At 35.0% G+C, this 72,089-nt stretch overlaps 3 protein-coding genes across 3 annotated transcripts; all 3 read right to left on the bottom strand.

Moving 5' to 3' along the window:
- Positions 1–22,829: 22,829 nt before the first annotated feature.
- On the bottom strand, positions 22,830–26,100 carry LOC114760893 (uncharacterized). The gene is made up of 3 exons (XM_028950205.1): positions 25,626–26,100; positions 24,324–25,541; positions 22,830–24,238 (listed from the first exon to the last, which is right to left on the bottom strand). The coding sequence occupies exons 1-3, from the start codon at positions 26,098–26,100 to the stop codon at positions 22,830–22,832; spliced, it is 3,102 nt and encodes a 1,033-aa protein (XP_028806038.1).
- Positions 26,101–30,693: 4,593 nt separating this feature from the next.
- LOC114760892 (replication protein A 70 kDa DNA-binding subunit A) lies at positions 30,694–33,316 on the bottom strand. The gene is made up of 10 exons (XM_028950204.1): positions 33,146–33,316; positions 32,805–33,072; positions 32,624–32,720; positions 32,408–32,532; positions 32,239–32,323; positions 32,003–32,135; positions 31,544–31,698; positions 31,320–31,430; positions 31,055–31,232; positions 30,694–30,972 (listed from the first exon to the last, which is right to left on the bottom strand). Exons 1-10 carry the CDS (start codon positions 33,296–33,298, stop codon positions 30,694–30,696), a joined length of 1,584 nt encoding a protein of 527 aa, XP_028806037.1. The 5' UTR covers positions 33,299–33,316.
- Positions 33,317–57,707: 24,391 nt separating this feature from the next.
- Positions 57,708–58,184, bottom strand: LOC114760890 (uncharacterized). The gene has a single exon (XM_028950203.1). It carries the CDS (start codon positions 58,182–58,184, stop codon positions 57,708–57,710), a length of 477 nt encoding a protein of 158 aa, XP_028806036.1.
- Positions 58,185–72,089: the final 13,905 nt, after the last annotated feature.

Below are 72,089 nucleotides of genomic sequence, written 5' to 3'. Positions count from 1 at the left end.
TAAGGCCAAAAGGGCTAATTAAGTTGACAAAACCCATATAAAAAGATATCAAGATATATAAAAATAATTGAGTTTGTCAAGACCAGACATGCTTGATAGGTCATAACATGTGCTATAGATGTGGCAAAGCTGGACACTATACAAGGGAGTGCCCACAGTGTATGGATGGTTCAAGATCCCAGACTCTAGGAAGAATGCTCGCCCTGATATGAGAGGAGGTGTGTAAGTTGCTCGAAATAATGCAAGGTACAATTACCATAAATAATTATCCTGTTAATGTACTGTTTGATTTAGGTACAAGCTATTCATTTATATGATATAGTTGTACTGGGTGTTTGGGTCTCACTGTTAATACTTTTCCATATGATTTGACTGTGTCCACTCCCAATAGTGTCAGAGTTATAACCTCTAGTGTATGCTTGAATTTTATTGTCTAGTATAAGCATTGTTGCACTACTCTAGACCTGATATGCATGCCATTTCATTATATATATATATATATATATTGGCCTAAATTAGTTGTCTTTACATAACATACTCCTCGACTGCAGAAATAAAATCCTTATCATTCCTCCATAAGAAAATGTGTCATATGCAAAAGTAAAGTTATTGTGACTGAGGCTCAAGAAGATAGGTATTTAAGAAAGGGTTGCAAGGGATACCTGATATTCTTCTCAATGCAGGCAGAAGTAAAAGAGGGGATAAAAAAGATCTTGGTAGTAAGAGATTTTTCAGAAAGTCTTTTCAAAGAAAATTAAATAACTGCTGCCAAAGAGAGAAGTAGAGTTTGCAATTGATATTGTACCAACAGCAAGACTATTATCCAAAGCTCCATATCAGTTAAGGGATTCATTCAACCTAATGTTTCTTTATGGGATACTTTGATACTATTTGTTAAAAAGAAAGATGGCAGCCTTAAATTGTGCATAGATTACCTGGAGTTGAATAAAGTGAAGATTAAGAACAAGTATCCTCTTCCCTAGATTGATGATTTGTTAGATTAGTTAGCTGGTGCAACTATATTTTCTAAGATTGATCTGAGATCAGTATACCACCAGCTTAGGATTAAGATAGGAGACATGCCAAAGACTACCTTTAGGACCCAATATGGACATTATAAATTCTTGGTGATGTCATTTGGTTTAACTAATGCACTTGCTATCTTTATAGACTACATGAACCAAATTTTTCAACTGTACTTAGATCAATTTGTCGTAATCTTTATAGATGATATCTCAGTGTACTCTAGAACTCCTGAAGAGTGTGAACAACACTTAAAGATTGTTCAAAGTACCCTGAAGAAAAAGCAGTTATTTGTTAAACTCAGTAGTGTGGGTATTGGTTGAACGAAGTAAAATTTCTAGGCCATGTGATTTCATAGGATAGGGTGGTTGTCAATCCCAGGAAGTAGAAGTAGTGTTACAATAGGACTAACCCAAGATAGTTACAAAAATCAGAAGTTTCTTGGGATTAGCAAGCTATTATGGGAGGTTTATTCAAGACTTTTCTCATATTTTTCAACTGTTAACCAAACTCACTATAAAGAGTCAACATTTCATACGGGTGAGAAGTACTAGACTAGCTTTCAAGAGCTGAAAAGGAGGTTGACCTTAGCTCCCATGCTAGTTATTCCTGATCTTACATAGACTTATGTAATGTACACTGATGCTAGTAAGCAAGGACTGGGATGTGTGCTGATGTAGCAAGGTCAAGTGGTCACCTATGCCTCACAATAGCTTAAGACACATGAAGAAACCTATCTCACGCGTGATCTAGAGTTGGCAGTGATAGGATATGCCTTAAAGATGGAGGTATTACCTATACGGGGCATCCATTGAGTTATATTGTGACTATAAAAGTCTTAAGTACCTCTAGAATTAGAAAGAGTTGAATACGAGACAAAGGAGATGGATTGAGTTACTCAAAGACTACGACTACCAAATCAAGTATCATTTAGGTAAAGCAAATGTTGTGGCTGACGCATTGGGTAGGAATATAATACAAATAGCATCACTAAAGGTCAAGGAATACGAGCTAATCGAGGATGTAAGGGATTAGGGTCTTATCTACCAAACATATATAATTAATAGCAGAAGAAAGTAGAACACTACAAGTAGATACTTTAATAGTAGATTAGATAGAGAAAGCACAAAGACAGGATCAGTTAATGAAAGTCTTCTGAGAAAGGATGTTAAATAGGAAGACTAAAGAATTTGAGATGTCATCAGAAGGATTATTGAAATTCAGAGGAATAACGTATGTTCCTTTAGTCCATGATCTCAGAGAGAAGGTTCCGAATAAGGCACACAAAAGTAAAATACTATTCATTCAAGAATAACTAAAATGTACCATGACCTTAAGACACTATTTTAGTGGCCTAAGGTGAAAATGGACATTACATAATATGTGTCAAGGTGCCTCACATGCCAAAAAACTAAGATAGAACACCAGAAGCCTTTAGGATGTCTACAATCCTTAGATATTCCTGAATGGAAATGGGATAACAATTTCATGGACTTTAGCATGAAATTACCTCACACTTTATGAGGGTACAATGCTATTTGGGTGATACTGGACGATTTAACAAAGTCAGCCTGCTTTCTTGTAATGAAAGTTAAGTACTCTCTCGGGAAGTTAGCAAGGTTATATGTTAAAGAAATTGTTAGGCTACAAGGGTGCCAGAGAATATTGTATAAGATAGAGATTCTCATTTCATGCCCTAATTCTAGAAAGTGATAAAGGAGGTAATGGGTACTACTTTAAGGTTCAATATAATATACTAGATCGGCAAACGAAGTAAGCAATCTAAACACTAGAGTATATGTTAGATGCATATGTCTTGGATTTTAAAGGAAACTGTGATGATTACTTGTCATTGGTAAATTTTGCTTACAATAATGGTTACCATTATAGTATTCAAATGACTTCACGTGAGGCTTTGTACGGAAGAAAATGTAGGTCCCTTTTATGCTGAACAGAACTCAGTTAAAAGAGAATCTATGGTCCTGATATAGTAGATCAGACCTTAAAGCAAATTAAAATAGTTAGACAGAGATTACCCACAGCACAAAGTAGACAGAAGAGTTATGTAGGTATTAGAAGAAAGCTGCTAGAGTTTGAAGTTAGGGATCATGTGTTTCTTAAAGTGTCTCCAACTATAAGAATAAGCCGATCCATTAAGGCAAAGAAGTTAACTCCAAAGCATATCAGATCATTTCAAATATTTCCTAAAATAGGATCAGTAGCTTATATACTGACCTTACCCCCTAATCTCAGCCAAATACATAATGTCTTCTATGTCTTCAAGCTAAAGAAATACCACCCAGATCTCGCACATGTTATGAAATATGATAATATAGCATTCTAAGATAATTTGTCTTTTGAGGTACGACCTGTCACACCTCTCTTTATAATCCATTATATGTCAATTGGAACCAATATAAGTCGTTTCATAACGTTTCTGGATGAAAAATTTTGAATTTCAGGATTTTACTATTTATCCTGTCCGTACACTATTCATCCGAAAATGGGCCAACTTTGAAAATTCATAACTAAATCTAGAAAAATTGAAACAAAATGGTTCTAATTTTCACACGAAGCTTGCTAAGATTTCTATGGAGGAAAAGTAATCATTAGGTCTAATTCAATCCAGAATAATTCTAGGAAATTTGTCAAAGTGTACTGTTCATTTGGTAAATTTTTGAATTTTCAGTTTTTTTGCCCAATTTTAGAAGGGCATAACTCTTAGTACACAACACCAAATTTAATAAATTACCACTTGTTTTAAAGCTAAAAATGAGATCTATTTGACTGTAAAATTTCATGCCCAGATTCCCACAATTGCGTATTATTTTATGTGCCACAAGTTTGGTACTTTTTAGGAAATTTCTATCCCCTAATTGCCACTTTCTTTAATTTATTTCCCCTTTTCCTTTTTCCACATCCATTCCATAATGTACCATGCATAATTCCAATATTAGGGCATGAAAATAAGGTATAATACACATCATAACATCATCCATAACTAGATACAACCATTACATAAAGTTCAATGATACCTTAAACAACATAACATAACAACATTAATTACATATTGCTCCACTATCACAATACCAATTCCTTGCCTTGATCCATACTTGGTCCACTTCCTAATTAATGCATAAAATAACATAGGAGGAATGAGATTTCAAAGAAATCTCGATAGCATATGAATTATAATTGTCATATAAATCAATACAAGTTTAATTGTGAAATGTCATGCAATCCAAACCATTCCCAACTCATAAGAATTCATACCAAATATCATGCAAGGAGAGGAACGTCATATTATCCACATTGACATATCATAAAGCATTTGGCCAAAGCATAACCAATGTCAATCAAACAATCAATGTCACCATAAAGTTCCTCCAATCCAAGCAACAACAATCACAATAAACAAGCAAGATAAACAATCAAATTATAATTCAAAGCTACCTTTGCAAAGCTTTTCCAATTAATTCCTCTAAGGAGTAATACTTCTCCTTAATTCCTCCTCTCAATGCCTATTAAACCAACCATAAACATAGGTCATATTAATCACAAGATAGCTTAGTTCCAATACTTTAACATTACTTAACAATTTCCCCCCTTTTTCTTTGATTTTTAACAAATTGATTCCTCCTTTAGAATCAACCATCTCATGACTCAATCCTACACAATTTTTCATGAGGAATCCAATGGTGCAATCAGATTTTTAAAATTCAAACTCCTTCCCCATGAACTCCTCTTGGCCGAATAGGGGGCTATATGCTTCCAAAGATTCTATTTTTGATTCCAATGATTTTAAACACTTTCCAACATTATATCCCTACACAAAAACATATTCTAAAGCCATTAGAATCATCAAATCAAGCAAAATCAAACTGCTTCTTCATGAACAGTGCTGAACGAAATTCCTTCCCTTAAACCCTAACTTTGTTTTCATCCAAAAATCAATCCATACACCATTTAATCTTCCTTATTCCACTTGATTATTAAGGTTTCTATCCTTTCCTAGGCATCACACATTTCAACCAAATTTCTCATAATTTTCCAGCATTTTCCCAAGCAAAAATCCTTGTTTAATCAATGTAAAACTTAGAGATATTGATGCTTGGACATACCTTAGTGTTTCCTTGAAGTAAGTTGGATGATCTCTTGCCTAAAACACCTCAAAATTTTGTGCAAGGGTGGCTGGATGAACAGTGACAAAGTTTCCCCTTATTTTTCCCAATTTTCTAAGATTTTTCTTGTATTTTCAAGGGGGTATTTATAGAAAAAATCCATCTTCCCTTTCCCTCCTGATTTACACACCCAAATGATAGATAAGGAGGTGTGTTGGTAGCCATCAAGTGTCTCAAATCTTCAGATGTCACCATGTGGCATTTCTCTAGATTTTTCCACATAAATATCTCTTAATTTTGCATTTTATTTAATAAAAATGGTGGAATCTGGAAAGTGCACAAAATTGGGCTTTAATGGGTCTATTGTGGGCCCCACAAATAGTTTGGGCTGGTCCAAAAATATGGCCCACAAACCAAATCACTATCCCAAACTGATTTGAAACTTTATCAGTTACTATTCACTAGTAACACTCCATAATTTTTCCAGACCTCCAAAAATTTATTTCTCTCCATGATAATTCACCTTTTAATATGGAGCATGATCTGGAAGTTTTCAAAATTTTTCACCACCTCTAGGTATTTATTTTGAATTTTCTCCGATTAGGCCTTTATCGGTAAATCTGAGGGAAAGTAAATTCCCTAAAATTAATTCCTGAGCCTCCAAGGCCTAAAACCAATTTTATAAATTCAAACACACATTTAGATGAATTTTCCATCAATCTCCCAAATTTATTGAGGCCTATAAATTCTTAAATTAATTATTTTCCTTTATTTCCCCAATAATTTCCTAAAAAACCTCGTTTACAGGAAATTCTGTAATAATTCATTTTCACCGAAATTCCACCTTTCGGGCCTCAATTGAGTTTTCCAAAACCTCTACTCTATAGTTTTCTCATTTTTCAGGAATTTTTCTCATATTTTTCCGTTTTGCCCTTCCTAGACCGATAATTACGAAAATGCCAGCCCGGACCTTTTCGGGGTTTCATATTAAAAGTTGTTTCATCTTCCCGTCTAGTTCCTACATTGACCCTCATCCCAATTTTTGATCCTTTATTGCCAAATAAAAATTTTTGGGATGTGACAATTCCTTCCCCTAATAAATTTCATCCTCAAAATTTAGAAACATACCTTAATTAAACAATTCGGGGTATCTGGCCTTCATGTTGTCCTCCTTTTCTCATGTAGCCTCCTCTTGAGTTAGATCCCTCTAGATGACTTTGACCATCGAAATAGTCTTATTTCGTAGCTGCTTGATCTGTCGATCTTTCACTTTCACTGGTTTCACTTCAAAGATCAGGTTATCTTGCAGCTCTACGTCTTCATATTTCAAAACATGCGAGGGATCTGGCTGATACTTCTTTAACTGAGAAACATGGAAGACGTCATGAATCTGGCTCAAATTAGGGGGTAGGGCCAATTTGTAAGCCACCGGGTCAACTCTTGACAAAATTTGGAAGGGTCCAATAAACTTTAGTGTTAATTTACCGGCTTTGATCGATCTTCCTATACCCGTAGTTGGAGAAACTTTCAGGAAAACATGATCTCCAACTTCAAACTCTAGAGGTCTTCTCCGTACATCAACATAACTTTTCTGTCTACTCTGTGCTATGAGTAGCCTATGTCGAATCATCATAATCTGTTGTGATCTACCAAATCGGGACCAAATGTCTTTCTTTCTCCCAATTCAGTCCAACACAACAGGGATCTACATTTCCTCTCGTACAACTCTTCATAAAGAGCCATCTAGATACTGGAATGATAATTGTTATTATAGGCGAACTCCACCAGTGGCAAGTATTCATCCCAACTCCCTTTGAAATCTAGGACATAAGCTCTCAGCATATCCTCTAATGTTTGAATAGTACGTTCTGTTTGCCTGTTAGTTTGAGGATGATAAGCTGTACTGAAACTCAGCTTAATGTCCATGGCTTCCTGTAAGGCTCTCCAAAACTTAAAGAGAAATCTTGGGTCCCTATCAGAAATAATCGTTTTGGGTACTCCATGCAACCTCACAATTTACCGGATACATATTCGTGCCAACTTTTCCAGTTGGTACTCTGTTTTAATAGCCAAGAAATGAGCGGACTTCATCAGGCGATCCACAATTACCCATATCACATTGTAACCTGACGATGTACGAGGTAATCCCATTACAAAATCCATGGAAATGCTTTCCCATTTCCATTCCGGGATACTCAGGGGCTGTAAGGAGCTTGGCGGCTTTTGATGTTCTGTCTTTACCTTCTGATAAGTGAGGCACCTTGACACGAAATCCGTTACATCTTTCTTCATACCAGGCCACCAGAATGATTCCTTCAGATCCCGATACATCTTGGTTATGCCTCGATGTATGGTGTACCAACTCTTGTGTGCCCCTTCCAAAATTTGCCCCTTAATTTCTGAGTTTGGGGGAATATAAGTTCTTCCCTTATATTTTAGGATCCCTTCCTGAGTTATCTCAAAATCCCTCGTCTCATTTCTTAGCACTTTGGCTTTCAATGTGTTGGCCAGTTGATCTCTCTGTTGGGCCTTCTTGATTTGTTCATTGATTGACATTTCTACTTTCACAATACTGATGTGGCCCGCCATCAGTTATATCTGGCCCGTGAGATTCCAATCTCGAATATTCTCAATTAATTATTGTTTCTTTATCATTAATGATGCCACTTGCACTGTCTTCCAGCTCAAAGCATCTGCTACCACATTCACTTTCTCCTGATGGTATTTGATCTGATAATTGTAGTCCTTGAGTAATTCCATCCATCTCCTTTGTCTCATATTAAGTTCTTTCTGGTCTTGCAGGTACTTGAAGCTTTTATGATCACAATATAGTTCAATAGTAGCCCCGTACAGGTAATGCCTCCAGATCGTCAAGGCATAAACAATCGTTGCCAACTCAAGATCATGAGTGGGATAGTTCTCCTCATGAGTCTTTAACTATCGTGAGGCATAAGTGACCACTCGACCCTGCTACATCAACACATCCCAATCCTTGTTTACTCACATTTGTATACACTACATAGGATCAGGGATTACCAGTACAGGAGTTGAGGTCAACTTCTGCTTTAACTCCTGGAAGCTTGCCTCACACTTTGCATCCCAATTGAATGGCTGATTCTTCCGGGTGAGCTTAGTCAACGGTAGGGCAATCCATGAAAAATCTCATATAAACCTCCTGTAGTACCCTGCTAGACCTAGAAAGCTTCTCACCTCAGTTACCATCTTGGGTCATTCCCAATTCAACACTGCTTCTTCCTTACTTGGGTCCACAGCCACTCCATCTTAGGTTATCACATGGCCCAAGAATTTCACTTCATTTAGCCAAAATTCACATTTACTCAATTTGGCATATAGTTGCTTTTCCCGCAACGTGCCTCATACGATTCACAGATGCTATTTGTGTTCCACTAGTGACTTAAAATACACCAGGATGTCATCAATGAATACCACTACGAATTGGTCCAAGTATGGCCAAAAGATCCTATTCATGTAATCCATGAATATAGCAGGTGCGTTCGTCAAACCAAACGGCATCACTAGGAATTCATAATGTCCATACCTAGTTCGAAAGGCAGTCTTCAGAACATCTTTGGCCTTAATTCTCAATTGATGGTACCTAGATCTCAAGTCGATCTCCGAGAATGTAGTGGCTCCTGCCAACTGATCTAACAAATCATCAATTCTCGGTAATGGGTACTTGTTCTTAATCGTCACCTTGTTCAGCTCACAGTAGTCTATACACAACCTCAAGCTACTGTCTTTCTTCTTTACAAACAACACTTGTGCACCCCATGGAGATACGCTGGGGCGTATGAACCCTTTTTCTAACAACTCCTCTAGTTGTTTTTTCAATTCTGCCATTTCTTTTGGCACCATCCTATACAGAGCTTTTGAAATTGGATTTGTTCCAAGCACCAGGTCAATAGTAAACTCAATTTCTCTTTCCGGAGGTAGTCTACTGATTTCTGTTGGAAACACTTTAGGGAATTCCCAGACTATCAGGATATTAGCAATCCCTTCCTCCATTTCTACCTTCACCGAGAAAAATACCATGTATCCTTGGCAACCCTGCCTCAACCATTTATCCGCTGAAGCCACTAAAATCACGTTCAACTTTACTTCTGCCATCGGAGTTAACTCTTGGGTAGGAAGGATCAATGTTTTGTTTTTACAATCAAGGAGAACATTTTGGGAGGACAACCAATTCAAACCAAGGATAACATCAATATCACATAAAGGCATGCATATCAGGTCTAACATAGTACAACAGTGGGCATACCGGACAATGCAGTTTAAACAAACAGCCGAAGTTAAAATTTTTGTTCTCGTGGGAGTAGAAACACACAAATCATACAGCAATGTGTTGACAGCAAGACCTAAGCGCCTAGTGCAATCATAAGATATAAACGAGTGGATGGCACCCAAGTCAAACAAAGCATCCACAAGGTAGCTATTCACAGTAACCATAGCTTGCATCATCTCGGGTGACTTACGAGCCTCTTCCCGACTAAGGGCAAACACCCTGCCCTATACCTAAGGTCTTCCTGTACAATGCAGGTACTCCCTAGCAAAATGTCTAAGTCGTCCACACCTGTAGCACACACTTTGACCCATCGTGCACGGCCTGTCTCTGTGATTGTGGCCACAGTGCTCGCATTCCCTTCCTCGGTGAACATTCTCTGTGCCTCCTCATCGGGCTCCCCGCCTTGACCTTCTGTTCCAGTTAGATCTCCTTTTCTTCCAGCTACTACTAAAAGAAGTGCCTTCCTGACCTGCTCATGTCCCTGGCTTCTCAACTCGCGGGGTTGCTCTAGCCAGCTCAACATGATTCTGGCTATTTTCGGTGATACGGCAAACTTCCACTGCCTTATTGAAAACTTCCAGGTGTCTTGGGGCTACTTTCTCTCTCAACTCAGGCTTCAGCCCCCTGATCATCTTCTCTGTAAACTAGCGTTCATCATTCATATGCTGGAGATAAGTGGAGTATCTAGACAGCTTGATATACCTTGCCAGGTATTCATCAAAGGGCTCATTTGCTGCTTGTCTTATAGTGAGGAACTTTGCTTCTTTCTCGTCCCTAACAGATCGAGGAAAATATTTCAAGAAGAATTAGTCCTTAAACACTTCCTAGTTAATCAGGGTGTTGTTAGCCTGAAGGACTAGCTTGGCGTTCTTCCAACATCTATCTGCCTTTCCTTCCAGCTTGGATATTGCCATCTGAGCCTTCCTCTCAGACGGACACTCCAAGATGTTGAAGATCTTTTCTAGCTGGTTTATCCAATCCTCGGCTACTTGAACATCGAAAGTTTCCTCAAAAGTAAGAGGGTTGTGTTTTGTAAACTTCACAATCCACTGCTGCAGCGTATCAGATTCTGCAGCAGGTTCCTGTGATTGCTATGGTGGCATGGGCTGGCCTGTCCCGGCTATTCCTTACCCGGTTGCTATAACTGTGCTAGTGCTGCTGCTACCGCTATTGCTATAGCAGCATCCCTTTCTTGTTCTTGCCTAACTTATGTGGCTTGTATCTCAGCCATATTCCTTTGCTATTCCTCTAACCTTTCCATTATCCATTCAATCGGATCAACAGGGGGTCTTGATGACTCTCCCCTTGTACTGGGTCTACTACCTCTTGATCCTCATCTTCCTCTTACCATTTTGTTATTTTTGTTTCAACTACAAGAGGAACATAATTATTAATTTACATAAACACTACTTGTATTACTTTTTCAGTATATATACATGGCACAGTTAACAAAAGTAAGGTCACAGCCCACCACAAATAGTATAATATACAGTCATCCTGTGTTTATGGCACAGAAGCAGAAAAAGGAAAAGTAGTAATAATAAAGAGCTCTAAATCATCTAGCAACTGATGGAAAGTACGGGACACGGAGCATCCACAAATCCTCTGGATCTCCTCCTGCCAAACTCGGGTTCTGGGTAAAATCTCCATCAATGCTTGGCTCCACAGGGTGTCATCAGTATTTAGACCCTCCTCAATTACTTCATTGTATAATAACCTCACATAAAGGAGAAAATCCAAATAGGTAATACCATACTAATTCTGGGTCGAGTTTATATGCCTTCCCAGCTCTCGTAGCTCCCTTAGGATGCTATCGTAGTCTTTAAACTCTTTCTTTATCAATAAGGGTCTCTTCTTGATCGATAAATCCTTAGCCTTGACCTGTTCTGGCTTCACCATCCTAATAGGTACCGCCCTAATTGCATTGGGACCCGCTTCATCAGGATGTGGTTGAGGTCTTGTGGTGCTCTGGGCATCCCCTTTTTCTAGCTTCACAATATCGTTAGAATCTTCCTATGACATTATATCTTCTATCTCCCAGAGAGGCTAGTGATATCCGGGTGGTGGAGTCAGGTTATCAGGGTCGGAAATATGCGGGTGGTACCAATCTGGGTACGACTCCCCCGGCATCCTCTGGTTTACCGTTTCCCCAGAGTCATCACTACAGCAAGCCATGGCTTATCCTACACTCAACTCAGTCTATAACATATCATTCCACCCAAATATAATCCAACTAGAACATTCAATCAGCAATCAAACAACAATATACAATCATTGTGCATAATACATAACAGTCAATACAGTGCACAGAAACAGAGCCAGAACCTTTGCTTTGATACCAAAAAGTGTCACACCTCTCTTTATAATCCATTATATGTCAATTGGAACCAATATAAGTCATTTCGTAATGTTTCCAGATGAAAAATTTTGAATTTCAGGATTTCACTGTTTATCCTGTCCGTACACTATTCATCCGAAAATGGGCCAACTTTGAAAATTCATAACTAAATCTAGAAAAATCAAAACGAAGTGGTTCTAATTTTCACATGAAGCTTGCTAAGATTTCTATGGAGGAAAAATAATCATTAGGTTCAATTCAATCCATAATAATTCCAGAAAATTCATCAAAGTGTACTGTTTATTTGGTAAATTTTCGAATTTTCCAGTATTTTTCCAGTATTTTCCCAAGCAAAAATCCTTGTTTAATCAATGTAAAACTTAGAGATATTTATGCTTGGACATACCTTAGTGTTTTCTTGAAGTAAGTTGGATGATCTCTTGCCTAAAACACCTCAAAATTTTGTGCAAGGGTAGTTGGATGAATAGTAACAGTTTCCCCTTATTTTTCCTAATGTTCTAACATTTTTCTTGTATCTTCAAGGGGGTATTTATAGAAAAAATCCATCTGCCCTCTCCCTCCTGATTTGCACACCTAACTGACAGATAAGGAGGTGTGTTGGCAGCCATCAAGTGTCTCAAATCTTCAGATCTCACTATGTGACATTTCTCTAGATTTTTCCACACAAATATCTCTTAATTTTGCATTTTATTTAATAAAAATGGTGGAATCTGAAAAGTGCACAAAATTGGGCCTTTAATGGGTCTATTGTGGGCCTCACAAATGGTTTGGGCTGGTCCGAAAATATGGCCCACAAACCAAATCACTATCCCAAACCGATTTAAAACTTTATCGGTTACTATTCACTAGTAACACTCCATAATTTTTCCAGACCTCCAAAAATTTATTTCTCTCCATTATAATTCACCTTTTAATATGGGAGCATGATCTGGAAATTTTCAAAATTGTTCACCACCTCTAGGTATTTATTTTGAATTTTCTCCGATTAGGTATTTATTGGTAAATCTGATGGAAAGTAAATCCCTTAAAATTAATTCCTGAGCCTCCAAGGCATAAAACTAATTTTATAAATTCAAGCATACATTTAGATGAATTTTCCATCAATCTTCCAAATTTATTGAGGCCTCTAACTTATTAAAATAATTATTTTCCTTCATTTCCCCAATAATTTCCCGAAAAACCTTCGTTTTATGGGAAATTCCGTAATAATTCATTTTCATCGAAATTCCATCTTTCAGGCCTCAACTAAGTTTCCAAAACCTCTACTCTATAATTTTTCCATTTTTTAGGGATTTTCTAGAATTTTTCTCAAATTTTCCCATTTTGCCCTTCCTATACCGATAATTACGAAAATGCCAGCCCGGACCTTTTCGGGGTTTCATATCAAAAGTTCTTTCATCTCCCCTTCTAGTTCCTACATTGACCCTCATCCCAATTTTAATCCTTTATTGTCAAATGAAAATTTTTGGGATGTGACACAACCGGATTAGATTGTAGATTGAAAAATTAAACAACTAAGAAATAAGACTATTTCGCTGGTTGAGGTGATTCAGAAGGACATGACTGAGGAAGAAGCAACATGAAAAATAGAATATAAAATTAAAAGCAAGGAAAAGAAAACAAGAATAAGGTTTTGTTAAAGGTAGCAAGAACTTACAATTTTAATTTTACTTTGCATTGGTTGTTTGCTATGTGTTTTTATGACATAATGTGGTTGAGCTAGCTGTGATGTGATATATTTAACTCCTTCCATGTTATACCTTGACAATATGCATGATTGAGTTGTTAAATAATATGTTTATATGCTCCCTTTTCATAACATGATAATGTAAGAGAATGCATGAAAATGTTGAATGGTATCTAGCATGACGTACCCCTGCATGGTTAGCATTATTATTGTTATTATTTGCTACTAAGATTTTTATGAAATCTCACCCCTCTTTATATCTAAACGACACCATTAGGTGCTAGCTCATCAAAGGAAAAAGGAAAGAATATGGAAGCTAGAAAAAATTGGCATAAAATTTTATGCAATGATATGCTTGATTATGTTATGTAATTATAAGTTTTTGGTTAAATCTTTGTAACTTTGTATAATTTGAGGATGTGTCACATCATAATTTTTAGGCTTAGGAGCCCTAGGAGTAGCCTGAAATAGGTAGACTACTAAGCCCCTTGGAGTAGAAGTCTGAAAAATAAGAAAGGAAGTTAAAACAGTTTTAGGGACTAAACTGTAAAGTAAAAAGGTTACTAGGAGGCGAACGTGTAAGTAATGTTGAGGTTCTAGGAGAGTCTCAAGGGTCAAAAAGAGAAAACAGGCTAGATATAGGCCAAAAGTTAAGTTAGAAGTCTCAAAGAGATATTTTATAAGGTTAAATCCAAACAAGGACTAAATTGTAATTCAGAAAGTTACAAGTTAGTAGGGGTAAAAATAGAAAGTATACAAAAAAATTCCATAAAAATCTCAAAAAATGAGAAATAATATTCTAAGACTCTTTTGTGAAGAGAAATGACGAGGCAACTTAAATAGAATTTATAAGATTATGGGCTGGTAAAAAGTACACCAATTGAGGTAATTATTTGAGATAGCGAGAGATCTCAAAAATGTATGTAAAAATGAAGTTAGGGAGCTTAAAGGCTATGTTAATTTATGAAATTAGTCTCACTTCCAAAAGATTAGCAGAATGGCTGGAATAAAATAGAAGACTCAATTATGCTGGTTAAGGGTATTTTAGTAAATAATTTTTATGCGAGGTTTAAAGGAAGTGTTATGGCCAAAGAAAATTCATAGATCTTCTCTAGAATTAAAAGAAATTTATGGAGTAGATAAAACGCCATCAAGAAAATTGAATAAATGTGAGCCAAGTAAATTGGAAGGAAACTTGGAAACCAAGTTTAATCCAAGGGTCAAGATCTATTCTTCCTTTCCTCTCCATTAGATTTGCGCCACCTAGCTCTCTTCTAGAAGGATGATGCAAGAGCATGATGTTTTGATGATGTAAAAGGATACTTGAAGTTCTAAGTTTGTCCTTACAATTTCTTTTAACTTTCAAGGGCATAATGGTCCATTCAAGGCATAAATTTCACTATAAATACCCCACCTTGGAAGAGAATTTTGGCAAGCATTTGTAGAGGAAAAACCCTACCAAAAATTAGAGAGAAAACATAGGGGTGAAGGCCAAGAAGAAGGAACAAGATTCAAGTTTTAAGATCAAGGTATGTGAAGATTCTAGCACCTATCTTGATGCCTATTTTGATTAAGTTCCTATTCATATCTGGCTCTGAAATTTGTCATGATTATAGTTCACATCTTAAGCTTTAAATCAAGAGATAAAACATTCAAATTGGATATATGTATGATTTATGGTGATTTTTCAAAGTTAGGGTTAAAATTTGGGAACAATTTTGACCATTAAAGTAGTAGGAAACTCCCATACAATTCTGGTACTATTTCGCATAGAATTGGATCCTGAAACTATTTTTTGTTTAAAGATCACTTAAGGAGCTTTTAGTAGGACTTGTAATCACTCAGTTTTTGTTTTTTTGGAATTAATTATGAATTTCAAATTTGAGAAAAAATTTTGGAAATACCGATAAACAATACTCGTGAAGCAAGTCTTGAACTTTGTGTGATCTCTTGGTTTTAGTGAGTAATGTGACCCTTGTGGCTATGATTAGGACCTTGAAACATCCAATAGGATATTTTGATGATGTTGATTGAAAGTCCTCATGGTTGGGTAGTCAAGGAAGTCAAAGGAAGCGAGAGAAAAGCTCATGGTACAAGGTAATGAACTTACCTATTTTATGTGCTTGATGTTTATGCTTGTTGTGTTGATTTGCATGATACTAATTATGATGATATGAGCTATGTATGAATTATGTATGTTCTATCCCTTAATGATTTTATGGCCATATATGTAGTTGGAGACATTGAGCATAAAGTTAGATCACTAAATTGGCATAAAGATAATCAAGGAAGTATATCATGCACTTGGATTCATCTTGCATTTATTGATAGTATTGTTTGCTACTGAGATTTTTCCAAATCTCATCCCTCCTTGATCAACCATTTAGGTCAAGCATGATGGGCAATTGTTGTACGAAGAGAAGCCAAGAGATTGATGCAAAGAAGTAGAGAATTTATAGTATTACTATGTGATGCTTAATTCTCTAATTATGTAATAATTATGGAACATGCTAATTTATGTAATTTAGTTATATATGACATTGGTAAGAATGAGTATGGGGTGTAATTGAATACATGAGATTGAATTATGCATGCTTGGATTCTTAAAAGAATTAAAGTAAGAATTGTATAAGGGATAAAACATAGGTCCTGGAGCAGTCATCTTCCAACCCTAGTTTGACCCACCAAATGAATGAATTAAGCCACAAATTTTAGCAGAAACATAGTATACATCTCAAACTTTAAAATGAGAGGTAGATCACCTCAATTGGATGTATACACAAGGAGATATCATTTTCCAAAGTTAAGGCACCAAATCTAGAAGTTCCAAATTAAACCAAATGAACAGTAATATTTACGGATTAAACTGTACAAATTAGTAATAGATAAGTCCAGTTTGATATTTTTTTTCCTTAAGACTATGTTTGGTATGGGGGGAGGGGAGGGGAAAAGAGGGATTTTGCTCCCTTCCCCTTGTTTGGCTTCCCAAAATTTATAGGAGGGGAGGGAAATTTTTTTGAAATTTTCACTCCCCTCCCCTCATAACCTTCCCCTCCAAAATTAGGGGGATTTGGAGGAGAGAAGCAATATTTTGTCTTGTTCAAACTATTACACCCATAAGTATATTTATTATTCTTTAGTTATCCTTTTTATGCTCTCACGCTAGTCAGTCTTTGGCTTACCTTTCTCCTTCGTCTTCCAACATGACCCCATTGCTGCTTCATCTTCGAAGAATGGGAGCTCTCCTCCTTCACCTACTCCATCTTCTCCTTCTACATCTCCTACTGTTGACATTCAACTTCAATCTCTGTGCCTCCTTCATCTTGCCATCATCTTCATCTCTACTGTCTCCCTTTCTTTTCCAACCTCTATCTTCATATTCGACTTGACTGTGATAGCTCATTCTTTCAGTAGCACGACACCACCATCTTGACAAGGAATCAAATTTTAGTTGCTAGCCACAATCATATTATTTTTCTTCAACTTAATTACAGCTCTGATTGGATTTTTACTTAAAAATATGGGATTTTTTATTAAATGTTATTTATAATTATATTTTATTAATTACTCTATAAAGTTTGTAAAAATCAACTTAAATAATATAAGGGCAAAATTGTTCGTGCAAAAATATTTTGCCTCGCCTCTCTTCCTAAACCAAACAAGATAACATTAAAATTCCTCCCCTTCCCTCCCCTTGTATCAATCCAAACAAGGTAATATTAAAATCTCTCTCCTTCCTTTTATCTCCTTTCCCTCCATTAAATTCCCTCCCCTCCCATCCCCTCTATTAAGCCAAACACACCCTAAAGAGTACTGAAAGAGCTCTAAGTAAAAATTTAGAGCACCTCCATACGATTTTTATAGAATTAGTTATGATTTTTTAAAATTGGACCTGTAATCTGGAAAAATGCACAGTAAACAGTAACCTAAGAACTTAAAGGAACAATTTTAAAATTTCGGGCCTAAGTAAGGCTTTTGCATATCCAATTCGCTTCGAATGCATACTCTGGGGGTTAAAAGTATAGACGCTTCAGAATGCTTGTAAGAGACTATATTCCTGTCACTTGGGAGAGATATAATTATGCATAAGTATATGGTAGTATGAATGACAATGGTATAATGCATGCTCATGGCCTAAACCCTTTAAGATAATACATTAAGGAGGGGTAATAATGTTTGCAAATTCATGATTTTATGGCTGTTCTTTCTCTGCCCAAATGATGGAATATGGCTGTGAAATTTGCTGAGCTTAAAGTTTACATTTTAACCTTTAAATAGAGTAGTAAATCACTTAATTTGGAGCTATGCATAGAAAGTTATAAATTTTTAAAATTATGGTAAAAAAACTAAAAATTAAAAAATTGACCAAATGAATAGTACTTGTTACATGAAATATGGAGCTTGGTTGGTAAAGAAAATAAACCAATGAGTATTTTTCTATATAGAGAAGTAAAAGATCTTCAAACAGAACTTAGAACCACATCATTTTAAGTATTTTATAATTAGTTATGAATTTTCAAAGTTAGCCAAAATTTTAGATTTTAGAGTTACCAAATAAATAGTAACTCGAGAAAGTGATTTTTCTAAATTTGATTTTTTAAGCATAATGACACACAATGTGACTTCATTTGACATGTTTTGGCTTCAAAATTTGATTTTCTAAAACTTTATTGTACTCCCTCCATAAATCATTTTCAACTTTGGCCAAGTGTTGCTTATCCCTCAGCCTTCTAGCTCTTTGAAGGCCTTCAATTATTTTCATAAGCCTCTTCTTTTTGTTGGGAATGTTACCAATTTTCTTCTTGTTCTACTGTTCAGTTCCCTTGTAAAGTAACCAATACTTTCCTCCCATCAGCCATAATTCCAGCTTTTCTTCATAATATCAATAAGATGCTCTTCTTTTTCTTTTAAAAAAATAAAATAAAATCCTTTTCTAAAACCCAGGCATTTGACATCTAAATGGGGATTTGAAATTTTTGTTCGGAGAATCTGGAATCCTCTTTATTACAAATGCCGATGATCTAATTCAAACTTGCGAAGGCGGTGAACCTTAGAAAAAGTAAACAGATTAAACCAAGAGGAGTTTGCAAATGCCAAATCAATTCTTTCTTTTATCATATTCCTTTCCCAAGTATAACTTTCTCCAACTTAATTAATCCCAACTAGCTCTAATCTGTCAATGCAAGCAGTGAATTTTCTCATAGAATTAGTATTTGGAGTAGAACCCCCGATTTTATCAATGATATACATGTAGCCATATAGGTATTAAAGTCTCCAATAACAACCAAGCACCAGAGATGCTGCTGCAAATGAATGAAATCATCCCACAAGCTCTTATGTAATAAGAAATTAGGTTCCCATAAACACAGGAAAGCAAGCAAGATTGATTATTTCCTTTAAAATATGATTATATAATATTTGAGGAATAATATGTTTTTATTTATAAGAAATACTAATAGATTATTTAAAATTTTTAATATTATTTTATATTTTTATTAATTATTAGTTAGTCACACTGTATTAATTTATATTTGCCCACTCTCTCTCTCTCACTCTCTCGCTATAAATAAATTTATTTTTAGAAAATAAATTGTAGTTCTTACACATTTATTACCTTTTAGCAAATTTTAATCAATTTTTTAATCTACATAGTTTGATTACTCGTATCTTATTATAAAAACAACGAGAGGAGGTATTTTTTTTAATAAAAAAAACTCTGTTGAAGTGAGAATTTTGCGGCAAATCACCTTTAGGAAAAAGTGCTCTTCTCTTTCCCAGCTTACTATTCAAATCCAAAATATCCTTGGTAATTAGGCTCTAACGTTAATTAAGAATTTCGGATGGTATAGAAAACTAAGGTCGTGGTGAAGGCACCTTCAGCCGTAACTTTTTCTCGTCACTGAAAGTATAGTTTCAATGGCGATTTAATTTTCAGTGACAACATTTTTTTATGTTGAAACCATATTCAACGGTGACTCATTTTGTTACTGTTGGGGAGATGACTTGGTGGCAACTTTTTTTATTACCACTGAAAATTTTTAGGGGTGACTTTTTGACTTTCATAAACAATAGAAATTACTGTTGAAAGTAAATATGGTCATCAATTAGTTGTTTTATTTATTTGAGTGATGCTAGAAAAAGTTTGTTTAATTTGAGTGCCGAAAAAGCTGTTAATCATATATTACCTATTATCCTTATTATAAAGACATTCTAATTAATTCACACATACTAATTAAAAATAGCTAAAAATATAAAATTAATTTTTCATAAAATTCAAATAATTTTTAATATTTTCGTTATTAATTACATTAAATTCTAACAATCATATTAATCCACTCTCTCTATCCTAATGAGATGTATATGGAAAAATATTTAATACTTACTGAAATTTTCAAAGGATCTTATAAAACAGACCAAAATACCTTGTAAAAGGGGTCCTATAATAGGGATTAGAAGAAGCAAGAGCTAAAACGCTATAAATTGAATGGTTAGTTATGTTGGTGAGATAGATACATGAATTAGCTTTGTATAGCTAAATTAGGATCGGAGCTTAAAAGTCGAATTTTGTTAGTTGCAAAAGAGCATGAGTAATTAATGGAATTAACCACTCATTCTTAAATAGAGCAAGCTTTTCCAAACGCCCTTTGAATTCTAGGCTACTAGGTACTAGCTAGAGTATATAAGGCTAAGTCAGTCCAGTGGTCCGGTATAGTCCCATCCAACCCGAGCAAACCCCATCCAGTCTAGTCCAGAAAAAATTGGCCTGAAACAAGACTAGATCAAAATGGACTAGACTAGTCTCATCGAGCTAGACTGGATTGGGGACTAATCCCTCAGACTAGTTGGTCCAGTCCAGTTTTGCCCGATTTTTTTTAATTTTTAACTATTATTTAAATAATTTTAATTTGTTCTAATTCTTCTATATAAGTTTTTTGTCTATTCAAATAATCAAGATTTATCTATTAACTTCCTAAGTAATGAGCATGTGTTTGTATTTTCTATAATATAATATCCATATTAATGGGGATTAATAAATGAAACATGACATTATTAATAAATTGAAAGGGAAAGATCAAATTTGATGAAGTTTAGATCAAAACATGGGTAAACTTTTAGACAATAAGTTGCAATCTTGCCTCCCATTGAAGAAAAAAATTAAATTGAGATCTTGGACTAGTCCAGGCAGTCCATAGACCAAGTCCAATCCAACCCTACCTTGGGTTGGTAGTGGACTGGACCAAATCTTGAGCTGTCTTTTTCAGTCCGAGGTCTTTACTGGACTAGATTTCAAGTTGATAACAAACTCGGTTCAGTCTAATCCATACATACCCCTAAGGCTAACCTAGTTTGGTGGCGCAATTTATGGAATTATTGGACCAATCTTTTCTTCTGTACCGTATCTATGATAACTCGTGCACTTGCAACAAACACTTAGCTAGTTGGGAAATATCTAGTTTAAACATTGGATTGAATATACAATCCAATTTATCTGTAGGATAAGAGTATACTTATGTGCTGACATTGTCACACAAAGAAGTTATTGAAGCTATAATAATTTAAAAGGAAAGGCAGACATCGAAAAGTGCATGATTGTGGCTATAATAATTTATCAATTAATAAGCTAAGATCATTACCAAAATCAATTGTAGTTTATACTAGCTTTCTTGTTATAACTTTAATTTTATTGTTATTCAATCCTTATTTTGAGTTGTTTCTTGCTCAAATTAAATAGATATTATTGTATATTTTCTATGAATTACTTTTTTGATACAATTCTATGAATTATTATTTTTAAAAAATTATTTTAATATCAGCCAAATTATTATGACGAGCTTGATTTTGGAATTAATTTTTAATGACCCCATATTGTTTTCTATTCATTATAAAATAATTATCTTCATGCTATATTGTTTTCTATTCATTATAAAACAATTATCTTCATGCTACTATATATATAACGGTCATCCCTTTTCTCCTTTTGAAAGATATACCAGCTACTTAGATAGTCCTTTCTTCTCTTTCCCTCTTTGGGTTATAATTTCTTACCTCGTATATATAGCCACGCTCCTCAACTTGTTTCATCTATTTTATTCTCGATAACATCCGTGTAAGTGGAACATTTCTTATAAAAACAATGTCATTTAGACATGATTAAAAAATAATTATCCCCTTTCATCTTTATTCTAAACTTCAAATGATCAATTTGCATATAACAAAAAATCAAATAAAATTAGTAAAAAAACAATAAATAGATAAGAAATACATTTTTTCAAACATGCTTTTATTATAAAGAGGGTAAATGAAAGAGATAATAAATGAGAAAATGATGAAAGAGATGGATAGAGAAAATGTAATGAGAGAGTGTGCATGGCAAATAAATAATAATTAAGGGTAAATTTAAAAGCATCAAACATGTTGAGATAAACTCAAATTAAAACTTATAAAATAGACCATTATCTCCCTAAATTTGAAACTTATAATGGCGACATTTAATAGGGAATAATTATCTTTTATTTTAATAAAGGTAGCATCTGATTGATAGAATCTAAAAATTAATAATTTATAATGAAATATTTTTAATAGAAAAGTGAATTAATTTTTCTAACAATTATTTTGTAATTATATTAACTAAATTATGCAGGCATTCAACTAGTTCACTTTCTTTGTAATTTTTTTTTCTTGCGTGACACTTTCTTTGTAACTAGGATTTTCTCCCCGTGCGCTGCACGGATGGTTGCTATGCATGTAAGTTAATCGCAAAGTCATAGAGCTCTCGACGTGGCATAATAATGGCAGTTGTCATATTGATACTACAAAGTTGAAAGGTTGTTCGCGAAATGGATGATGTGGTCACTTGGAAAGGACATTCTGAAAGACCTCCCAAGAAGCCACACCATAGGTAACGTTGGTGGAAGACTCCCCGACAGAATCTTTCACGTGCGGAACTATTCTTTATGGAGGGTCTTTGTTAAGTATGCATTATTCTATCTGATAAATTCAAGACAGAGGAGATGAACTATGAAGTACTGTCGAAGGAAGTCGTCATAGTAATAGTGCGAAGACTGTAGTCGGCCCACGATAATGAGAATGAGGTCACTCCAAATGCACATTCTGGAAGACTTCCCTGTAGACAACATTTCTAGTAACGTCCGTGGGTTTACTGTTAGAATCAAGGATCAATATTTTGAGACCGTCCACATTCTTGACCCTTGACAATGCAACATACAGCTGTCCATGCGTGAACACCGGTCTTGGCAGGTACAAACCGACGTTTGTTAATGACTGGCCCTGGCTCTTGTTGATGGTCATCGCAAAAGAGATTATGAACGGGAATTGTCATCTGGTCATTCTGAACGGGAGGGTGGTCTCTGACGGATTCATGTCCATGCGGTGGATGAGGACCTGGTCACCTGCGCTCGTTCCGTTTAATGCTATCGCCCTGATGAAGTTCTTGCCCAGATATGTGATCCTCAGCCTTGTTCCATTGCATAGGCCTGCAGACTGGTCGATATTTCGCACCAGCATGACTGGTATTCCGACCTTCAAAGAGAGCTTGTGCGGTGGCATCCCGGAGCAATTTATGGTGTTGAGGAATTCTGTGGAGTACAAATCCTGGAATGAGCTGCTGTCCTGATCGGTGCTGGAGACAGAGTCGGAGCTGAGATACTGAACGGACTCTCCAGGGAGGAGTGACAGCATGTAATCGTTTATCTGGTCGATGACATCGGTCGTGGGGGCCAGAATCGCCCTTTCTGTGAGGTAGTTTGGATGCATGATGTTTTGGTGGAGTGCTGGATATGTGGATGAGACTATAGAGTGGATAGGGTCAAGGGAGTCTGTGATGAGGAAATCGACCGGGATCTCAATGTCCGTCGTGCCCTCATGGGGTAGTCCAATTATACCGTCACCAATGTCAAGCAACCATTTGGAAAATTTACTGATCCTTTTTTGGTCTATTGCCTCTGATGCCGTCTGCAGGCGCATGTTTTTAGTGAGCTGGAACAGCTTGCACGCCGACCAAAGAACGGATGAGTTTATAGCGGCGTTTATAATGTCTGCACGGGATCCCTTCGGTATGACAGGCAATATTTGCCTAAAATCTCCCCCCATGACGACGCACTTGCCGCCGAATGGGAGGTCGCACCTCATTATGTCCTTTAACGTTCGATCGACAGCCTCCACACAGTGCCGTTTTATCATTGGCGCCTCATCCCAGATGATTAATTTTGCAGACCGCAGTAAGTGAGACACAGGGGAACCATGGCTGATGTTACATGTGGAGTCTTCATTTATGTCAATGGGGATTGCGAATCTCGAATGAGCAGTCCTTCCTGAGGGCAGTAGAGTCGCTGCTATTCCGCTCGATGCGACGTTGATGACCACATCTCCATTTGCCCGTACTGCCGCGGTCAGGGCGTTCCAAAGAAAGGTCTTGCCAGTGCCCCCGTAACCGTAGACGAAGTAGAACCCACCGGTTGTCCGGCTGACCGCATTGAGGACCTCGTGGAATATCTTTATTTGCTCATCTGTCAATGAGGCTACCAACCTTGCGACATCCGCGGCACAAGCATCTTTGTCATGGCTAAGTTCCTGGAGTAGCAAATTGTTTGTTGTGTCCAAGAATTCGGTGGAGGTTGGTTTTGGCAGTGATGGGTAGTCATCCAGTGACCTTCCATTCTTTAGGAGCAGCCTTTGAATCTCAATGAGTCCAGCTTCCTCCTTATCTGAGTCGGTGATTGATACTTCTGCAGGTCAAAAAAGGTGAGAGATGTCATTATATGTCCAGAATGTTGTGTGAGTGAAACATAGTTTAGGTGATGTCTATTCTACCTTGATGTCGTGGGTCGTGCCGTGGTATGTACAGAAGGTCTTCACATATGAGATGCTTTGTTTGCTCCCAGACTAAAATGGGATTAGACAAGCAATGGCATAAGAGCATGCTGACGAAGAATCTCCTGAGGTATTGACCTGTAGCCCAAAAGGCCGCCTCTTTTACCGCGTCGATGTACTCTTGATCATCCTGAAGCAACCCCAGCGCGTAGCACGCGTCCCTAAATGTTGGCTGGACGACGTTGTCTACTGTCCTGATGTCTCTGTAGCTGAGAGGCCCTCTCATCTTAGTCAGCAGGACCCGAAGGTAGTAAGCCTCACCTTGTGATGGTGATACATGAGCTAATCTGCCAACAGAGAATCCTCTCTGGCGCATCCTCCATTCCCTCTTTTGCTTATTGAAAGTGTAATACTGTGGAAACTCTGTATATGTTAAGGTCCTTGCGAATGAGTCTTCTTTATTCTTGGCGAGCCATCCGAGAAACATTGACTCCTTCACCCGGGGCCTTTCAACCAATGAAGGCATTTCGTCATTGGCCGTGTAAAAAACAGCCTGCTGATCTGGGAGATGGAAGCTCAACCTCTCGACAGAGGGGTATCTACAGTGAATGTCAAATGAGAATATTCGCCATGCGCCTTCGCAGGCTGAGATGTATCTGCAATTAAGGTAATGTGAGATCTCATCGAAATCACGTTGTGAGCTGCCGAGCTCATCATTGTGGTAGATCCCTGCGATGACACGGTCATGGCCCTTGCTGATGTATTTGAACAAATATTTGATGGCCCTTGATTGGTTTGTCTTCTCGACATTCAAGTGGCCCTGGAAGAGCCGTAATAGTTGGGCGTTGTACGGCACGACATATCTGTTGTCCAACTGAATCCCTTTTTTCATAGTCGTTCTGCCATTGTTCCTCCTGCGATATGTGGGGTACCCCTCATCGTCTATTGTTGTGTGTGCGGCATATCTTCTGGGGAAGTACTTTGAGCACTTTCCGTCCTTCATGCAAGGTGATTTTTGCTTAGAGCTGCCACAGGGTCCATGGATCATGAAATTAGTGACGAGCTCGTACAGTGCAGGGTCTGTGTCTTTGTCTGGTATCTCTGCTGAAATGATTCTGTCAACGTCCTCAGCTGCCTTGGGTTTGTCACATGGCTCTATGAATAGAATGATGTGTGCATGTGGCAGTCCCCGCTTTTGGAACTCTATCGTATATATCTCTGAAATTCCGCATATTAATATACAACAATGGTGTATTTTGGAGTTACTGTGGAGAGGTGATTAAAGGGAGGTTGTATTATTACCTGCTTTGAGTGTGCCGAATATTTTTTTCTCCTTAATACATTTCATTAGTGCTGCAAGTTTGAGGCTGAACATCCTTGTCAATATGTCAGGTCGATCAGATGGGCTGAGGCTGTGTTTATGGCAGAATCTTGTTATCTCAGGCCATGCGGGGTTGCAAGTGAATGTTAGGAAGATGTCAGGGTATCCTGCCCATCTGCATATGGCCATTGCATCCCGGTAGTTGTGGATCATGTATCTAGCACCTCCGGTGAAAGAAGAAGGTAGGATTACCCTCTTTCCTGTGTTGGACGGATCTGTTTCGCCTCTTGTGACTGCATCAGCGAGTCCTTTGTATAGGTCAACCCTGAGGTCTCTTTGGTGTCTCCTTATATAGTCAAGCCTCTCACTCTCGACCATTGCAAAGCCGTCTACAATGAATTGCTGTAATAACCTCTTTGAGTGTAGTAACACGGAGTCCTCTATATTTCTGTCCATCAGTCTGAAAGCGAGGTACTCTCATATTGTGAGGTACTTTTTCTTCTTTGTGCTAATAAGAGATACGTCGTTATGTTCCGTCTTTGGTACGAATCCGTTATTGCCGTAGTGGAAGATGAGTGGATATTGAAGAGGCAAGTAAGACTTGTGTAGTTCATGGACGCGCTTCAAGGAGCCTGCTTTCTTTTCTATGATTATGTCTCTGTTGATATATGATTCATCAAAATCTCCGACTATCGATGCGGCTACCTCCGATGCCATGGGCAGCTCATAATTTCTGCTCCTATTGTTTGATTCTCTGAGGAGCCGTAGCCGAACATCCGCAGTGTTGTCTTTGCGAAGGATCTCCGATGCCATACGGTATTTCTTGACCAGGGCATTATGCTGATCGAGGCAATCTTTAATGTCGAGAGCAATGGCTTCATCAACACCCGATTTGTCTGGATGGTGCCTGCAATTCAAAGCCAAGTCGTTTATTTTGAGCCGTGTTGTAGAGGGAACATAGTGATGGAGGATGTAAGTAGCATGAGGGGGACGCACCTGATCGCTGCCATTCGGTTCCCTATTTCATTGTCCGTGTCGTAAATGTACAGCTGTGAGTACACAGGGGGGCATCCTTCAGGTGGCAATAAGCTTCCCAAGAGATGATAGTTTTGTCCGGACATGGTGAAGGAGTAGGGGCCGCCTCCACGGGAGTTGAGGGAATGGTCAATCTTTCCTCCCATGGAAGTGAAGCAGAACATATTATTGTATGCTCTGATGTTTGCTAAGAAGTTTTTAGATTTCGGATGTCCTTTCTGGAAGAAAAGGTGCTGGAATTGTTCCGGTGGCTTCTGGAGGTAAGGCACCACAACCTTGCCGTGACAGCAACAAATTGAGAAAAGTGGGTATTCAGAAGAAGAGCAGCGCTTAAGGCGCTCACCTAGCCAAAGTAAGGCCCGACAAAATTGACACTCGTAGATGGCGTCACCATCATCTAAGTAGCCTGTACCCGACACATGAGGCTGGGTGCATTCAGTGGCACTGGTCGTTTGTGTGTCATGATGGGCAACTTCTATACCAGTACCTGTGTGCAAGGTGGGGTTTCATGGAATTATTTCTCTTGGTTGAATCATTACCATACACTACCTATTCACTGGCGGGCAATACACTACCTTTTGTTTGTGTTGATAAAAGATAAAAGAAAACATATCTGTTTCATGAAACTTTCTTCCTCCTTACCGAACACGTTCGGTAGGGAAAAGGAGGAACGGTGTTCTTAATAGGCCATAATACCTCTTCTATTGAAAAAATAAGTGGAGAAAATCGCAAAGAACATAATCTCAATTTCAAAATTCTAAATAAAAATGATGACAAAAATATATTGTCATTTGTTTTTCAAGAATAGTCAAAAATATTTGATTTGAGATGTTGAAATTTAATATCTATTTTCTGAATTTTTCTCACAAAATAAAAGGTCAATTACAACAGCCACTTCATTGAGTTCTCCATCGCGATAGTTAAGGAAATGTAACTCATTTTTTTTTTCCTTTTTTCGAAAAAGAACCACAATTTCGAAGATGATAATAACCTAGTCTTATCAACCGGTTTTATAAAAATGGTATTTGCGTCATGTATTTGTTTTTTCAATTTATCATATACTGATTTTTTTATTTCCGTTTCGTGAACATCAAATATATACGCACAAATTAATTCCATGCAAGGTCTATTTCCCTATATTATTCATTATCGGATTGAACCTGAGGTTTACCCAAGTTGTGGAAAGTGCTCGTTGCTATAAGCCCTTTTTTTTCCTAGAGACTTTATATGTATATTTCTTTTCAAAATTAATAAATGTTGGAGGCATAGTTGGAACCTGAAATTGGACCTTTGTCGTATTATATAAAATATAAAATTAATTATGCTAAAAAATTGAGGGGTGAAACACTTCTGTCCCCTGGATTTGAAATATCACTATGAAAATGAAGCTGCTATATTTCTACGGAACTAACTTTATCCTAGGCATTATCGGAATTAATGACATGAGACATCTATTCGAGAAGGAGGAAGTACCTGTTATGATATGCTGATCGTGGATGGGATTGACGGTGGCATCTTCGTTGGCTGTGTCCTGAAACCGTCTTTTCTTTGATTTGTGTAAGATTGACTCTTGTATATAATGACTTGTATGATCTGTCTTTGAATTATTTCAGTCATTAGCACAAGACATGAATACGGTTACTGCTAATGACTTGTATGATCTGTCTTCGAGAGGGTATTTTGTGGCATTTTATAATGTTTAAAAATTATATAGATAGTAAAACCATGTAGTTTGATAATGACCACTACAATAATTAAGAGATGCAACATAGATTAAATTTTCTAAGCTATTGCTTTAGTTGTTCATATGTGTACATACGCAATCTACATCTATATACACACACACACACATATATATATATATAATATTTTTAAAGGAACCCCATGAACTATCATTCAACTGTTAAATAGAATCACGAATCCTTTTGTTGATGAATATAATTTTGCTTGAGCAATGGGGCAGAGAGAAAGCAACTAACATATAGCATCATAACTAAAGGGAAACTTGCCTTGTTTAGAGCTTTAAAGGTCGGGCCTAGATGCGGTGTTGTCCATGTGGTTTCTTTCGAATGTGGGAACACTATAGAGATAATCCAAATAAAGGCAGTGGAGCGTGTAATAAGTTAAAAGTTAATCTGATGCAAAGAGAGGGTAACTGTGTGGACGCAAGATGGTAAAGGCCATGATAGTATGGCAATTGCATTGCATTCCTCAGGGGTGTTATTTGCCCCTCAATTATTGATTGTTAATTGGGTCATTCAATGCCTTGTATCAGTTCACTTTATGCAAAAAAAAAAGGACTAAGTTGGCTGTTATACTGCAACAGACGAGATGATTTGCCCCTCAATTATTGATTGTTAATTGGGTCATTCAATGCCTTGTATCAGTTCACTCTATGCAAAAAAAAAACGGACTAAGTTGGCTGTTATACTGCAACAGACGAGATGCAAATGTAAGAACTGGACTGTTACGCTGCAATCGGTTAAAATTATACATAACAATTGCTGTAATTATCACCCCAATACTCCATAAATCTATTTCAACACTGTTAGAGGTATGGAGCACTTCAGGTGACAACTCTGGTTTTAGAGCACGATGAACAACTCCTTGAAGATGACAATACGTCATTACCTTTAGAGCCTGTAAAAGAAAAGTTTTAGCGGCTTCTTCTGCGTAGCCTCCCCCTGCAGACATTTCAAATGGTTGAAAAGGAAATATGCGCATTGCTCAATTAACTATGCAATTTCTATTCCTACAAACATGACCGAGACGCACATATACAAATATATATGTATATAACACATTTATCTAAAACGCGTTTGGCTCTTTCTAGTCCTATAAATCAAGGCACTCATCTCTTATTCATATAGTATTCTTCTACCCATTAAACTATGTTCTCAAGCTTGTTTGCGCTTTCGACTAACACTCAGCATAACCAAACCGAAATCTTTCTCATTAAAAATAATTAATTATAGGAATAATTTACACTTAAGTGTAATTGATTATTTTGATTAATTATTAAGTGCCGAAATATTATATTGATTATTAATTATTATTAATAATTAATATATCTAAAAAAGATCTAGGTGAACTGTGATGATGAAGGAGTAATAGTAATAGTAACAATTTGTAAAAAGTTAGTTAATTTATTGAGTGATATATAAATCAGACAAATATGAACAATATCTAATTGTGTATATTTAATTAAATTAGTAGTTATATTTCACAATAAATTATTATTATTGGTATGAAAAAAACAGAAAGACTATTTAACATCATCACTGGCCTTTGTGAATATCATCATTCATAAAATTACAGCCATGTTTATTTAAAAGTAGCAATTTTCCTTCATGTATATCTAACAGATTTAAAATAACAATAGAATGCAGTATTTTAATAGATTGTATAATCATAATAGATAATAGGAATAATTAATTAGTATAAAAATAATTTACACTTAAGTGTAATTGATTAGTTTGATTAATTATTAAGTGCCGAAAAATTATATTGATTATTAATTATTAATAATTAATATATTTAAAAAAGATCTAGGTGAACTGTGATGATGAAGGAGTAATAGTAATAGTAACAATTTGTAAAAAGTTAGTTAATTTATTGAGTGATATATAAATCAGACAAATATGAACAGTATCTGATTGTGTATATTTAATTTAATTAAATTAGTAGTTATTTTGTAATTTTCATTCATCAGTGATAGCAAAATGCAATCTAGATTTAAATCTAGCTTTAAAACTCCTCCTGAAACTATTAAATTAAATTAGGAAGAGAAATTCGATCATAATAGCATAAATCCCTCAATACATAATCAAAACACATAACACCTTATTAAACCACAAGTCATAATCCCATTAGAGAGAAATTCAATCATAATAACATAAATCCCTCAATACATAATCAAAACACATAACACCTTATTAAACCACAAGTCATAATCCCATTAGATAACTAATAGACAATGCCGTCGATTGAAGGCTGAGAAATCAGTCTTGAACTTCACTCTTCCCTTTTAATGTTCTTCAGTAGCTTCATATAGCTGGAGTTCGAAGTTGAGTGGTTAGACAGTCGCATCTCATCAACATCAATAAAGGTATCAGCCGTGTATGTTTTACGTTTGGACAATAAATCCGGAGAGGCAAGCAACTGAGATACTGGAGCGTCACCGTCCTCACTCACTATGCCACTTGATGATGACGTTGTTGGTTGCTGTGAGACAGAAGACTCAACTGCGGACTGCTCAAAAGTAACATTATTAGTTACGTTAAGTTGACTTCCCTACATAATTGTGCACAGTAGTTTTAATATGTTAAGTTCAAACATTTAGGTGAAAGACATAAAGGGAGAATTGTCCTCATGCCTTAATGTCAGAATAAGTAAACCGATGTAGCAGCTCCTTATCAGTAGTGTACTGGGTTACTCCAATACTGCTATTTCGAAACTTGATGTTGTTTTCCTTGATTTTGAGCTTGATAAGCATTTCTTGACCCACGCAATTGCTTAGTTCTTCAGGAAAAGAACCTTGTTTTTTTTTTCTCCTGAAATGGAAACAACCAGTGAGAAATGTACAATGTAGCCAATGAGTAGCAAATTTAGTGTTATCATGGACTCAAACCTTTGCTGACTTTTCCTTTAGCTCCTCAGCTGAGAAGCCAATGAGATTAGAAGCAAGACGATTGAAAAATATGACTGAACATTTACCCGTTGAATCAAACACCTTATAATGGACCTTAAATCTGCGAATTGGTATGATAGTGTTTTAGTGCAATTTTCATTTTTCATCAATGCATTTCAAATAAATGAGGTGCAAGTGTGTTTTGTGTAGATAGAAAAAAACATAGAACCATACTTCGGCGTGGTGACCAAAACGTCATTATTACAAGTTTTGCATTGAAGTTTGTCATTTTCTTGTGATGGTTTACTGTCGCATGCGCATCCATCGTAAGCCCAGCCGTAAGCGATTTCAACTTTCTGAACAAAAACCTTGATCACAACCTCACATGCCTATTGTCAAGGAGAGAATGGTTTTAATAAAAATTTCATGATGACAACTATGTGCCTAAGGAATGATTAGAGGGCAAATTACATTTGACTATCACATCATTTTATATTTAAGGACCAAACAGTTTAACTTCATTCCTTCGATATTTCACCCAAATAAAAATAGGCCCTTGATGGCAATATACCTCACGGTTTCATATGAGAATCTAAATCTAGATTTAGTATTATAAAACATGGTTTAAAATATTCCATTGCAGTTCTAAAAACTCTCAGCAAAATGCTTGCATAAATAGAGATATTTTCTAACCTTGTTAATTTTGGAGAGTTCAGCCACATGGATCCTTGTTGGAAAAGTTAACAGGGACTCATTGTCAAGAAGCCTATAATCGGCATTTGTTACCTGAGAGAAACGTTGGCTCCCTCCAAGTGTTTCATCAAGGCTAGTAATAATATCAATGTAGAGGATTAATTTTTTCACTGGATAAATAAATTTAAATCAATAACAATTTTATAATTCAGAAGTAGATTTTCATCAAATGTAACCTTTGTAGTAAAAGTTGCGCCTCTAGAATGTTAGGATTGAATGAAACCTTGGTTGCTTCGAACACATTGGTAATGTGACCATGTGCTAATAACGACAGACATATTATTAGTAATAAATAGAGAGTAAGGATATTGAAACTGAGGATGTCTTAGAGAACGAATTATTTACCCGTAGGCTTGTTAAGCCTGCCAAACCTAACCATCACAACAATAGGGGGCTGGAGTTCATGACTCTTGCTGTTAAATGTGTTGACTGCGCAAGTACCAAATAGCACCACATTTATTGTGCGTTCACTGCGGGTAACATTTGGCTAGTCAAGTTATCACGTGAGGAATGTGACTTTGTTAATATGTTCTTAAAAAAATCTCAGGGAGTGGTTCTTACTTTTTGTCAGCAAGAGTGAGGTTTAGTCTCTTGGAAGTTCCAAACTCATTCTTGTACTCTTGCAAGGCGCCAAATCCATGGAGGAAGCCCATCACATCTGCACACAATTTGTTTACAGCGTGATTAAAATAGGAGTGAAAAAATAACATTTGGCTGTTAAACAAAACCCTACAGTACTAACCAATCAGCCCCTCATTCTTTGTTGTGAATTCAGCAATATCTTTTATGGGGACAAAGTTGTACGCCTCACCAGGAATTGGCAAAACTAATTCTTCAAAGTAGGTAGTAGCATGGAACTTAAGCCTCCACGAATGTGCTGTAACTTTGTATTGATCTCCATTGTCAACAACCTCAAAGTTTTCAAAGTGGTATACGCCACCCTCTTTGGGTTCATTTTTGTAACGCTCAAACAGTCCTTTTTGTGTTACAAAACCCTCTATTCTATAACCCTGTATCAGTTTTGTGGGGTTAACTAATAGTAGTAAATCTTAACTAATCAAGAAATGCCAATTTCTAGCTTACCAGCTCATCCACAAGAAGCAGGCCAATCCTCCAGGGTGTGTAGGGTGGAGTCTTCTTGTAGGCAATCCACCGTCTGAGAACACGAGCAACAATAGCCCATGTATCTTTACTGTCATTGATATCTTTGATGTGGTCTTGTGTAATGCTAGCCATAGTATGTTGATGATCTTCTTGTCACCTACTGAAGAAGGAAAGCACAGCAATTGTCAAAATCATTGTTGGTAAAATGTAGTGTAAACAAATCTAAAGCTGATGTGCAGCCACACTAATATATTATTAGTAACGGTCAAAACTGAAATCTCAAATATAGTAATTATTATTTATTAATAATTAATAAGTGCAATTGCACTTGTGAGCAGGTGACGTTGAATAGCAAATTTGAAGAGCCATATGTCTCGTCCAGTGATTAAGAAGAGGCAGGCAGAAGAAGGGTATTCATGTCAATGCAAAATTCATAATGATAAATATTATTCATTAATAATTAATAAGTGACCAGGGGATTCAGAATACATGTAATCCAAAGCATACATCAAATCGATGTTGCTGTGTGGATTGTGAGATACCGCAGGTTATATCTGATAGAGTGATTTAAATAGCTAAGACAACATATTCACGATTGATTATTAACAATAATGGTGCGATCAAAAATCTGAATCTGGAATCTGGAATACAAACCAAAATAAATAAAAGATCAAAATCAGTCATTAAACCCAAAACTAAATTGTGAGCAGGTGACGTTGAATAGCAAATTTAAAGAGCCATATGTCTTGTCCAGTGATTAAGAAGAGGCGGGCAGAAGAAGGGTATTCATGTCAATGCAAAATTCAGAATGATAAATATTATTCACTAATAATTAATAAGTGACCAGGGGATTCAGAATACATGTAATTCAAAGCATACATCAAATCGATGTTACTGTGTGGATTGTGAGATACCGCAGGCTATATCTGAGACAGTGATTTAAATAGCCAAGACAACATATTCACGATTGATTATTCACAATAATGGTGTGATCAAAAATCTGAATCTGGAATACAAACCAAAATAAATAAAAGATCAAAATCAGTCATTAAACCCAAAACTAAATTGCGAGCAGGTGATGTTGAATGGCAAATTTTAAGAGCCATATGTCTCGTCCAGTGATTAAGAAGAGGCAGGCAGAAGAAGGGTATTCATATCAATGCAAAATTCATAATGATAAATAAAAGGTTATGATAAAATTTCAAGTGAGGAAACGTACCTGATGATTATTGACAATAATGGTGCGATCAAAAATCTGAATCTGGAATCTGGAATACAAACCAAAATAAATAAAAGATCAAAATCAGTCATTAAACCCAAAGCTAAATTGCGAGCAGGTGATGTTGAATAGCAAATTTTAAGAGCCATATGTCTCGTCCAGTGATTAAGAAGAGGCGGGTAGAAGAAGGGTATTCATATCAATGCAAAATTCATAATGATAAATAAAAGGTTATGATAAAATTTCAAGTGAGGAAACGTACCTGATGATTGAATTTCAAGTGTGGAACTTCAAGTTTATGATAGATGCAGGGCTTGGAGAATTTCAATTTAAATATGATGAAATGGATACCATGATTAGGTAGATGGAAGGGTTTAAGTTAGTAACACTAAGGAGGGCCTAATTATTAGGCGTCATCTAACGGATATCAGAGATACATAACAGATGGAATTTAGCAGCGACACTAATATATTATTAGTAACGGTCGAAACTGAAATCTCCAATGTCTTAATTATTATTAACTAATTAACTAATAATTAATAAGTGACCGGGGGATTCAGAATACGTGTAATGCAAAGCATACATCAAGTCGATGCTGCTGTGTGGATTGTGAGATACCGCAGGCTATATCTGATAGAGTGATTTAAATAGCTAAGACAACATATTCACGATTGATTATTAACAATAATGGTATGACCAAAAATCTGAATCTGGAATACAAACCGAAATAAATAAAAGATCAAAATCAGAAAGATCAAACTAAGCTGATAGGATCAACACCAAAAAGATTCAGAAGCAAAATTGAACTCAACAATCAATTGTTTAACTCATGATTTCGTTTTGAAAGATTCAGAATCAAAATCGGGATGATTGAAATCAATAATCGATTGGTTGGGGGAAAAAAGAAGACAAAATGCAGTGATCGCTGGGCATTGGAATTGAGCAAGCTTTTGCCAACAAAAATGAAAAAATCAGGATCTTCCAATCTCAAAGAACGTACAGATCTTACCGGATTTACGGAAGCGGCAGAGCTCTGATCTTGCAAAAACATGACAGAGATAGAAGCCGCACATGAATTATTACTGGACCATTAGATGCTGACCCGTAGACCGCCCAAGACACCGATAGAAGCTCCTTAGATCTTCGCTCTCATGCAGATGGGAGACGAGAAGAATGCGATGACAGGGGAGGAACCCCGTGGCGTGTTTTGAAACGGCAGCCGAGAACTGGGGAGGAGGATGAGGATATCGCCAGGCGGGGGAGGCGGAAGCTTCACTTGGATCTGGATCATTGGACATCCCAATAGCGCGCCCAGGACACCGATAGAAGCTCCTTAGTTCTTCGCTCTCATGCAGATGGGAGGCGAGAAGAATGAGATGACAGGGGAGGAACCCCATGGCGTGTTTTGAAACGGCAGTCGAGAATTGGGGAGGAGGATTAGGAAATCGCCAGGCGGGGGAGGCGAAGGCTTCACTTGGATCTGCCCAATAGCGCGTTACTGGACCATTAGATGCTGACCCGTAGACCGCCCAGGACCCGTTTTCTCTCATTCGGGCATCACGAGATTTCATGTTATAAGTAGATTCTTAAATACACATCAATGTTTGTGTGCGTATGCAGTAATATTAAATTTCCAACCCTAAACCTTGTTGGCCCCAAACAAAATCCCTAATCCTAGAAAAGTTCTCTCCATTTTTTACAGTACGGCACGTGCCATTTTCACATGGTTAGATGGAGGTTAATTATAACTACGGTTAACTGGAGGATCCCATGTATTTGGGAAAGTTCAATGCGTTAGTAGATAGCGAAAGAAAGACATAATCAATATAACCATGATACAGATTTGGCACACATAGGTAGTGTGTAGAATATATAAAACCAAGATATTTTTATTTTTATTTTTCGCCAGCCATCTGTATTTTTATATATTATTTATTGTATTACAAGCTCTTATTCTTAATAGTATTAACACTTTACAATTCATTTGTTCTAATTTGATTGGATAGAATTATATATGTTAAGTATATACGGTTAAGCAATGTTTTTGCTGAGGCTAGCTTACATGGCAAGGAATAAGGATAGGGTTAGAATATGAGTACACGTTGAAGGATTCAAACCCTATGTATAAAAAGTAAAGCAAAATTTATGGACGGAAAAAATCTTTCCTAAAGCAATGATTTTAGTTATTTCCTTCTCAAATGTAGCAGGTGAACGAATTTTTTTTTAATAAACAAAGGCACAAAAAGATTCATAAAATCTTAAAATTATTAGATAATAAAACATGTTAGCAGGTTTTATTATTTCTAAATCAATAGGTATTGTTTAAAATGCTCTTTCTTCCCATTGGTAAAGTTTTTTTGCTCTAATTAGATAGATCTTCTCGTGAAGGCACGTGAGGATATGATTCACCAGCATTCCAAGGTTTTGAGAAAACAGAAAGAAATTATTCTTTCGAAAATATTTACCAATAGTAACAACTTTTCACATCATAGTGTCCTTTTCCTAATATCGTAAAAATTTGAACAATTTATGCACTTTGTTTTGTAGAAAGAGAAGATTTCTTTGGAACATTTTTCAAAGAGCACATTCCATGCTCATCATAATGAAGCATGGAGTGCTCATCTTAATTTATATAATCCAGATCCATTTTAGATGATCCATACTAAATTTAAATTATTGATATATTTTTAATTTTCTTTTATAATAAACACAGAATTTAAAATAAAAATAATCTTATAATTGACATTTCTTTTTAAAAAAATGAATTTATCATTGAGTATATTAAAAATTTTAAATCTGAAAAATTCATGTTAAATTTGGATTGCTTATATTGCATTGTTGTGATGAGCACTCAATGAAAATCCCATTTTTATGAGGTATTAATGACATCTAAATATACATCTTATATCTCCACCTCTGTGCCTAGAGGAGGAAAGCGATGAGAAAGACTAGGTGTAATCTTCAATTGTTTTAAGTAATGTTATCTAGTATTTAATTAAAAAAAAAATTTTGTTAATTAAAAGTATACTCGTGTTTTAAGTAAAAAAATCATAAAAGTCACAACATAATATATTTTCTATATTTCATTTCATACACTATTAAATTATAGTACTCCTTTGGTCCTTAATATAAGACCTATTTAACTAATTTGATTATATTAAGAAAGTTAGATAGGTTAGTTAATTATAAAAAATATGACATGTTTTTCTTAAAACACCATAATCATCTTTCTTAATATCCTCGTTCCCTCATCTACTTGATTATGATTGGGGGAGTATTTATAAGGATAATTTAGAAAAAACTGATAAATATGAGAAATAGCTCTTATATTTAGGACTAAAATCAGCTCAATAATTAGGTCATATATTAAGAACCGGAGGATTATTTCTTTGGATAATACTTAGATTGAGTTCATTGTATCCATATGATACCAAATTTTTCAATTATATATGGTCATGTGTTTTATTTTTGAAATATTATCATTTGACTATCAACAAACATAAAAAAAGGGGAAAATTGAAATAAAAGACCCTTAATTAGCAAAATGGCAAAATGGGTACTTGAATAAGTTTAATTGCTTGGAGAAACCGAGTCTTAAATTGCAATTAGCAAATCATGTGTAAAAGACTAAAATTCCCCTCTGTTATTGAAAACCATTTATGAAGGTAGACATAAAAAAATTCATGGCGTGAGTAAGAAGAGAAGGAAGGGACGATGTGTTTTGCAGCTTCTAAGCTTGGGAATCAGGTGAGTAACGTTTCTGACTACACTCTCCTTATATTCTTTCATTTGAGACTAAGCAATGTGATGTTGTTCTTCAATTTTGTAAGTTCCATTGTCAGTCATGGGGTGTCACCCTTTGGGAAGTAGTGAGAGGTGAAGTTGATGATGGAAGATGTTAGTTGGAAGAGGTTGTGGTTAGTCTAAGGTGAGATATTTTTTTTCCTAATCTGATTGTTCATGTATGATTTTTGTGGGTTTGGTTATGATGGAGAGGGGTTACGATGTGAGAAATGGTGAAGTGTGAGAGGAAAAATAGAAGGAGGTAATAGTTGTTAATTTGAGTATGAAGTTTTAGGGGCTATAGTGAAGGGAGTGAATCAGAATGTTATCATTTTGAATGCTGAAGTTATAAAATTCTAATGTCAACTTGGTAATCAAAGAGACTGTTAGTTTTAATTTTCACATGTAAATGATTAAGTTGATGGAATAAAATTATATTGAATTTAAATGTTTTTTCCTATCTTTTGCTTGTAGCTTTAGAGTATTTTTCAAATATGATTTTCCACCAATCTTTCAAATTCAAATGGCTAAATGCAAAAATTGGTTGCTGTCAAAGCACCTTTGATTTTTTGTTATTTGATTTACTATTGTCGTAATTTCGCCTAATAGAGTTGTAACTACAGCCTTGTTATTAGGATGACAGCAAAATGGTATGAAGATCTAGAAATGTTAGTCTTCTGTTTATGGGCAGAACAATATTAACATTTTATATTTATTAGTTCTAAATAGTAACAAGGTAGACCTATTGAATGTTTTGAAGTTAATGAGAAACTCAATGGCAAACTTGTAATTTCGCTTATTAAACTTGTTATTTGGCTTATTTCTTTTGTCATTTGATAATAAAATATTGTTAAGAACCGTAAGCTGTTGCTGACTTATCTAAGGAAATGTGCCAGAGAAAATCAAGAAGATGTGAGTTGATTTTATTTTGAATTATTTTATCTTGCTTTCAATTGAGAAATAAGTGGCATTATCCACTCAAGTAGGATTAGATTTTATCCTTGTATTATCATTAATTTCCAAACTTTGTTTAATTATTTTATCTATGTAATTTAGGTATAAATAGGCCATTGGCCACATGAATAGATCATCAAATATTACAAAGTGTTTTTCCTAAGTTGGAGATTCTTCATTGGTCTATTAGTGAATGTTATGAGATTCTTACGGCATTTTCAAATATAAACTTTCCTTTTTTTCTCTTCAAATCCTTTACTTCATATTTGAGTCCTTAACAAATGTGGAAATAATATCAATTTTTCATGAAAATTAATTTCATGAAAAACTCAACCACAAAATTGTTATTTCACTTATCACTCTTGTCATTTGCTTACCACTCTTGTCATTTAGCAGTAAAATATGAAAATAATGACAACTTTCCATAAAATTTAATTTCATTAGAAACTCGATAACTGGCTTGTAATTTCGCTTACCACTCTTGTCATTTGGCAATAGAATGTGGAAATAATGATAATTTTTCATGAAACTTAATTTCATGATAAATCTCATGACAGAATTGTCATTTTGCTTACTACTCTTATGATTTGGGTTACTGCTCTTGTCATTTGGTAGTGAAATGTGAAAATATTAGCACCTTTTTATAAAAGTATTATATGTCAATTTTTACTAAACTTAAGTTAATGTGAATAGCTTTTTAATACTTGTTATTTGTCATACTAGATTTGTTATTTCTCATACTAAACTTGTTCTTCACAATTATATTGTGGAAATAATGTCAATTCCTACTCAAACTTAAGTTAATGTGAATAGCTTTCCAGTACTTGTTATTTTTCATACTAGATTTGTTATTTTCCATACTAGACTTGTCATTCATAGCCAAATTGTGAAAACAATGCCAAGTTCTGCTAAAACTTGAGTTAATGTGAATTGTTGTTTTCCATATTAGACTTGTTCTTTCTCATATTAGACTTGTCATTCGTAATAAAATTATGAAAATAATGCCAATTTCTGCTAAAACTTAAGTTAATATGAATAGCTTTTCAACACTTATTATTTCTCATACTAAACTTGTTATTTCCTATGCTAGACTTGCTATCCGCAACTAAATCATAAAAATAATGTCAATTTCTGCTAAAACTCAAGTTAATGTGAATAGCTTTTCAACGCTTGTTATTTTTCATACTAGTCATTGATAGTGATTTAACTGATGTAATTCCACTAGCTTATCTCTGTATCAGTAGTAATTTTAGTTCTTAGATATTCAATTACTTTTTCACCATGCATAGTTACTCTATTTCTGCTGTATATAATAGTAGTTTTTGATCTGACCTGTGATAAGCATGAAGTTGGTCTTTCAAGCCTGAGTGGTGCTTTTATTCTATAAGTCATAGATATACTATATCAGCATGAGATGAGATTATGGAATAAGGAGAGATTGTGGAGAATGAGAGCTTTTATATGAATAGTATTATATTAGCATTACATGTTTTGTAGAAAATTAAATATGGAAGATGCACGGTTAACATGTTTTCATTTCTCCCATTGCAAACAATGGATTGGGAAAAACATAGAAGAAAGTTATGGTTTTGGAGCAAGTAGCCAAGCAATCTTCTGGATTGCATTAATGGTGGCTTAATTGGTTCATTAATGGAGAAGGAAAAGGCAAACGAAGGAGAGTAGAAGAAGGAAAGAGAAGGAAGAGGAGAGAGAGGAAGTCAGAAGAGAAGAAAGAAAGAACAGCCTTTTGGTCTTTTAAACTTGATTTGATAATTGCAACTTAAAACCTGGTCTTTCCAAACAATTTTCTTTATTCAAGTGCCCGTTTCAGCATTTTGCTACTCCAAGGTTCTTTTAATGCCATTTTCCCAAAACAAAAATATGGCACATGGTTATATGTGAAGAGAAATTTTGATATAATGAATATAAAAAATTTGATCTAAGTTTTTTTCTATTTCCTTTTTACGGTCCATGCAATTTTTCCATCCCCTCCCACGTTAAGAGATGAACCGGCTAACAACACTAATTATTACTACCTCTGATTATAAGAAACATTTAATTTAACTATAACTTGTTTCTTGTAGATATGTTCTAATTTCTAAACATGGACAAGGACAAATTTATTCTTATTTTTTACTGAAAAATTAAAATATCAGTCCCTCTATTTTTTTTTAATTTTGAAATTAGTTCACAGATGGAAAAAATGCCTTCCATTCTTTCTATCCCTTACCCCTTGTTTAAAACATTTCTTTTATATAGTATTTCCTCTTCTTTATTTTCTTCTCACTTTTAACTCCGTCCAAAGATAACTTATAAAGACATTTATACATGAGAAGACAAAGCATAACCCCTAAAACGTAGTTTAAATTAACCCTAGGACAGAAACTGGCGTGGCCTAGAAATAGTGTTAATTACTTATTATCACTTGATAATTTTAACCTTCCAGACACAAAACCAAGCGAAAGAGGTTGGGGTGAAAATCATAAGTATAGAAAAATATCTAAAACAATATTTCCGTATTTAGGTAATAAAACTTATTAAGAGCTGAAAATAAATAATCTTTATTGTGATAAAACCTTATAAAAGTATAATATCATCAAAATAAATATGTTTGTCAAGTATAAATATACTCAAGATAAGAATTTTTAAAAGATGAAAACGTATGACTAAGTAGACTTTTTTCGTAATTACTTTCTGGTGCATAAACAATTTTTCCATAATTTTGTTTTTACAATTTTTCTCTACATAGGCAAGCAACAAAATTGTAATTTATATTTACTGTAGTATATAGAAATATATCCGGTATCTCCCTAACCTAACTAAGAACACGATTTTATTATCTCATGCGTAATTCGCTAATCCTATTTGTTAAGTCACTTATGAGTTACACCGTGTTTTAGTACATTCAAGAAAAACGTTAATTAACACCTATTAACTCTGTTGTAAAATTTAATTACTTTTTAATTTTATTCATATTTAATTATATATACAATTTTTAAGAAAATAACAATCTACATAACAAATGAAGGAGAAAATTGTACTACCTCCGGTCCTTAATATAAAACCTTATTTGACTTTTATTTTGGTCTTAAATATAAGACCCCAATCTGTTTTATCTCTCATATTTACTCAATTTTTTCTAAGATAATTCTTCTAATAATTATAGTTCTAGTTAATACACTTGATTAGCAAGGGTATTTTAGGAAATACAATATCTATTTAGGACAAATAACTAACTCAACTTACTTTCTTAATCTCCTCAAATTAGTCAACTGACTCTTATAATTAGGACCGGAGGTAGTATATACATTCATATAAAAATTTAATAATATGACATATAAATAGGATTAAAAAACCTTATCTCTTTAATTTATAAATAGAATTAAACGAGCATAGAATCAACCAAAGTACGCACGTACCATTTTATATTAAAAAGAGATGTACGTTATAATTATAATTATATATATTACTCAAATAAATTATAGCTAAAAACCATTAATTTCTAGCCGAACTATTAGGTAATTTATTGAAAAAATACTCTCCATATAAAATCATGCAAAGTACTGCCTACATTTCAAATTAAAATACAGGTCTTTTTATTAAAAAAATTATTTTATATTACACGCCTTTCAAAAGTTTAATACAGCATTTATAGATACACTTATTGTTAATTATAAAATGATTTATATTTTGAAACGGAGGGACTACATGCGTGTTTGGCAAGGTAAAATAAACCAATTAAAAAAGAGATGAATTTTGATTACAAAAATAGTAGGGACACATCAATTTTGTGTATGTGAAGGTAACCTTTCTCCTCCAATTTCCTGGTACATGTTCCTCGTATAATACTTCGTTTTTTTAATTTTTCTTCATTTGTTCAGTTTTAATTCTTGTGTTTATATATTTAGACAATGTTATTTACATTATCTCTCTTTACTAACCAGAGAGAAATAATTACGGAGAGATAAGACAAAATAAGTGAAGGGCATATATATAATTGTGTTTTCTTGTTTTTTTGGTAAGATGTAATTGTGTTTTCTAATGCACCTTCTGCCTTTAAATGTAGGAACTAATTATTTGAGTCGCTTTGATTAGGGGTGTGCAAAAACCCGGTGGTTCGGTCCGGTCTAGTCCAATCCAACCCGAAGTGGTCTTGTCCGGTCCAATCCAGTCCAAATTAACTATATAATAAAATTAGACTAGATTGGATCAGACTAGTTGGTCGGGCTGGACTAGGTTTCGGACCAAGTGATCATATCACCTAGATTGGTCCAGTCCAGTCTAGGTGAATTTTTTATTTTTCAATAATTTGTAATTTAGAAGGTGCCTTTAATTGTTTTTAATGTTTTTAGATATTTTTATGTATTTATGATGAAGTATTAATATTTTAGGACAAGTTTCATATGATTATAGCTATTTTTTATTGTATTAATTGTATTTATCATGTTGAAATCTTATTTCTCATAAAGAAAAAAATTAAAAAAAAAAGAAAATTGGACAACTGGACTGCCTGGACCAGTCCACCAGTCTGGTGGACCAAGTCCAGTCCAACCCGACCTCGAGTCATCACTGGACTAGACTAGACCACAGACTGTCAAACCTAGTCTGACCAAAAAATCATACTAGACTTCGGGTTGGGCTCTGGTCTGGTTCAGTTTGTCCATTGTGCAGCCCTAGCTTTGATTATAAGTGTAAGACTTTAATCCTTTTTTTTAACTTTATAATTGTCTTCTTAAATTATACTTATTATTGCACATATTAAGAAACAATTTCCATTAATACGGTAGTTTCTCATTCAGATGATTAAAGGGGTATTTCAAATATTTTTAATTATATATATAACTGACTTAACTAATTGTATTAATATTCATAACTTAATTATTTAATTCCCACATTTAAGATAAATGGAAAGAATTAGTATTCTAGTCTTTATTACAAACCACATGTAGAAGAAAAGTTGGATCCCAAATTTAAGTCACTAACCGACTGATTGTGAAGAATTAGTGGATGAATTGTGGTTAGGGGTGAAATGCCACTCAAACCTAGAGCTAACTAGTCCTCCCCAAAATACGTTGAGGCACAGCAGTTATTAATGGTTATTTTCTGAGGATGATTTGTAAATATAAAAAGAAAGAGAAAATTTTTGTATATAAAAAAAGCAGAGAAAATTTAATAAGGGAAAATTTTAAAAAATATATCAAGTTGATGCATTTTTGAAATGTGCGAATGAGTTACAATATTAAACAGTAAAAGAGTGATGAACATTAATTAATATCCGATTCCACCGACAATATTGAAAATTTAAGCAGAGGCTTCAAAAGCCTTTAGATTTAGACCTATATAAATGCCTCAGATCGAAATGAAGAGGATAGTGCCCTTTAATTAGACATATCTGTCTTTACTTCCTGCGGGTGAAAAGATGATGGAGAAAAGTAGCTAACAGGAAGAGATTGTTATTGTGGGAGGAGGTATCTGTGGCCTTGCAACAGCCCTTGCCTTTCACAGGTTTATTAAGTAATTTTATCACAGCTTTCAAGTCCCACCAATTTTTGCTTCTCTCAGTCTCTATATGGACTATTTCTCTAAGGAGTTCATCCATATGCAAATCTATTCACGAAGTATTCGCCAATTTATACCAAACATCATGATATTTACATGGATGTAAAAGTGCTGTTCATAAATATTCTTTAAAAAAAAATGCAAAAATGCCAAAGCTGTTGATTTAACCAAACGTTGTTTGTTAACTTTTAAAACATAAACGGACGTAGGACCCATGGTTAAAAAGTAACAGATTGCTGCTTACATAATTGGCCATAGTATTTTTACTTTCTTTTAGAATCTTCATGGATATTTTTGTAGTCAAGTGAATGTTATGATGCCCGGTTCATAAATATTTTGTGAGTAGATTTGTACCTTAACCTTGTTTTTTAAATTGCATCTTTTTTTGCTTGGGGCTGCACTGAACGCATACTCTTATATCCTCTTACATTTGGATATTAATAAATTATTGGGCTAAGTATTTTCTTTTTTTGTATTACAGAGTTTGAAGAATTAATTACACTGTTTACGACTTTTGATTGTAAAGCTTCCACTGTTAAATATAATACTCAGTTGCTAAATATAATACTCATCTGAATAATGCAAAAGTTCCTAAATTTTCAAATAAGGTACTAATTTGGGACAACTTAAAAAAATATTAGGAATGTTAGGGGTGGGTTGAATATATTGTCAATATAAGACATCAACAATCAACAATAATAACTAAAGTGCAGAAACAGTTAATGTTGTCAGGCCGAAAAGAAACAGTTACTGCTGGTTTCAGCTATTTGTTTTAATAATAATAAATACTAAGTATGTAAGAAAGTATATTTTGTTTTAAAACCTTCATGTGGCTTTATTTTGTTCATGTGACGTGCATTTTTTAAATTCTATAAGAAGCAAAAATATTTTTCATATTTGTGTAGTCTGTTTATTTGATGTGACAATCATGAGACGAGATATAATGATAAGTTTTTAACTATAAAAATAAAAATATAGTTTAAATACAGACAAAAAATGTCGAACAAATAATAAAAGGTTAATAAAACTTATTTATTTAATTTTATTAAAATATATATAATTTTATTAAACATTATAAAATTCAAAAGTGAGTCCTTTTTATCTGTGACTTTTATTATTTTATTTATTTCCTCGTAAAAGAAAACCAATAAATTTCTCTTATTTGGAATATTATTTTACAGTAAATAAGAAAATCTAAAACAAAATAATATATTTATCATATTCTTAATATTCATGAGAAAATTTTTAAAATAAATAAATTTTTTTTATTTTATTTTTTGAAAAATGCTGACATACAAGGCCGGTAAGTTGACGACAACTTCTAACATACGAGGCGCAGGCAGTAATAAATTCTGAAATGAAATATGATGTTTAATGCACATGCATGGGAGCAAAATATAGGATACAACAAATTATCGATAAAAGATTCTGTAATAAAATTAGTTTCATTTGTATAATTAATATGTAAATGGTAATAGATTCTAAAGTAGCTGTATATAAATAAAAAATCTTATTTATTATTCATATGCATAATTTTGCAAATTCTAAACTTAAAGCACATGAAATGAATAGAAATTTGAAAGCAGTAATGGAGGAAAAATAATAGTTTTAATTAAATTAAGCCTTTTTTTTTTTTTTGCGGAACTGAACAGGAAAGCGATCAAAAGTTTGGTGTTGGAAAAGCCTGAAAAATTGAGAGCCACAGGATCAGCCATCATCATTCAAACTAATGGATGGCGTGCGTCTGATCAGCTCGGTGTTGCCTCAACACCTTGGAAAACTGCCCTTCAAAGATATGGGTACCTTTTTTATTAGCATTATGGATATATTAAAATATAAAATACTACTAAAATTATAGATATTTACTATATTATTCAAAATATTTTTATATTGATTAATATTAACATTTCATTGTTAAGAAGTTAATCATATTATATACTTATTCATGTTATTCTTTTTTAATTAATTTTTAGGAATCAATTATTGTAAAAATTGAGCATTTTCATGGGTTTTTTAATTTATTATAATATTAACATTTCCTGCAAATATTATAATATTTATTGAGAGTAGCATAATTATGCCAATCATATATGCTTTGGATGATTTATGCGTGTGTGTGTATTGATTCAATTTTGATTAAATTAGAAGATTTATCCTTTTTAAAATATCAATATATAATTATATATTGTGAGAATGTAAGATTTTTTTAATTTTTTTAATTTTTTTTGATGTGATCAAGAGCAAATCTCAAACAATGACCGAAGTCAAAATACAAGAGTCTTTCTTCACTTTGTCTGCAACAAAAGGAGGTATATCTGTGAAACCAAAGAAACCTTGCACACTATTTAGAGCTTCCTTTGCAATAGCATCAGCCACTTAATGTGATTCTCGACTAGACCAAGTGAAGTGGATTTCCCACTCTCGATCCCGCATGCCCAGAATGTCATGAATAATATCCGCATCATCTCGATCTTTCGCCCTAACATCCCGCATAGTATCCACCAAATCCCGACAATTAGACTCAATCAAGACATGCCGATGACCTTTCTCCCAGGCATATTTGAGTCCCCATAAAACTCCCCAAGCCTCCGCACGGATGCTATCGCCAAGGCCTAAGTTAGCAAGAAAAGCCCCCAAGACTTCCCCTCTGCAATCCCGGATGATCCCTACACATGCTGATAAACCACTAATGCTAGAGGCAGCTCCATCAACGTTAACTTTGACATAGCCTCCCTTCGGCGGCTTCCATATCCCAGCCCCCACTCTGTGAGACCGAGCACCAAAAGTATTTACACTGGCCCATTTGGAGCATGTTGAAACCTTCGCAATGATAGTGCTCCCATCTTCACATTTATTATTGAATACCCGTGAGTTCCTTGTCAAACAAAGCTGTCTACCAGCCAACGCGAGCCATATACTCCAAGGGACACCATGAACTATAAACTTTTTCCTAATGTTCCAGTGAAACCATTCAACAACGTCCTGTTGTGAGAAAAACGTAGCCGAGAGGTGACAGGGAAGCATTCTAACCCAGACATCATACGCAGCACTACAGTCTCTTAGCATATGGAGGACACTCTCGCAATGATTCCTACACAAAGTACAAGCCACAAAAGAAGCCAGCCCGCGACGGCACCAGGAATCATTTGTCAACAGCCTGTTCTTGGAGGCTAACCATAAGAAGGTCTTGCAGCGCTGAGGCACCCCCAATCTCCAAATAGCTCGCCACCGACCTTTAGAGGAAGGATCACCCTTACGTCTAAGCATATTACAAGCTGACTTAGTAGTAAAAGAACCCGACGGAGACGATCACCAAGAAGCGTCATCCTCCTGCATCAAATCCACTAGAGCATCAAGTATAGCACAGACAACCGGCTCAGGAAGATAGGCCTTAAATAAATGTTCACGCCAACCCCCCGACACTGTCAGCATATCTGAAATTTTAAGATCCACCAGCTCCTGGTCCACCACCCGGGTAGCCATAGTGACAAGTTTATCGTGGTTCGGTAGCCATGCATCTTGCCAGAACCTTACACAATTCCCCTAACCCACATGCCACCTCAACCCATTTTGCACCACTTCCCAATTATTCTTAATTCCCAGCCAAGCTCTTGACCCACTTCTACCCTTGTCTATCTTAGGTAGGAGATCATTGCCACACCCATACTTTTCACGCATAAGCTTCACCCAAGGAGCATGCCTTCTTTTAATGAGAGCCCAGCCAAGTTTTAACATAAAAGCATCATTTTGCAACCTCGCTTGTCTAAGGCCTAGCCCGCCCTCTTCTTTTGTCATACAAGCATTGTCCCAAGATACCAAGTGGATCTTTTTACTCTCAACCCCACTTCCCCATAAAAAATTGTGACACTTTCGATCAATATCCCTGCACACCGAAGCTGGGAGCGAGGAAGACTGCATGCTGTAAGTCGATATCGTAGACAGAATCAAAGACACCAGTGTACTTCTCGCAGCCAAAGATAAGGACTTCGCCTTCCAACTAGACAATCTAGCATCCATTTCATCAAGAACGAATTGATAGGTATGTTTAGACACTCGCTGGTGATGTAAGGGAACCCCTAGATATTTCCCAAGGTCTGAAGTTGGCCTGAAACCTAGGAAATTGCTGATCTCATGAATTCTATTATGGTTCACATTGTTCGAGAAAAAAATACGAGACTTAGTATTGTCAACTCTCTCCCCTGAAGCAGCCCAAAAATCATCTAGACAAGCTTTAACTAACCCAGCTTGCTCCATACTCGCTTTAGCAAATAAGATAAGATCATCGGCGAAGAATAAATGTGATATCTCTGTACCATTCTTCTTAAGGCAGAAGGGCAACCAATTGTTCTCACCCACTTCATTCTGAATAAGATGCGCCAACTTTTCCATAATGATAACAAACAAATATGGAGATAAAGGATTCTCTTGACGGAGTCCTCTCGAAGGGGAGAAATGATGACCATGTACGCTGGCCCATGTAAGCTGCATATTAGCGGAGCTGAAACATTGATTTATAACTGAAATAACATTCTGAGGTATATCTAATTCCTTTAGGCAATCAAAAAGAAAGGGCCACCTGACCGTGTCATACGCCTTTTCCAAATCAATCTTAAGAGCCATAAAGCCTCTCTTCCCTTTCTTATTTCTCATAGAGTGAAAAATGTCCTGGGCTAAGATAATTATTATCTACCCCTAATTTTCTAGGGACAAAGCTACGTTGATTGGGTGAAATTATATGTGGCATCATTCTTCTAAACCGATTTACCATGATCTTGGTCAAAATCTTGTAGATAATATTACATAGACTAATGGGTCTGAAATCTCATATTGTTTCAGGATGATATGTCCTAGAAATCAAAACAATATCTGTCCCATTTATCATTGTAATCTTGGAAGAGAAATCAAAATTCTCTTTATCATATTGATCATAGCTCCATCCACAGTCTCCCATTGGCTCTGGAAAAATAAGGGATTCAACCCATCAGCTCCCGGGGCCTTAAGAGGACTTTTAGCAAACAAAGCTTCTTTGACTTCAATAGGATTAATTTCTTTACCAATGCCCAAAATCAGCAACTTATCAGCAGTAGGAAAGCTTTGCCCAAAGTTCACTGTGCCAGAGTAATCAGAATCATCATTATATAATGACTTATAGAAATCAGTACCTATCTGCATGAGCTCATTCCAGTCATAGGACCATGTCCCGCCATCTCTACGCAGGGCATCAATCCAGTTTTTACATCTTCGACTACTAGTCATGGAGTGAAAGAATTTCGTGTTCTTGTCTCCATTCGTGTACAGGTTACAATGAGACTGTTGCAACCATATAATTTCCTCCTGAACCAAAACTTCCTCTAATTCCAACCACAGTCTAATATGCCTATTCACACCCTCCAATCTTCGGATAAGGCGACTTTTTTTTTTATTGACATAGCCAAACACGTCTTTATTCCATTCTCTCACATTACTTGTAAAAGTATTAAGATTCTCCTCCCAACTACGTGAAGCAACCTAGGAGTACTTAACCACATCTTCAAAGCCTTCATGAACCACCCACAGTGCGAAGAAACGAAAAAGCGAATCCCTCTTACTTTCCTCCCTTTTCTCGAATAGGCGAATAAGAAGAGGAGTGTGATCAGATTTGAATTGAGGTAAGTAAGTTACCGCAGCATGTGGGAATTCCTCGTACCAACTTGCATCCACCATAGCTCTATCTAATCTGCTAAAACTTCGCCCCCTATTCCAAGTAAATTTAAGCCCAATAAAATCAAGGTCCATCAAACCATTCTTGTTTACCCATCAGCGAAACCGAGAATATATATGAATGGCAGACTTCCCTGCTAAGATACGTTCATCATCTCATAGCGTAGCATTAAAATCCCTACACATACACCATTTATTCATGCCAGCATCTGCTAATGAAGTGAGAGAGTTCCATAATAGTCTATGTTTACGTACATTCGGGCTTCCATAAATGATCGAGAGTTGCCACTCTTGTGATTTCCCTCCGTCGACAACCCCATGAAGCAGCTGATCACTTTTCAAAGTAACCTTAAAATCAACTTCCTGTTTCCAAAAACACCATATCCCTCCATTGAAACCCACAGCCTCAGCTACCTCAACATTCTCAAAGCCTATCCTTTTCCCAATTCGGATTGCCTTCTCCCTTTCTGTCGAGGCTTAAGAATCGCAAGGAACATGACGTTAAAACGTCTTTGGAGCTCCACACTAACGACACAAACGACTTCCCTTCCCTCTCGAATTCCAAATAATCAGATTCATCATAAAGTAATATAGGAAAATAAGAGCAAATAAGCGCATGATCACTAAACATGTATGACCAAGCCGCGCTACTGCTCACTCATCAAATCATCTTCTCCATCCTTCAATATCGGGTTCATCCGAATATGATACTGGGAGCTAACAGACGAGCCAGGATCGATTGGGTCGTCATCTTTTTTTGACTTTACATGCACGTGTTGCTCACTAGGTCTTATTCCTTCCTTGGTCATGATACTCACCGAGACCTTGCTAGGACCAGTATCGACTTCCACCTTCTGTGCTAATGGACTGACTACTACTGGCATTGGGCTTGCCAGACCCACCTGGGCCTTAGCTTTGAGATAAGCCTCCATCGGGCCCTCAGTGCTCTTAAGCTGCCCTATTCCACTAGCCTTCCTTATTCTAGTAACTTGACTCCTTTGGGCTTTGGAAACCTTTTTATGGCCCAAACATAATGTCTTTCAGAGGTAACTACACGGAATCATTTAGACCGTTATTGAGCGAAGAGTGCTCAACAATATTCCCCATCTTGTCATTCTGGAGAGCTGTAAATTAGGACCCATTACTCTGAGCATTAATTTCACCCGATACACAGCGCAAATCTCTCCCTTTCCCATCCATTCTGGCATCCCCTCCAACAATGTTTTAAAAGCCAGGCCGAACGTCGGACTGGAAGTCACGATTCAAATGGTCAAATCAGTTATACCGTTCGGTTGAACCGGTGATATAACAATTAAATAAAATATAATATTATAAGAAATATTATATATATAAAATAAAAAAATACACGTGTAAGAAATAAAATATCAAATTATTAAAACAATTTTAAAAAATTAAATAGTCTAAATATATATACATATTTAACTTTATATTAATGATTTTATATTTTGGGAAAAAATCATTTTATATTAAAACATCTAAATAAATTTTATATAACAATAAAATAAAAAATAAAAAATGAATAATGAAAAATAAACAAATGTATAAATAATATTATAAACGCGTATAGTGCAATACTGTCTTCAACCTTCAAAATGGGATAATTTATCAATTTTTTAATACAAAAAAATGAATATAAATTATTAAAAATTAAGAAAGGTAAAAATTAGATAGGCCACAGCTACAATAACTTGTCAATTAATATAAAACATATAGGTTGTCAGGCATAATGGGGCGTGGGAAAACTAGAAAAGGCAGAGACCATAATTTTTTTTAAAAAAAAAAATATATCAATGCCAGCTTGCATTGGAGCAGTCTGGCTCATTTTCTGAGAAAACACATTCTCTCACTTCTTCCTCCTCATCTCAAAAAGCTCCAACCTCCAGCTGAAAGCATCCAGTTTTTTTGAGGTCAAGGCCGTGATTGCAGACAGCAAAGAACTATAGATGAAGGCCTGAAGTATTTTATTTCTTTTTCTCATGTATGATTTTCATTATAAATTAGATCTGTCTGTGGATAAATATGTATTTGCTTTGATATTCCTTTCTTTCTCCCTCTTCTTCTCCTTCTTCTTCACACTCCGTTTGTTCCTTTTGGCTCATGCTCAACCTGGACGATTTTTCATTACCCGCTCCGATTCCCGGTCCAAATCCCAGCTCTAAACGGTTGAATCCGGTCTGATCATGAGAACGAGCTAATGGTGTGAGACGGCCCGCTCTCTCCTCCGGGCAATGGTTTGACCGGTCCGACCATCCAGTCTGGTCCGGGCCTGAAAACATTGCCCTCCAAGGCCTCTGCACCACCATCCAACCACAATACTCCAATGCCACCTCCCCCATAGCTTGTGGTCTAGTAAACTCCCCCTCCTTTTCCTGTGAATGTCAGAGTCGCCTCTTTCTATACATAAGCCTCACGGCAATGATCGGCATAATGGCCGTATTTCTCACACTTAAAACAGATTAAATGGAGCTCTTCATATTCAACCTTCTTTTCCTTCGTGTTCACTAAAATACACAATTGCAATGGTTTATTGAGATCCAACTGAACACAAATTCGAGCGAAATGCCCCTTAGCCTGCCTTATAGTATTCCTATCAAGTTTCAAGACCCTCCAATTTGGTTTCCAACTACGTACAAAATCCCTGGATCATAGTAGTCCAAAGGTGGCTTTGAAATCCGAACCCAAGCGGCAATGCTAGAGATCTCTTCCTCATCAGGATTGAAATCCTCTTTCCATGGTTGTACATTAATATAGTGATCATGAATTAACCACGGTCCTCCCATTAGTACCACATCATACGTTTCCTTCTTTTGCATTCAACTAAACAAAAACCAGATCCGATATCAATGGGGTTCATATCATCCCATAATTGTTCCAGCTTGGCTTTGAGAAAATCCCCTCTCACCATTCTTCCCAACACATTAACAATAAGATACTTCCTCCATCTTCTTGCTAAGCGCGCTTTAAACTCGGGCAATAATATAATATTAGGACCCTTGGGAGTTTGCTCCACTCTGATACGAGACTTCCATCTATCCTCACTCCACCAATCCCCATTGTCCTCCATAGAATCATCATCTGAGCCACCTCTTCATTGGTACAAGCTTGCCTGTACGTCTTGCGAGTCCCATCCCTCTGATTAACACCAACCCCTCCTTCTCGGTCATTAAACTCTCCCCCTCTATCATCTGATCCTCCATCCTCGATATCACAACACGATCATTGGACGCTTGTCCGTCCCCTGTTTGAACGTTCTTACAACTTCGTTTCAAAACATCAGCTTCTTCTGACGTCGGAGTCACAACTTGCCCTTCACCGCCCTTCATTATATAGATATTTTTTAATTCTATATAATATTTTACTTATAACTAATATGTTAGATATATGATATCATTTTTTTGTATATTTTGTTAATTTTTTTTAGTGTACTATATAACTGTACATAAGTTGTTTGATCAAATAAATATACATAATTATCATCAATGATCTTTTGTAAGTAATAAAACTATTTTAAAAAGTTATTTATGCTATTAGGTTAAATTTATTGTATTTGTAGTTTTTTATATTGATATTAAGTGTAGATTATAAAATAAAAAAATAAATCTCCAAACTAAATGTTGTTCTTCTTAAAAAATATGACGTTTTAACTTATATAAAATTAAAAATTAAAATTTTGTTCTTCTTAGATTATGTACCAATATGACATTTTAGGGAGACTTTTTTTTTGTTGAAATTACATATTAATGTATCATCATTTTTAACTATATCTAAATGATGTTTTTTTTTTTTTTTTGTTTTCCTTTTCTTCAGGGGAAAAGTCATCACAATCAAAGATAATGGTGAAGCAACGGACATACCTTTTAGGTGATAGCATTATTATTAGCATATATAAATGATATCATTCTGTCGTATTATTCTATCAATAAATTCAGTTAATTGTTTGTTCCTAACCCTAAACAAACTGACTTATAAATTGACCAAAGATGAAGTAAATCAAATAATGATTATCAGTAACAAGTCATATACAGTAGGGTTGCTAATGAGAATTGATATGTGTAACTTGCATTAATTCCATATACATGAATTTGAAAAATATGGTAAATATTAGGAAAAATTTTCTGTTTAGGATCAAATGCTAAACACATTTTGTTAGACAGGAACTAACCCAAAAAAGGGTGAATTAAGTGATTATAAAAATCTTAACTTTAAACAAAGGAACAAACTTTATTCACGAAGATAGAGTAATAGAATTAGAGAGATATTATCGGAGGTTCTTGAGAAGAAGACGAACACATAACAATTTACACTACTACAAAAAAAACATTTAACAGCAGTTAAAATGAGCTTTTTACGGTGGTTTTGAGACTGGCATTTATGCCATCGACCCAAAATGTAGAGGATTTCACGGTGCTATAAGAACCGCTGTGGTATGTGACTTTTCACGGCGGTTATATAAATAACCACCCTGAAATTTTTTTTTTAGTTTACATTTCACCCTACTGATCAGGATGAAATGGGAGAACAAAGCCTCAAGGAAAGTCTCTCACCAGTTAAAAGCATTCTGATGGAGCAAACATAGATTCTTTCTCACCGTAATAGCGTCACTTAGCTTCACTTTTAGTCACCAGATCGAAGCCACTAAGATTTAATAACGATAAAATCAAAGACTTAGATATGATAAAATCAAAGACTCAGATGTGCTAAAAATCAGATCTCTTTAAACTCAGATCAAACATCATATTTTTAACCAAAGAAAATAATCATATCAAACCAAAAAAGCTATGAAATCCATAGAAAGAATGGAGGTGAAAAACTCACAAATAAGAATGAAGACGATGAGGCGATGGCGACGGCAACAGCGACAGCAACGGTGATGGAAGAACATGGCGGAAATGATAGAAGCAATGGATAAATGCTGACAAATGTAGGAGGAGGGAGAAAATCGAGTGAAGATGGTATGAGGGACTATGAGCTCTGACTCTGAAAAGTGAAAACTATCGCGTGATGGATTTTAAAATTCTAATAGACTTTTTATGGCGGTTATTTAAAAAACCGCCGTTAAAAGTATTTTTTATGGCGGTTTTTAAGTTTAAAAGTACGCCTATAATTACAGAAATGCTACCGTCATATTTTTTACAATGTTTTTTCTAATAACCACTGTAAATTAGCATCGTGAAAACTCCTTTTTGTAGTAGTGTTATATTCATTTGATTCAACCTGACTTACTTCTAGTCTTATGCCTCTTGAGAATTTTACTATAAATTTGAACATACTTTGATAACTGGGTAACCTACATATAATTCCATGAACTTAATACATGAATTCAAAAAATATGATAAATATTTTGGAAATTTTCTCTTTAGGACCAAATGGTAAGGATATTTTGTATGAATTAAAGAATGGTAAGCATATTTTGCATTAATTAAGAGATCTTAAAAAGTTTCAAGTGGCTTTCCTCATTTTGCAAGTTTTCTTGATTTTAATATATCTTGCGTAGCTTTTTAGGATCTTCTATATCTTAGAGCTTAAACGCAAAAAAAAAATTTGGCCAACAAAGTATGATATATCTAGATTATTGCCTTGTGAAGAATTTCGAGTTATAAAAAGGATTGAGCTAATAGAGGTAATGGCTGATAATTTTCCAGAAGGCTCCATACGTACTGGCTCTGAAGTAATTTCTGTTCAATTGGATCCTTTAACTAACAACCCTCAACTTATGCTCAGCAATGGAAATGTTCTTCAAGCCAAGGTACACGTATTTGCAATTTGACTTATTTGTATATTGGAGATGATTCTTTCCTCTTTTCTTTTCACTCTCTCATTTTATTTTTTTTTAATCATAAGATTAATATTTAAATGGTTGGTATTTAATTTTTATAAAAACATATATTTTTTAATTTCGTATATTTTTAATTTAATATTTAAATCATTATTTTGTTAAAAAATCACATATAAATCATTTAAATGTTAATCTAACAGCTTTAAAAGAAATAAAGGAGCGATGAAAAGGGAAAAAGGAAAAAATCTCACTTGTATATATTTTCTTCAATCCAAGGTACAAATATTTATTATTAATATTTCACTGATAGTCATTCAGACAATGGATAATCTATTTCCGCCTATAATATTTCTCTTCCCCCTAATTTCCCATTCATCCAAACACAAGGTTAGAAATTTGGTTGAAAAATTAAAGATCTCATAAAATAATTTTAAAAATTAATGATTCTTTAAAATAATTAATTTCCTTCCATCGTCCTCTCTCTACCAGGTAACCCACTTCTTCCCACTCCAATACATACTTCTATCTCTGATGTTTAATATAAAAGCTAGTTAGGGAATAGATTTGATTCTCCAATCCACTTTGTCACTCATCTTTCCCTAAAATATATCTATTGATTGCAAGGGATTCCTACCAAAGGATCATTCTAATCATCCAATGCATATGATTGAAGAGTATAGTTTAGGGATATCAATACACACTTGTGACAAATAACCAACTTAACTAATTTTTTTAATATCTTTAAATTAGTTATTTAGCTTTTATTTTAAAGGTTGAAGGTAGTATCTCGCTAAGGTAAGTAATTGGAGATTAGCTAGCATTCTCTCTACATAAGTGATATACTAGTATATGGGCTACAATTATCAACAGTTTCAATACTTGAAACATTAATATTAATGAATTAATATGATGTCTGTTCATATATATATATAGAGAGAGAGAGAGAGAGAGCGAGAGAGAGAGAGAGAGAGCTTGTTGTTGGATGTGGTGGAGTGAACTCAATAGTAGCAAATATTGTGAAGTCGTCAGAATCAAGAGGTGTATTCAGCACCTGTGCAGCAAGAGGCGTTACGAACGCAAATGGCCATCAATTTGCGAGCGAGTTTGTTACTTCGTTCAGAGATGAAGTCCAGCTTGGAAGAATTCCTTTCACAGACCACCTCGTTTACTGGTTTGTCACAAGATCTCGTTCACAACAAGGTCATTATTTTCATCTCTCGCTTCCGACAATTTGAAGTTCTGTGTGTGTATATAATATTAATTACTACTAGTTAGGATTATTTAATAATTATTCATCATTTTCTACGAATTATCCCATGATATTAAATCTCAAACTAGGTCGATCATCTAGTCAAACCAATGAACCAACATCCCGATTCGATCAGGAGTTTTGGATGGGGTGATTGAATTGAATTTTATATATTTTTTTCCTCCTCTTACTAAGAAACGATGTCATTTTGAGTTGCAAAAATATAGCAATCTATCAATTTATGCTTTTTTTGTTGTTGATAAACTGGGAAAGCAGGAGACTAAATAAAATAAAACTCAGTCCCCTGGGACAGAAGTCCTGATTCGTGAGAGTCCGGATGAAGTAGAAGAAGGCCAGTACTTCCTTCAAGGGCTCTCTTAGCGAGGATGTCTGCTAATGTGTTTTGCTCACGTTGAATATAGCGAAGCTCCACTCTCCAATCACGTTTAATCATCTCTTGAACTTCCTTAATCAGCATGTAGTCTTCACGCAGGTCTGGGGGTTTATTATGCAGCAAATTCAGAGCTTCTTGTGAGTCGCTTCGAAGGAGAATATTCCTATAGCTTTTGTCCCAAACTCTTTTGAGACCCATTATGCATGCCCATAACTCAGCAGTTAGTGCATCCCTTGATTCAAGTTTGAGTTGAAAACCTTCAAGAATATTGCCATGAATACCTTTAATGATACCACCACAAGCCGCAGCCTTACTGAGACAAGAAAAGGCTCCGTCAACTTCAACCCAGCTGTTGAACTCCATTTCTGGGGGTGTGGGTGTTCGTAGGTGCAGTATTTGGGAATAGAATAGCTCCGTTGAGCTTCCTTTGAGCCGCAATGGTGCTGTTCAGAATTGTAGACGCTCTAGCGTTAACAGCCTCCATAATTAATGGTAAATAAACATTTTCAGAGTGATAATTAATTTTTAAAGATCAATAAATAAAAAAGAATTAACCAAAAACATTTAAGTAATAGCTATGGTAGGAAGAATAAAACCAATCAAATAGAAATCTACCATAATAAAAAACAATCAATAACAATCAATATCTTTAACAGAGTAGTAGCTACTGTTCTAGAATCGTAAAGATAGATAATCAAATAAGAAAGGGTCTAACACTTGATTTTTCATGTATGTATCAAATCTACCAACAATACTTTGGAATCTCAAAATACAATTAAGACCAGTTGTAAATGGGCTAGGGTCTTTGAAGCTCATTAGAATAACAATCACTACTGCCCATAACAATTACAACCAAACTAAAAGTCACACGTGTCAAAAAGGGCTCCGCCCAACAGCACAATTCCAGAATATAGCGGAAAAGTTAAAATTATGTCAAGTATAACAAAAAGGCCCTAAAGTTTGGTAATATAGATCAATCAAATCATGTATACCAAAACAGAGGCTATATAGAGTGGAAAGGAAAACTCAAGCCTCGAACAACTTCCCTTGGGGATGAACACCTGAACCCTCGCCTGAAAAAAATATTAAATAACCATGGGGTGAGTCAAATTGACCCAGTAACCATAATTCCAATTCAACAAGTATACATGGAGTTATTACAAGATAGTTAAGTAGGCAAAGTATAATTTCAAATAACATATAGGGTAAACATCTTTACGGAAAATAATATATAGTAATTCAAAAAGTAACTTGCATGCACGGAACTTCATCAACCATCCTTATAACCTTCTTATAACCTCTGACAGAACCCATGGTCTATTCACACATCATAGGATTCGTCTCTTTTGCAAGACTGCACCAAACTCTCCAATAATGAGGTGTGACTTGGCCAAAAGTTACAGAGCTCATATCGGACCATGGGTTCCCTTTCCTTGGAATATGGAAAGGTGTCATGTCCCTTGGACTGACCCTTGACTCGACCAAAGAAAGGGTGATACCAAGGGCCCTATGAATGTTAAAGCTAGCCACTGGGTGCCAAGTAATGGCTATACCACGTGGTATAAATAATCAAATCTCCCACAATTACATTTCAACACAACCCAATACAACTCCATAAACATTCCAACCATCCAATTCCGCATAATCCAATATTCATAAAGCATCCTCAAATTCAATAATCAAATTTTTGTTCAACATCAACAGGATATTCACAAGATAAAATAATTCATGCCCACTTAACTAATAAATTTATCAAAACATAAATTTTCATATATATATATATATTTTATTTTTATACATAAATCACCATAACATATAATAATAACATCTATAATATCAAAACATGCATATAATCACATCAACAAGCATACAAGGTAAATTAGAAAGTGGTTACCTCAAGTTTTTTGACACGCACTACCAAAAAAAAGGCTTTTAACAGCAATTATTAAGGGTTTTTAACAATGAAGGCGCAATGGATACAATTGACGTTGAAAGGTAAATAAAATACGGCGGTTCTGATAAAAACCACCATGCAAGATCAAATTTCCATGGCGGTTATTAATAAAACTGCCGTGGAAAATTCATTTTCCACAGTGGTTTTTAAAGTAACCGTAGTGGAAATTCAATTTTCCACAGCAGTTTTTGGAAGAACCGCCGTGGTAAATATTTTTAACGGTTGTTATTTAAATAACAGCCGTTAAAAGTGTAATTTTTTTAATAATATTTTGTTTACTTTTTTTTGGCTCCCTGCAGTTTACAATTCCAAATAAATGCAGACAGTGCAGAATATAAATACAAAACTATTTCAAGATGACTATATAACTAGCTGGTTAATACATACATTGCAGTAAGCATTGAAATTTCTTTTAACATAGGCACAAAGAGCTTACAAGGGGTCGAATCTATCTAGGCAGGATAGAAACCAATCCTATAACTACAAGATGATACCTTAGCTTGCTACTTCTCCTAACAACAAGTAAAGGCATAATTCAAAGAATAGTAACAAGCTAAGCTAATTATGTCTGCACAATAGAACTAAGGAACATGTATAGGGGGAACTAAGAGAAAAAAATCTAACGATGAATTTTTTGAGGAATGATCTAACTATTTCAAATTTTCAAAACTCTATAGAAATGTTGTTACAAAGTATCTCTCGTCAAGTTGATTTCTTCCATTTGATATGGCGTAACATTTTGAAATACCTATAAATAAAAAATAACATAGTCAACTTAATCAAAAATGTGAAAAGAACTGAAGAATTACATGTGACGTAACTTATCTTTACCTTATCTAATTTCTCAGTCACTCATGTCTCAATGATGTCATTCATGTAGCAGATGACATAATATCCACATTCAACACTCTTGTTGACAACGATACTAACAAAATGAAATATAAAATTGAATATTAGACTTTAATTATAAACATTAACTTTAATTATTGAAAAAGATTTAACAGTATATATTTAGCTCAAAATAACATACTTTTGGGAGAATCTATGTTGGTGGTTGTCTATTTTGCTTCTTCGCCACAACATTGAAACTATGAAAAGCCTTATCAACAATAAAATTTAATGATGTTAGAGCATATTTTTATAAACTTCACTCGTAATAAATATATAAACAAAAACTAACGTGTCGATGACATCTTTGGTTTCTTCGGATGGACTTCCATAGAGGGAATCGAACCAGTAGACTTTGTTATCAAAAAGGGCACCAACAATTAGGGTCCAATGATAACTGCAAAATACAAACCATGTTAATTATAATCCTATACATACAACTTGTGTATCTCAAATACAATAGTATACTTACCCTTCCATGTAAGGTGCAAAATATATTTGCTTTCTTGTCTGAGTCATTGTAGTCATCATGTAGATCGGCCTCGCTTCCATAGTATTGACTATTTTCTGCACCCTTTACAGACACATAAAGTCATATGTTCCTTTAAGTCCTCTTTGTCGACAGATTTGAGTAAAATGCCTGTTGTTCAAATAAGAAACATTAGGACATGTATAAGTATAACATGAATTAAGAAAATGATATTGTAACTTACAAAATAGCCAGCTGCATAAGGACTATATCCAGCTCCTTAAAGTTGAGGAACTGAACGAGGTCCTTCTTGTCAATAGTGAAGTTGTATGTTATATTTGAACCCACAATCCCTAGCAGCATTTTGCAAGTAACGGGCTTATCCATGTTTGGCACTATGGAATGAAGAACCTCCAAACTAGAATACATAAGGGTAAGATCACCAGGAAGAGGCAGGAGTACAGGATCTGATGATGCGCTCTTCGCTGTGGCCTTCTTCGCTGTCACCTTTTTCGTCAGTGGCTTTGTAATAAGTTTCTTTGGCCATAAAATGAAATGTCCTTTAGCCTAAGCCAATAGTTGAACCTCATCAGTAGGGTTGGGTATTGGTGTACCACCATGACCATGAAGAATCCTATCCACCGTCAGCCTTGCTTGATCCTTTGGAACTTTCATGCCATGGATCATTGTGCCCAAGAATGCTCGACCATTAGTGACATGAACAGCTAAATCTCCAAAGTCCACATAAAGAGCACACGGCATTCTATCATCTTTGACAGGGTTATGGCTACGGTCAAGGTTAGACACTGTCAGTTGCTGTATCTAATTATTACTACGCTTCCCACTTTTTATCATAAGTGAACCCTAAAACATAATATGAAATTAGTTAAGGCACATTAAATAAGTTTAAATGGATCAAATGAACCTTTAGAAGATTTGAAAATATGTATGATTATTACCTGGGAAGGTTCAGATACTCGGGGCATCTGGAATCCGGTCGTGCCCATCATCATCATAGCCTATTGAAACTTAACGTCGAACTCCTCACGTATCTTTTGCATCTCTGTCTTGTGTTGTTCACTGAGTTCAGCTCGAACTCTCTCTCTTTCTTCATGTAATCATTGGTCGAGTTCCTCTTTAGATATCATGTTAGCAAAGAATGATCCAGTGCTTCTTTATGAACCAGGGCCAAAAAATTATTTAATACTAATCCTTTCAGGGGCCCCTCTCACTCTACCAAGATGGTCAGCCTTTCCAATAACAGTGGCTAAGATATCCATCTGTCCTTGAGGGATGAATGTACCTTAGGATAATTGCTTCTCAAGTGTATTTTGTAACATTAAAGCAAGAAATTCAATTTAAGATAATTAAAAAAATCAATTTGAAGCATAATGTATAAATATTACTTACAATCCTCTCAGCAACATCAGCAGACTCTAGAGTAATGTATTGACCCTTTTTAATCCTCATCACCTTCTATATTTCTTAGCGAGAAGGATGCTCAATGGCTGAAATGTAGCCAGTAGGATCTGAAGCAGCTACCATCTATGCATTCTCCATCTGCTCCTCCATCATGCTTCTTTCCAACCCACCATACTCTTCACGAGACATGGTATGTGGGTATACATTCTGCTCATATATTTACTTGTTCTTCTGATTCAATGCTTATGACAATGAAACAAATTCAACAAAGTTAGTTTAGTTAAATAAAAGATGAACTGATTAAAAACTAAGTTTGAAGAAACCAAACCTGAAATGCAAGGTCTTTATGTTCCTTCACAAAACTCTCTCATACCTCATTGCTAATAAACTGCTATCATTCCTTAGGATGCTCAACCTTTCTTTTTCCACGAATATAGTGCTTTGTAAGCATGGATTTAAAATCCGTCTATCGTTCATCAAGTTGTTTAAACAGACGGTCTCTCATTTGCTTAGTGGCGGGAATATCAAATGTCAACTGCAATACAATAGCATAGGGTAAAAAGTAAATAAGCAATTATAATTGAAACAAATAGATAAAAGAATTCGTAATGTACCAAAATATCCTCCCAAATGTTTTGCTTCAAATCTTTATCCACCTTCTTCTTGCTAGAAATGTCAATCAGAATCTTACTGTATGCAATATAAGCCACATAACTAGTAAATTGAGCCCTAGTCTTTCCTATAGGCTCCAAACCATGATCAAACTCCACTGTAATCCTCATGGGCTGTGTGGTCTCATCACGTAAAGCCAAATGCCTCATATGGGTTGGCCCTCTATCCTTTCTCTGGCTACTAGTAAAGGACCTGTCGTTGGTAGAGTCCTATTGACCGGATTTATCCATTTCCTGTTCAAAGAACAACCAGTTAATAAATATAAGAATAAGAAATATCAAGTTAATAAAAATATTAAGTATATATAACAAAAAAAATCATATTACGAATAATAATAATAAATATGAAATGAATTTAATAAGAAACATCAAATAATTTATTTAGGCCTTACAACGATTATCCTTCCAAATTCCTTCACAATGATCATCTCTAACAACATAGTCATTATCTACCAAATCTAATTCAACTGTTTTAGGTCGAGTAGTTGTGAAAGGCGAGGTGGTCATCAAGATTAAACTCTGAGTCACCATCATCTCCATCAACTCCTTGCCTCTTACCTTGAAACACAATAGACAATTTTTTTCTTTGCTAGATTAGGAACATAAAACACTTATTTCGCTTGACTAGCTAAAATAAATGGCTCATCTCCATATCCAAACCTCTCAAGATCGACTGAAACAAATCCAAATTCTTTATCCCCCTGCACAACATTACTATTAACCCACTTACATTTGAAGACGGGAACTTTAAACTTGGTATAACTAACCTCCCATATCTCTTCTATTATTCCATAATAGGACATTGCTGCCAACATTGGGTTTCTATATTTAGAACTAGCAAAATGCATAGCTTCAGCTACTACCATCACCCCACTGTTATGCGTGGTACTCTTATCGTCATGGGTTTTTGTGTAAAATGAATAACCATTTATGTCATATCCGCCCCAATACAAAACCTCAAAACAAGGCCCTGCAGCTAACCTCTATATTGTCTCAGAAGGATTGCCATATTTTAATACTTCTTGCTTGGACCACTCTACAAATGACTTATTATGTTCATTAGCTAGTTGCATATCATTCTTTCTTGGATTCAAGTTCTTCAGTATATTCTTGTGGGCATTCAAGTAAGGCAAAATTTCATCCGTATTGTTTAAAATGTATAGATGTGCCTATATTACAACTTCTCTTGACATAGACTTCATTATGACACCCCGTGTTCCCTTGCTTCTCCCCTAATCACGTTGAGATTGAGGAAGCCCAACTGCCTTTACCCTATCAAGATATGCGTTACAAAACTCAACTGCCTCTTCAGCTACATATCTCTCAACAATCGATACCTCGAGTGGATAAGGATTCTTAGAGTACCTTTTTAGGATTTTCATGTATCTCTTAAACGGGTACATCCACCTTAAACATACAGGGCTGCAAAGTCTTATCTTTCACACAATATGAGCTATCAAGTGGACCATAATATCAAAAAATGATAGAGGAAAGTGCATTTCTAATTGGGAGAGGATCACATAACCTTTATTTTCTAATTCATCTAACTCAGTACGATCAATGACTTTGTTGCAAATGGCACTAAAAAACATACAAAGTCTTATAATAGTACTTCTCACATCGGTTTTCATAATGCCTCAAATAGCAAGTGGAAGTAATTTTTGCATCAACACGTGATAATCATAAGACTTTATCCCTGTTATTTTCAAATCTTGCATTGAAACAAGTTTGCTCAAATTAGAAGAATAAACTTGTGGCACTTTAATGCTATTGACAAAACCACAAAAACTTTTTTCTCTTCTTTTGATAATGTATGCGCAGCTGGATGTAAATAAGTCCTCCTACCATCTCTTTCTTGTGGGTGGAGGAGTTTTCTTATTCCAATTTCGACTAAGTCTCATCTTGTATTGATTCCATCCTTAGTCTTTCTACTTATATGTAAAAGTGTGCCAACAAGGCTCTTATACACATTCTTCTTCACATGCATCACATCAAGACTTCGCTAATATGGAAGATCGAAAAAGATAGATCTTTTTCCCACATATTCCTCTCACTGGCAGTTTTCTTCTTCTTTTTACTGAAGACCGTATTAATTCCCTTCACCCGTTGATAAACTTCTTCTCCAGTTAATGGTATTGGAGCCATTTGATATTCTTGTGAGTTGTTAAATGTCTTCTTCAACCTACGGTAAGGGTAGTGCCGACTAAAAACCCTTCTATGACTAAGGTCCACTATCTTCCTACCATGTTTAAGTTGCATGCAGTGGATGCCTTCTTCACATATCTGACATGCTTTATTCCCCTTAACATTGTATCTTGACAAATTTTCATATACCGGAAAGTCATTTATCGTGGTGAAGATCATGGCACGTAAATTGAAGGTCTCTTGTTTATATGCATCAAACATATCAACACCTTCCTCCCATAATTTCTTTAGATCCTCAATCAAAGGTGCTAAATACATATCGATATTGTTTCTCGGTCATTTTAGCCCTGAGATCATCAAAGATAGCATGATATACTTTATTTTCATGCATAACCAAGGAGGCAAGTTGTAAATTATGAGGAGCACCGGCCAAGCATTGTGTGTGCTACTAAGATTACCATATGGATTAGTTCTAACCGTACAAAGCCCTAGCCGAAAGTTTCTTGGCTTGCTATCGAATTAAGAAAATTTTTGATCTATTGTTTTCCATTGAGAAGAATCTACTAGGTGACAAAGCTTTCCATCACATATTTTCTCATTGAAATGCTATCTCAAATTCTTTGCTTCCGTGGCATTAGCAAATAGACGCTTAAATCGTGGTATTATTGGAAGATACCATAGAACCTTCAAAGGAGAATCTTCGGTCATCTTATTATAATCACCATCATCTTTCTTAACTTTGTGTCTTAAAGTCCCACATTTATGGTACTTATTCAACCCTTCATACTCATTTTTTAATAATATACAGTTATTAGGGCACGCATGTATCTTCTCATATTCCAAACCCATCGAACACAAAATTTTCTTTGCCTCATACATTCGTTTTGGAAGTGAATTTCCCTTTGGAAGAATATCACTCAGCAGTTCAAGTAATTCCGTGAAACTAGCATCGGTCCAACCATTTTTTACCTTCAAGTTCATTAATTTCAACATAGTTGTCAAACTTGTGTAATCATCTTTACACCCTGGGTATAAAGGCGTCTCTGCATTACTACATAAAGTTTCAAAAGTGGGAGAGAACTGTGTAGAGGATTCAGACCTTATGTCATAAAACATATCCGAAATTCTATCACCAAAGTCTTCATTCACAACCCTCTCTTTTCCAGACAGTGTAGTCTTTTGTAGTCTTTCTGATTTCTCCATGCCATATCTAATTTGCATACCTCAAATTTATCCCATCACAAATAAGATGCTTTTTTATCTCAGAAATGCTTCTCCGACTATTGTTTAAGCATTTGACACAAGGACAATAGTACAATCCATCTTTTTTATTAGGGGCATTTCTTTAAGCAAATTGAAGAAACCTTTCAACCTCATCCTCATATTCTTTACTAATTCTCTTAGCTTTCATCTAACTACGATCCATTGTTCTATAGAGTCAATGAATATAGTTGTCAAGCTCAATTCTAACTCCTTAATTCAAATATTAAAATAATAAAATAATTAAATGTTAGTCAATGAATTAAAATTGACTAACACTTAATTACAAATTAAAAGGAATGTCTTTTTTTTAAAAATAAAAAATTCGACAGAATTTCCCCTTAAATATATAACAAAAGGAAAATTAGAATGAAGGACCAGGAAAAAGCTATATCTATTATAAAAAATCTTAAAATTTGTAATTATTTAAAAGGACCATAAATATATTAAATATATTATAATAAAAAAATGAAATATATAATTACTTTTAAAAATTAGATTAAGCTATTTCTTGAAAATTGGTATATATAGTGAATGAGCTAAAATGTTGATAAAAATATAAAATCAAACAAACATATATAAGTTATGTAAAATTTTTAAACAAAAATTATTTTAATCAAAATTAAAACTATTCTTCATAACATATTTCAACATGCATAAAGTTTTATAAAAATATTAAATTAATTTAATATAATTTTTTTTCAAACACTTGTTTCTAATTTAATGTTATAGAAATAAATAAAAATAGATTTGTATGTAAAATTTAGTTTTTTGGAAAAATACATTAAAACACATATATACTTAAAAAAGTAAATTTTTGTAAAAATATTTTCCACTTAGGTCCTCCATTCTAATATTTCATCTAACAAATCCCAAATTTGTATAAAAATTAAACAAATCAATCAAGCAACCAAACCAACTTAACAATGTAATAAACAAATTAAATACAAGATAAATTTGAAGAAATATAACAAATAAAAAAAATAAGAATTCAATTTCAAAACAATTTAATGAATAAAGATTCTTAAAATTAAAACTTTTGAATCCAAAACAGAAACACAAATGATATCCAATTGCAATGAAATTTCAAACAACACTTTATCATCAATCAAAGTTCATAACGAAAAAAAAAATTCACAAAACAATTAACAGATTATTTATTACTAAATTATCAAATTTATTACAAAAAAATTACCAAATATTCGAAATAAATATCAAAAAATTATTTAAAAAATCACAAACTTCAAAACTAATCAACTTCAAACATTTAAACATGTTTTTATTATCGTATATAGGAAGGAATTGAGGTTTTCTCACGTCAAATGCCGCTAATCAACAACTCAAGTATATAAAAAACACAAAATCAACAATGCAAGCCAACCATAATGTAAAACTAACAAACCCATTTGAAATACAACAGATTTTTATGGTCAAAACATCCAAGAAACCAAGAAAAATTAAAAAGATTGAAAGAAGAGGATACTCACTCAGTACGATGATTCAAAGGTGCGAAGTTGGGCGATCAAACGGTGGTGGACGACAACAAGACACCACAAGCTAAATGGAGGAGTTTAAAAAGTGGGAAACATTGGGGAATGGCCAGTAATGGAAGTTTGTTGGTAGTGGGGCAATGGGGGACCACGGCACACTGATACAAAACTGTCAAAATGAGTAAAACTAAACCCTATCCTTGGTTATTTTAAAACTTTCCACAGCAGTTATTAAGAAAACTGCAGTGGAAAATACTTTTAACAGTGGTTATTTAAAAACACTGTATTAAATAACCACCATTAAAAGTACTTTTCACGGCAGTTTTCTTAATAACTGTCGTGGAAAATCAACAGTCAAGCAACTTATTTACAAAAATGTCAACGCCTTTTTCTTCACGGCGTTTTTCTTCTTAACCGCCGTTATTTTGCAATGTTAGAAGTATTTTTGTTCTAGTAGTGACAAGAACTAAAATGGGAGGATTCAAGACCCAAGAGCCCAAACTAAGCTCACTCTGCAATAATAAATTTATAAACATATATTAATAAATAAATAAACTAATTAATATAGCATTAAAATATTTTATTAATTAAATCCCCATAATTGTCTCACACAGAGAGAATATCTTTGGGAAAAAATAATAATTCATCTATTCCTCCAAGTAACAATTTCTAGTACTTCCCAACTCTATTTCTCTCAATCACATTATTAATAATAATAATTCCTTCAAATCAACCAAAAATCTCCAAAAAGTGCTTACTTTAACTCTTAGAAAAATAACCATATATCAACTATGCCTCCAAACATTATTACAATCCTATTCCCTTCTTCCATTAATCATTCTCCATTCATTAGAATCAATAACTTATATTATTTTTCCCAATTTACTCCAAACACCCAACTTCTACTAGTTAAAGTCTCTCCAAAAATCATCAACATTCCTATTTCAATAAAAATCCTTAAAATTCAAGTATTGAATCCTCAATATAACCTCTAATGAACTAAACTAAAAGATAAATTTTGAAATTAATATCATTATTAACACAAATCACAATTTTCCAACCAACCAAAACTTATGTTGCCTCAAATCAACCATCTAACTAAAAATCTAAGTCACAAGGCTTCTATTCTAACCCCATAAGCTCCACCAATATCATAAAAATAAGTTAAAACTTCAAATATCAACAATATATCAAGCCCTAAAAATTTATTTTTCTGCCATAAACTTAGAAAAATAAATAGAAGAAACTAAATAGAGAAAGTAGGAAGAAAAATAGCTTTACCTAAATATTTTAGATGAGACCAAAGAGTCTCTTCTTGCTCACACCCTCAACCTCTCACTCTCACTCTCTCACGCAACAGGACGACGAACCAGACAAAGCCGAACAAAGCAGCAAAGGGGAGGGAAAAATATTTTGAAAGTGGGGATACACGTGACCCCCACTTGAAATGCCAATGCCATACCCTTTTTTTTTTTTAAAGGACGCCGCAGCCCAAACAGGGGAATTAACCCTTCCCAACCAACTGGCGGGGGGTGGCCCACGTGCCACCCACTTGCCTTTTATTTTTATTTTTTATATATTTTTTATTTATATATATAATAAATTTTTTTCTTCTTTTCATAATTTATATGTATATCAGAAAAATTATGATTTATAATTTATACAATAAGATTTAATTTCAAATATTATTAATTAATCTCCCACCCATATGACTTAAATCTTAAAATAAGATAAAGGAAAAAAAAATGGAATGTTACATAAGCACTTGTGGCAATTGAGGTTGTATTATTATGAAGACAATCATTTCGATCTCACCATAACAGCCAGCAAATAATCACAAAGCCCTTTCCAGTAGCACATCTCTTTACTCGCTATTTTGGTCATGTTAAGCTGAAACCAGTCACAGAGATTGCTTGAGAAGAATCTAGTACAAAAAGAAGGAGAAATAATTGCGTCCTAAACGCTCCTGACAGTATTGCAATCTCGAAGGGCATAAAGACTATCTTCCAAGTGTAGATTGCATCTCTCACACGTACCAGTAGGGTGTATATTGAGTCTGAACTTCATATGGTTTGTTATGAGTCAATCATGCATCACTAACTAAGCTGAATTTTTGCATCGTTGAGGAATTTTGAGCTTCCAAATATTCATCCATCTAGTCAGACTAGTCTCACTGTTCTGGTCTAGGGATCGGTAGGCCGACTTAACTGTAAAGGAACCATGCTTCTCCCATTTCAATCTCACCCTGGTGTTACTGTTTCTATCATAGACCTGCTGGATACCGTCTTTAACATGTTTCCAATTCATTTTGATGCCATTCCAAGTATTGGACCTCGGTTTTGAGATGTTGATATTTGGAAGGAGGTCATTAGCACATCCTTACTTAGCTTTGATTACTTGTGTCTAAAGAGAGCTATGATTATTAACCAAGCCCTAACCAAGCTTTATCATGAATACCCGGTTTTTTTGTTTCAAGTATTTCATTTTGAGACCCCCTTGTTTGTTTTCATTACACACCTTGTCCCAAGCTATGAGGTGCATCCTCTTTTTTCCATTGGAGGAGCCCTAAAGGAAGTCACGTGCTTGCTTCTCAAAATCATCAAAAGTAGAGATGGGAATATTGGCAATTTGCATGGAATAAGAAGGCATTGCAGCGACAACTGATTTGATTAGAGTATCTCTACCCACAAATGAAATCCGGGATGCATTCCAAGAGCTCAACTTGTTACAGACTTTATCAAGAACAAACTAATATGTTTCCGAGGTGACTCTTTCATGACGTAGTAGGACCCCCAGGTACTTCCCAAGATTGGTAGTACTAGAGAAATCCAAAGCTTTACTTAATTGGGTAACTCTCGAAATGTACATTTTGGGAAAAAAAGACCTTGGTTTTACTTAAACTGACTCATTGTCCTGAGGCGTCACAAAATTTATTGAGGAAATTATTTACAACCTCCACCTGCTCCATACTTGCTTCTACAAACAAAAGCAAATCATCAGCAATAAATAAATAAAATATGGGGGGACCATCCTTACCAAGTTTGATTAGTTTCTAACGTTTAGCGTCTACTTGTACTTGTATGATATGCGCTAATTTCTCTATGCATATAACAAATAAATATGGTGAAAGAGGGTCACCCTGTCTAAGTCCGCTTTCAGGAGCGAAGCTGTTAGCCTTGCTTCCTTCCCATAATATTTGCATTGAAGAGGAGGAAATACAGGCTTTAATAACATCTTTCATATTCTAAGGGAATTGGAGCTCATTTATGCATTCCATAACAAAATCCCATCTGACCTAGTCATATGCCTTCTCCAGATCAATTTTAAGGGCCATAAAACCCTGCTTCTTATGCATGTTTCTCATGGAGTGTATAACATCTTGCGCTATAATAATGTTGTCTAAGCTTGTGCAGCATGGGACAAACCTATATTGATTCGGTGAAATGACCTGTGAGAGGAAACATTTAATCCTATTAGATATAATCTCAGTAATAGTTTTATAAGTCACATTACATAGGCTAATAGGACGAAAGTCATAAATAAACTCATGAGACTCCCTTTTCAGAATAAGAACAAGATAGGTGCGATTGAGCTTCTTGATGTTGGTAGGATCTTCAAAAACTTCCTTTACCGTCTTGATAACTGACACTCCTATGGTGTCCCATTGGCTCTGAAAGAAAAGAGCGTTAAGACCATCCGGAGCTGGAGACTTGAGAGCACCTATACTGAACATAGCTCTTTTGACTTCCTCATTAGAAATAGATTGAGACAAATCCTCCAAATCCATCCTTTCCAAACTAGGGATAGGAATAGCAATTATGGAGTGGAGAAGGGCCATGATTGTCATGCTTGAAAAGATTAATGAAATAGTTTGTGGCCAGGTTCTTAATTTGTTGCGTGTCATCAATCCATTCCTCCTAATCATTTTTAATAGCAAGGATTCTATTTCTACATTGTCTCCCATTGACA

This window comes from Neltuma alba, unplaced genomic scaffold (assembly GCF_004799145.2).
Source record: "Neltuma alba isolate B1F8T4 unplaced genomic scaffold, ASM479914v2 tig00011035_pilon, whole genome shotgun sequence".
NCBI lineage: Eukaryota > Viridiplantae > Streptophyta > Magnoliopsida > Fabales > Fabaceae > Neltuma > Neltuma alba.
The sequence above is the reverse complement of the archived record's forward strand: the minus strand, read 5'-3'. Positions and strand labels throughout refer to the sequence as shown.

Bases quoted from the DNA above. Each gene is read 5' to 3' on its own strand.
- LOC114760890 (XM_028950203.1), bottom strand. From the start codon at position 58,184: ATGGAGTTCAACAGCTGGGTTGAAGTTGACGGAGCCTTTTCTTGTCTC.
- LOC114760893 (XM_028950205.1), bottom strand. From the start codon at position 26,100: ATGGACAGAAATATAGAGGACTCCGTGTTACTACACTCAAAGAGGTTA. The intron at 25,542-25,625 runs GTAATAATACAA...GCGGAATTTCAG, and splicing joins ATTCGGCACACTCAAAGCAG to AGATATATACGATAGAGTTC. The intron at 24,239-24,323 runs GTAGAATAGACA...TTTGACCTGCAG, and splicing joins GCACGACCCACGACATCAAG to AAGTATCAATCACCGACTCA.
- LOC114760892 (XM_028950204.1), bottom strand. From the start codon at position 33,298: ATGGCTAGCATTACACAAGACCACATCAAAGATATCAATGACAGTAAA. The intron at 32,721-32,804 runs GTTAGTACTGTA...AATTGTGTGCAG, and splicing joins AAAGAATGAGGGGCTGATTG to ATGTGATGGGCTTCCTCCAT. The intron at 30,973-31,054 runs GCATGAGGACAA...ACAATTATGTAG, and splicing joins TTACTTATTCTGACATTAAG to GGAAGTCAACTTAACGTAAC.